The 64,252-nt window shown below is 38.2% G+C and overlaps 4 protein-coding genes across 5 annotated transcripts in view; 1 reads left to right on the top strand and 3 right to left on the bottom strand.

Annotated features, from left to right (window-relative positions):
* Positions 1 to 3,727: 3,727 nt before the first annotated feature.
* abhd10a (abhydrolase domain containing 10, depalmitoylase a) lies at positions 3,728 to 14,573 on the bottom strand. 2 transcript variants are annotated; one of them, XM_084413193.1, is made up of 5 exons: positions 14,428 to 14,573; positions 13,810 to 13,993; positions 8,135 to 8,246; positions 6,868 to 7,005; positions 3,728 to 5,733 (listed from the first exon to the last, which is right to left on the bottom strand). In XM_084413193.1, exons 1-5 carry the CDS (start codon positions 14,510 to 14,512, stop codon positions 5,392 to 5,394), a joined length of 861 nt encoding a protein of 286 aa, XP_084269319.1. In that variant the 5' UTR covers positions 14,513 to 14,573; the 3' UTR covers positions 3,728 to 5,391. The 2 variants fall into 2 exon arrangements, with proteins under 2 accessions (XP_084269319.1, XP_084269318.1); XM_084413192.1 differs by lacking the exon at positions 14,428 to 14,573 and adding an exon at positions 14,146 to 14,343.
* Positions 14,574 to 20,667: 6,094 nt separating this feature from the next.
* On the bottom strand, positions 20,668 to 22,144 carry gsx1 (GS homeobox 1). The gene is made up of 2 exons (XM_084414608.1): positions 21,651 to 22,144; positions 20,668 to 21,538 (listed from the first exon to the last, which is right to left on the bottom strand). Exons 1-2 carry the CDS (start codon positions 22,024 to 22,026, stop codon positions 21,186 to 21,188), a joined length of 729 nt encoding a protein of 242 aa, XP_084270734.1. The 5' UTR covers positions 22,027 to 22,144; the 3' UTR covers positions 20,668 to 21,185.
* Positions 22,145 to 58,830: 36,686 nt separating this feature from the next.
* On the top strand, positions 58,831 to 62,510 carry mtif3 (mitochondrial translational initiation factor 3). Its single transcript, XM_084415188.1, has 4 exons — positions 58,831 to 59,034; positions 59,818 to 60,293; positions 60,428 to 60,576; positions 62,074 to 62,510. The coding sequence occupies exons 2-4, from the start codon at positions 59,819 to 59,821 to the stop codon at positions 62,308 to 62,310; spliced, it is 861 nt and encodes a 286-aa protein (XP_084271314.1). The 5' UTR covers positions 58,831 to 59,034; position 59,818; the 3' UTR covers positions 62,311 to 62,510.
* Positions 62,056 to 64,252, bottom strand: part of gtf3aa (general transcription factor IIIAa) — a 7,395-nt gene continuing 5,198 nt past the window's right edge. Inside the window, exons 8-9 of the mRNA XM_084415187.1 lie at positions 62,902 to 62,949; positions 62,056 to 62,774 (exon numbers count right to left, since the gene is read on the bottom strand). Coding sequence (XP_084271313.1) covers positions 62,427 to 62,774; positions 62,902 to 62,949 — 396 coding nt within the window. The 3' untranslated portion in view covers positions 62,056 to 62,426. The remainder of the gene's footprint in view (positions 62,775 to 62,901; positions 62,950 to 64,252) is intronic.

Raw genomic sequence — 64,252 nt, 5'->3', positions numbered from 1 at the left:
GTGTCAGGACCTACTCATTGTCATAATCATACTTTAGATCTAATATTGTCACATGGAATCAATGTTAATACCGTTGAAATTCTGCAGCAGAGCTATGTAGTCCGTGTTACAAATATGTTAGAACTATCACTTCTGCCACTAAAGATTGCTTTATTAATAGTCCTGATCAGTTTCATCTCCTCAGCATACCAGATAGCTTAGAAGAACTCGATATTGCGACAGAAACTTTTGACTCTCTCTTTTACAGCACTTTAGACACAGTTGTTCCTTTGCGCTTAAAGAAGATTAAAGAAAATCGTCTAACACCGTGGTACAATGAGCACACTCAGGCCCTTAAGAGAGCAGCCAGAAAAATGGAGCGCAACTGGAAGAAAACTAGATGTTTTTCAAATTTCGTGGAGAGAGAGCAAGATTGCGTACAGAAAAGCCTTAAAAACTGCTAGATCTAATTATTTTTCGACTAAAAAAACAAACACAACCCTAGGTATTTATTTGACACAGTGGCTAAATTAACAAGAAATAAAGCTTCTACTTCTGAAGTTTTCAAAGAGCATAACAGTAATGACTTTATGAACTTCTTTACTTACCAGATTGATAATATTAGAGCAACCATCTACTACAGCATTGCATCAGGCAGTGCATTGTAGTCTCCCTGAGGAAAAATTCCATTCATTCGTTGCAATAGGAGAGGAAGAATTGTCTAAACTAGTTAAATCATCTAAATCAAAAACATGTTAGACCCTATAACGACTAAGCTACTGAAAGAAATGCTTCCAGAGGTAATAGATCCTCTTCTTAACCGAAAACTTTTAAGCTGGCTATTATTAAATCTCTTATTAAAAAACGCAACTTGATCCTAGAGAATTAGTCAATTACAGGCCTATCTCAAATCTACCCTTTTTGTCAAAGATACTAGAAAAAGCAGTATCCTCACAACTATGTTCCTTCTTAGAAAGAAATGGTATCTGCTTGGATTTCCAGTCAGGATTTAGACCGTGCCATAGCACTAAGACTGCTGTCATAAGAGTTACAAATTATGCTCTTATCATCCGATCGTGGTTGTATTTCTCTATTAGTGGTACTTGAGCTTAGTGCTCCATTTGACATTATCGACCACAACATTCTTTTAAATAGACTCAAATTATGTTGGCATTAGTGGAATTGCATTAGCATGGTTTATATCATACTTATCTGACCGTTATCAGTTTGTAGCAGTAAATGAAGAAATGTCTTATCGATCACATGTTCAGTATGGAGTACCACAAGGCTCAGTACTAGGACCGTTGCTGTTCACTCTGTATGCTACCCTTGGGAGATATCATTAGGAACCATGGGATTAGTTTTCACTGTTATGCTGATGATACTCAACTCTATATTTCTTCACGCCCGGACGAAACTTGCCAATTCAAGAAATTAACGGAATGCATAGCTGATTTTGGATGACTAGTAATTTCCTATTACTTAATTCTGAAAAAACAGAGTTTCTAATGATTGGACCAAAAACCTGCGCACGTACTAACCTAGAATACTGTCTAACAATTGATGGCTGCTCTGTCAAGTCTTCGTCGTCGGTTAGGAACCTGGGTGTGCTCTTTGATACCAATCTTTCATTTGAAAGCCACGTTTCTAGCATCTGTAAAACTGCATTCTTCCATCGTAAAAATATATCTAAATTACGGCATGTGCTTTCAATTAAAAATGCGGAACAGTTAGTTCATGCATTCATGACCTCAAGGCTAGATTATTGTAATGCTCTACTGGGTGGTTGCCCTGCACGCTTAATAAACAAACTACAGCTGGTCCAAAACGCAGCAGCTAGAGTTCTTACTAGAACCAGGAAGTATGACCATATTAGCCTGGTTCTGTCAACAATGCATTGGCTCCCTATTAAACATTATATAAATTTTTAAATATTGTTGATTACTTATAAAGTACTACATGGTTTAGCTCCCCAGTACTTGAGCGATCTCTTAAAGCATTATAGTCCTTCACGTCTATTGCGATCTCAAAACTCTGGCCAGTTGATAATACCTAGAATATCAAAATAGACTGCTGGTGGTAGATCCTTTTCCTATTTAGCACCTAAACTAAAATTAGTCTTCCTAACATTGTCTGGAATCTAGACTAAAAACATCTCTTTAACCTGGCATACGCATAGAAAATTATACATTCCTATTATTCAAATCAGTTAAATGATTATTAGGCTGCACAAATTAGGTCAGCCGGGAACCGGGAATACTTCCTATAGGCCTAACACCCAATGTACTCATTACATCATAAGAAGAATGGCATCTACGCTAATGTTAGTCTTTCTGCTTATTCTGAGGTTTACTGTAATCAGCTGGATCCAGGCCGTATCCAGATCAGATGGAGGACCTGCGCCTAGACACGACCACAACGCATGATGTAGTCAGCCGGATCCGGGCCGTATCCAGACCAGATGGAGGACCTGCGCCTAGACACGACCACAACGCATGATGTAGTCAGCCGGATCTGGGCCGTATCCAGATCAGATGGAGGACCTGCGCCTAGACACGACCACAACGCATGATGTAGTCAGCCGGATCCGGGCCGGATCCAGACCAGATGGAGGACCTGCGCCTAGACACGACCACAACGCATGATGTAGTCAGCCGGATCCGGGCCGTATCCAGATCAGATGGTGAACCTGCGCCTAGACACGACCACAACGCATGATGTAGTCAGCCGGATCCGGGCCGGATCCAGACCAGATGGAGGACCTGCGCCTAGACACGACCACAACGCATGATGTAGTCAGCCGGATCCGGGCCGTATCCAGACCAGATGGAGGACCTGTGCCTAGACACGACCACAACACACCCCTGAAGTGTCAGCAGAGATTGTGTCAATTAGACTCCCCTGTGAAGGCCTCATCGACACGACAGCCATCGGCACTGATCCTCAACAAACCATCTCCATACCGGCGTGACTCTGATCTTCAACCAGATGGTAGCAAATTAGCTCTAGATAAATATTAATAATCAATCATAACTTGTTGTAATTGATTATGAATATTTGGATCACTTAATAGAATTAACTTAATTACAATCAATTAACCTGTTTGTGCCGTGAACACTCAGTGTACGTTTCCCAGGCAAAATGTGTTTCTTACTGTACAGTACTATTCAGAGCCTGTAGTCAAAATCTTTGATTAGGGACTCCAGTATGAGCTTGAGACACGGACAACTTTACGTGCGACATGAACAAGATTTTATTAACTAGACTAAACATTTAAACTACTCTAACATACACATACAGTTTACCAAGGGAAAGAGAGCTGAAGCAGAATACAGGAAAGCAAGAAGTTATAGCACTGTTTGAAATTCAGCAGATCAACAGCCTTGAGCAAACCATCAGTTTAGTTCTAACACGCCTTTCTTTAAAAGGGGTAAGGATACTTAATGTATCAAATAATGAGACTAAGTTCGATACTTGCATGTCTCGCCCATTTGAATTAAACTGTCCTGATGCAATTTGTTAAGGCTCCAGTTGATCTTTGCTGATGTTGTCTTGATGAGCGAGAACCAGTGGGAATCAGAGGATCTTTGGTGAATGGAAAGACAAGGCCGCAGCCTGGCACAAGCTTGGGGGTCCTTCGGAAACTTCGTTCAGCATCATCTTCACATCAGGATTTCAGAAAGGGACTAAGAGAGTAAGATCTTGTGAACTTTCAGCAAACAGACAAACAAATGACACAGAAAACCTGCAGTTTCTCACTATCCAGTTTAATAATGAAAACACCTATTTTTATACATGGCATAGATTTATACATATTTGAAAACATGACATACATGTTGCATTTTAAATTTTAATGTTAAATATGAGTTAACAGAAATCTACATGTATATAATAAATGAGATAAATAATAAAACAAGCATAAAGCTGACAAACAGAAGAGAAGGGTGACAATACTTGTGGTAATCAACCTGTGGCGATATTAGTGGAAAAAATGTAAAGGAAAAAGGAAGACAAAACTTTTGTCACTAGAAGAATCACCATCACACTATCAATGGATACTCTAACAAACACATATAATACCACAGTTGGCGGTAATAAAAAAAAAAACTCAAAGAGATAAAAATATATAGTATTTTTGAGTATATATAATAAACAAGAGTACTATTTGAAGAGAAACGAGGCTCTTGAAAGATGATATTGTTCTGTGGCTGCATCACTGCACTAGTGCATGAAGAAAAAACAGGTGGTGAAACAGACAAAGAAGTCAAAATCAGCAAAACCCTCCTAGCGTTTACACGCCTCTTCCAAATAAATGGCTTTATACAGTGTTGTTCACCAATCTAGTCTGATCGTGTAGTCTCTGTAGCACAACAGTGTGTTTTACAATGTTCTTCAGAAGTGTGTCCTACTGGAAGTGATAAAAAAAGACATGCACTCTTAATATGCAAGGCACAGACACTGTGAGCAACTGTCCAACCGAACCCTCACCAAATGAAGTGAAAGACGATGTTATGCTACTTGCAATACTTTGAAAACAAAATAACAGTTGAACAATAGTTTATACCATTACAAAAATTATCACATTAAAATGAGAAACAATACTAGAAATCAAGGCAAGACAAATGTGGAGTTCTTTTTACTTTGTCTACAAAGGTTTGGCATTTGCATGTTGTGATGAAACTGAAGTAATGGTAACACTTTACAATAAGGTTTCATTAGTTAACAACACAATCTAACAATGAACAATACTTCTACAGCATATATTGTTTTATTAATATACTTTTATAAGAAAAGTGCATTTACTAATGTAATAGATCAAAAGTTGTATCGGTTTACATTAGTTAATGCACTGTGAACAAACATGTTTATAAATGCTGTAAAAAATATATTGCTCCTTGTTAGTTTAATGTTAGTTAATGCATTAACTAATGCTAACAACTGAGACCTTATTTTAAGTGTTACAGAAGTGTTAAATCACTGAAATTCTTGCCCCGTCAAAGCTCTGAAATCTCATTAGTGCTTGTGCATATTCAAACTTGGAACGTTACATTTGGTTATAAGGTTTTATCAAATTTGCTTCTTGTGAGCTATAGGAACAGACAAGATTTTCATTGAATAATGATTTAAATGTTGGCCTATACTTTACACAAAGCTATCGTATGGCTTCAGGAGACTTGATGGAATAGAGCGCACGAGTATGGCAGCAGCTGGTCGCTGTATGCTGTTCCATGATGGAACAAATAAAGTCCTATTGCTCCGGAAAGAAATGAGAATTTTCACTTTTGGTTGACATCCCTTTCAATTACTTTGTTTTCCGTCACTATATCTACCTCGATTTTCCAGAAACCTGACACCTGTGTACACGGCTTTTCCCATCCCAACTGGTCCGTCCTTCACGCTGTCACCCATTCTTCACCCTAAAGTGGTTAATTTGTCGATAAGGTCATCAATAGTGTACACCATGAGCTTAATATCATCTTTCTCTGACATGCGATGAAGCCCATGCTTGCGAAAAATGACATCCACGTCATTGCTGAGCACCCGCTCTGCGACCTGCATGGAGACGTGCCAGGGTACGTCCGAGTCCTTGAGGCCGTGAATCAGTCGGACGGGACAGGACACAGGGATGGGGCTCTGGAGTATGCAGTGGTTCTCGGCCTCCTTCAGAAAGTCCGTGCTTAGAGTGTAGAAACCCTCTTCATTGTGCTTGGTAGGGAATTTCCAAAAGCCCTGTTCCTCTATCTCCTTCTTTGTCTATTGAAAAAGGGGAAGATATGGATCAGGAGGCAAAGGAGGTGCAGTGCCAGCTCAAAAGATCATCAAAGAAAAAAAAATCTTATTTTTAAATTGGTCATTTTCTAGTTTCTTATTTTATTTAAAATTGAAAAACAAACCATGTATAAAGATGAAAATAAACAATATTTACACTAAAAAAATTGAATATTTAAACCTCTGATACAAATAATGTCTGTTGTGTTACATCCTTAATAGTATAAAAGGAGATATTAACAGAAAGAGCAATAGAGTGGCGCAGGGATGACGTATTTTTGTAGGCCAAAACGAGTTAGCATTTTAGCACTTACATTTCCACCGTCCTGAAATCAATGGGTTTTTTGTTAAAAGTCCAAAATAAGGTCTGTAGTGAGCAGAATATTCACTACATTATTCTACAACATAAAATACACCAACTTTGTCGGTAATTTATCAACTTTTCACACTCCTTTAGAGACTTTTCTTCTAAATACTAGCGAATATCAAAAAATCTAGTGAATTTTTGGTCTGCTGGTTAACATGTAGTCAGTCACTATGTTCACTACTTGTTCAGTTGTCTGGCAGAATATATCTAAATGAGAACAACTTTATTGGACATTCGGCTATACGTTACATTAAAATACAGTATGTGAGCACGGTTTACGAGAAAAAAAAAAGGTGTAAAGTAAGGGAAAATGTTTTTCAATAAAGACTGAAAGAGTTGACTAAAGCTTAAATGGTGACGGTTAATTGATATCATGTGACCAATGTGTAGTTCGTTTATAGCCTACATTTAGCTTTTTACTTCTACCAATTTAGGCTTCAAAATTCATAACAGTTGTTCATTTGTGAAAATTATCATGGTGCACAAAGAATATGTGTAAGAAGCATATACTTTTGTATGTGAAACAGCTTATTTTCTGCAATAATCCAAAAGCCAATGGAACATCATACTGGTTTTTGGTCAAGGGAACCAGGGTGATGCTAACTTCCCGGTTGGTCTACAAAAAAACATCATCACTGCAGTGCTCTATAGTAATAGTGATGCTATTACATAATTTGTGAAACTTGTACCAAATTACTTGTATTATTATCATTTATCAATATTTTCTGAAGTTTCAAAGAAGTCTTTCGTACCTCTATTGGTAGGGCGTTGAAGGCCATGACAAAATGATCTGCAGCGGCTGAGATGCCCACTAAAGCAGCCGTCTTCTCTGGCCGTGCAAGAGCGGCTAACAACATCAGCCATCCACCCATGCTGGAGCCAACCAGGATCTTGAGCCAGTGACACCACAGAGAAATTGACCATTTGTGTGAGCGTTTGAGTAAAAGGGGAGAAAAAGAAGAAAAAATACATCAAGTTCAAACAATTGTCAGCAGTGTTGGGGAATAGCTAACTGCAGGCTAACAACGACGCTACTAACTTAACTGCATTTAAGTAGCTCAGTTGCTTTTACAACAGTGCAGCTTTTCCAGTAGCGAACTCCTTTTTCCAGCAAGTAGAAGTGTAGCGCGACCAAAAGCGTTTTTTGACGAGCCTGCAATGCATTGATTGAAGCGTCGTCGTCTTATCAGATCACAAAAATTGTGCGTTGCCGCTTTCTATTGTTTTATCGAGCATCTTGCGGCTTTACAGTTCACTGAGAAGAGATATTCTCATGATTATGTAAAGGACGTACAGTGGAGCTTTCACATGAATCGACGAATAAAAGGTTACACTTTTGTATGCAATTTATGCAAGCCAAAGATTAAAATGCAGTCTGTGTCGAAGACTTCAAGCTCATACAGGTGAATAATAGCCTTTTCAAAATGTATTAACTGTCCTGCTTTATTGCACTATATATCAAATGTCTATTTCTGATTTTATGATGACCCATCATAGTTTACTCTGCCACAGTTTTGTAAAGAACCTAAAAGATCACTAACGATGTGGTTATGTGGAACGTAATGGTTTTGCACCATTGCTTTGGCAAAGCATCTGTCAATCGAAAACAATTATTCAATTATTTGTAATATACGTCTTTGTAAATAAATAAATAAATAAAATAATTCAAAGTAGTTTCAATGTAGCTAGCTAGTTTTTGATGGTAACCTGTAGTTTTTCTGAAGGGTAGCTTGACTGTAGTTTAACTACTTTAACTTATGCGTAAGCTTGTCAAACTACAGTTTCAGACTAGCTTCCCCAACACTGCTTGTCAGAACCTTTTAATAAGGAAAAAACAATGTGAACATGCGATACTGATGACAGAAAAAGTTTGTAATAGGGCTGATTTCACTTTGGTTATGTGCATAATTTGATTCATTCGTATTCAAGTAACTGAAGGCATATTTGTCAATAAATGATTCCTGGTCAAATTCAATTAATCAAGACTCTCCAGTGTGGTAATGCTGTTAATCCACTCACCTGTGGCCCTTCTACTAATTCATCCAGTACATAGAGTACGTCCTTCTTCCAGGCACCCATGTTGAAGTTACCCATTTCGCCTTCAGATGACCCGCAGCCAGAATAGTCAAACCTAAAGGAAGAAAATATATCACAATAGCATTAGAGTTAAAATGTAAAGATGGATAGAGAAAACACTGTATCATCACAGATAATAGTGACACTCAGGGCTTGACATTAACTGTTTTGCTCACCGGCCACTGTGGCTAGCAGTTTTCCAATGTTACTAACCACTCAGCATTTTCTCTGGCCACCATTTTGACATCGATACCATGGGGAAAAACTGCCATATAGATATTTTTTATACTATATCATAATTTGGCAGTAGGTATATTAGGCTGCTGTCACTTTAAGACCAGACGCAAAGATCCATTATACATGCGTTTTCTTTCTCAACTGTTTACGTTCACTTAAAACAAAACTAACTGTGTTTACGTGAATACTCGTCAAGACAGACATTGTACCGGCATTTGACTGTTTAAAGGGATATTTCACTGCTGGAAAGATGAATGTGTATTTAAATTGGGTCATTTATGAAGTAGAAATGTGAAATTATTTTCACATCAGAAGTTGGTGCCTTCTAGACTGAGAAAAGCCATAAAAATTTTTTTTGGCTCATGTGGATGAAAGACAACAACTCCCAGAATGCACTTGCTTCGCTGCCCTACGAGGCCACTCCCAAGCCACGCCTACCGGTTACAGAGGGCAGTATCGGGAGAAATGATACAGCTAGGCTACTAGTCGACTCGAAACTGAAAAGACGGCGTTTTATCGTGAGATCCCCCTATGGGCGGGCTGAACACATGCGGGACGAGCTCCTCCTACTGGCTGGAGTCTCTCGCCTCAGGACTAAAAAGCCTCTGATGACACTAAATGACGACGTGTTTTTTCAGACACACACACAATACAGAAATCTCTCGTCTCAGGGGGACATGAGGGAGGGAAGCACGGTCACTCGAAAATACTACCGGGTTTCTACTGATACAAAGCTTAATGCTAATCGGTGAAGTATCCCTTTAAAGGGTTACTTCAGGATTTAGCATTAAGCTTTGTATTAGTAGAAAACCTGTAGTATTTTCGAATTACCATGCTTTCCACCCTCATATCCCCCTGAGACAAGAGATTTATGTATTTTTTGTCTGGAAAAAATCCTCCGATGACGCAAAAATCGTCATTTTGCATCATCGGAGGATTTTCTGGACAGAGGCTAAAGACTACAGCCAGTAGATGGCGTTGTTCCGCATGTTTTTAGCCCGCCCATAGAGGGTGGGATCTCACTCAGTCAGAATGTACACAGTGTCAGCCGTCTTTCTTTGGAAGCTAAGCTAGCAGGCTCTTTTTCTGTGGAGAAAGCTGAATAGTAGGAGAAAGCTGAGTAAGTAACCATCCTCCTTTTTCCGGACTTGTCCGGCCGTCGAGATCGTTCAAAATGTCCGGGATTCAGCTTTTGCTTTCTGCGGTCGCCATTCATTGTTTACATGCACACCTTTCAATCTAACTGAATTCATTCTGATTGGTGAATTTGAATGTAGTGTTTACATGAACGCTAAACAAGTGATCGGTTGATGTGCGTTTTACCATTGCTAAGAAAATTCCCGCTCCTCCGTGAGAGATGGGAGACCCGGCGCGTCTCAGTAATGACGCCACCGGCCTCGCGCTGTTCTCCCGCGGCCGTCAGCCTCGTCCTGCTCGCCACAGTAAACATGATGAATGGCGACTGTAGAACGCAAAAGCCGAATCCCGGACATTTTGGACGATCTTTAAATCCCTCGCAAACTCATCACGTAGGCTAGCTTTGTTGTTTTCATCTGCGCACTCTTACCGGTAGGCGTGGCCTCCTAAGACAGCGAAGCAAGTGCATTCTGGGAGTTGTTGTCTTTCATCCACATAAGCCAAAAATACTTTTTCTGGCTTTTCTCAGTCTAGAAAGCTCCAAATTCAAAAATTTCTTCACATTTCTTCTACTTAAATGACCTATTTTAAATACACATTCATCTTCCCAGAGGTGAAGTATCCCTTTAAGCACAATAAACAGCGAAAAATAACTCAATTTAATACTCAGAGGCGGCTTTATGTGCGTGCACTTTGGGTGTGAGCACAAAATCTGCGAGATTGAGTAAAATTATGTGAAATATGCACAATCCCATGATGAATTTCAAGCCCTGTAACACCAACAATATTCATCCGGAGCAAATGAAACGAGTGAGTGAGGGGACATGGGTTTGTGTGTCACTCGCTGTCGGAGAGATGAGAGAGAAAGAAAGAGCATGTATCTATTCTGAGGAAAATGAGTATTGACATGCTGCAATAGTTGCTGTTAGGAAAACCCGCAGAGAAAAGACAGCGTGTGATAGAAGCGAGAGAATTTTCTCCACTCGTGTACATTAGTTTGGAATGCCAGAGGAAAATCAGCCTGATCTCATGAAAATGCGTCTCTATAGCACGCATTGTATTTATCGTGCAATTTATACGCAAAAATGAGTTTTTACGTGCATATGATACGCAGTTTTCGCGTGCATTTGATACGCACTTTATTGCGTGTAATACACACGTACCCCACACCACTACTAAACCTACCCATGCGTATCATATGCACTTAAAAACTAATTTTCGCGTATAAATTGCACGATAAACACAATGCGTGCTATAGAGACGCATTTAGTGTGACCGGGTTGGGAAAGTGTTAACCGAACATATTGTTGGGCAAGTCACGTTAGTTTTAATTTGCTGCGCCCGTGCTGTTATAGTAGATTACCCACACCTGATTATCATTGGCTCTGCTTGTTTGTGACCCTATACGCAAATTTGCGCAGCTCCTGGTAGATTGTGTTCGTCATAATAGAAATGAGCTGCAGCGTCTGTGTTTTTTAATGTCAGTAAATCAGCCGCAGAACTTCAGTTCTCATGCTAATTTGCCTTGTTTAATAAATCTGTCCCATAGTCAACAAGTTAATCGTTTAAAATGTATTTAAGTTAGTTAATTCAGTTTAAACAATTTATTTTTGTATTTTTATTGTTCATTTAATATAAATTACTCTTGTTAATATCAATTACATTGTCTTGTCTAAATTTCTACATTAAAATTTCAATCAAACAGAAAAGTTCAGACACAAAGATCCAATCGCAAAAAACAGTAATGCTATCTATCCATCATGATGTACTAGTACCAACGCTATACTTAGGTATACTTACTAAGGTAAGGGTTTAAGTTAGGGTTAGAGGTTAGTATTGACACGACCAATGAATTCTTTAGAATCACCTACGGCGCGGGGTTTGCGCACCTGCATTAAGAAAATGATCATGCTTTTTAAGAGTTTACACCGTTTACACCTGTATTTCAACCAAAACGCATCTTAATACCAGGTGTGAACTGGGCCAAAAGACTGAAAAATGTTTATGGGTTTTGGCCATTTATTTATACTAGGGCTGTCAACGAATATTCTAAATTCGAATATATATTCGAATAGTTTTAAAAAACAGAATTTCGAAGGTGAAAATTAATATTCAAATGTGGAAATTGATTATTTACTGTTTCATGTCAAGGAAAAGTTCCATGTTTACCACAGCACAGCTCACTCGGGAGCGTTCAATGTCGGTTCTATATACTGTAAAACTTCAATTAATGTTAATAATATTTGTTTCAATCACTGAATGAAGCCTGCTATATCTGGGACAAGAGTCGCAACCTTAAATTGCTTGCACAAAACTCTTGATCAGCACTCAACATTTGTTTATTGTTGTTGTTCATTTAAACCGTTATGCGCAGAGAGCGTGAGGGCGAGAAAGAGTGCCTGCGAGTGCGAGTGAGCGAGAGTGAGGTCTGCGATCTTGGCCATTAGTTGATTTACTTATTTTTGTGTAGGTAATACGTTGTCAAATATGTTTAGACTTAAATAAACTACCTATACAAGTAGTTATGTCTCTTTGTATTAATTTGTCCTGTTATTGACGTAATGCGCGTCATTGACAAAATGTGCAACCAGATGTTCGAATTGTTCGAATATATGTGGGTTTTTTAGAGGGAATATTCAAACGTCATTTTTGAGCAATTTTGACACCCCTAATTTATACAACAACTGCATTTTGGGGGCCTGAAAATGCACATTTTTGAAAACGGGTTTCAAAGTGCAAGTTTTTGAAAACGATACAGTTATCGTCTCCGTGTAAACTACAAAAACACAAATTTGTAAAAATGGTGACGTCATGCGGATGTGTTCAGTCTATAGATGCGTATAGTGTTTCTTTGCAAATAGTCCAGGCGTTTTAAGCCAAAATGGGGGTCAACCGTGAACAAATTGCAACAGAATCAAACTCAACTGATTTTGTATCCTCAATATGTCCTGAGTAAGGAAAAAAAAGCCCCGAAGAATCCCATTAGGGGAAAGTTCCGAAAAAGACCCAAATATATCCTATTCATACGCCTATTCATTATTTTTCTCACATGAATAGGGTAAAAAAATTAACCTTTAGATATCACCATGAAAATTACTGAGTTGATTACTTATATCAAGACAAACAAAAAATGTATTACAAGTTTTTTTTAATTGTTTGTTAACATGGACAAACGGTGCATAATCTAATTACAGATGTGCTAATTTGCATAAATACCACAACAGATCTAAACATTGGGTATAGCCAGGTGAAAATGTCTTGTTGAATCTTGTTGACAAATAACAGTAAAATACTTAATGTTAAGGTCTGAATGGAACCCATTTAGGCTACCCATGAACATTAATACATAGAGGCAGGAAGAAGTACTTTAGAAACCAGCCTTTATTAATTATTATTGCAGAGATTGGGTTTGGGTCTGGGTCTGTGGGACTGTTTCTGGGGATTTACTTTTTATTTTACTTACCTTTTGTCTTCTGCATTCTCCTTACCATTGTCTCCTGTTCTTGCCTCAGATTCGTCCCCCAGAAACAGTCCCACGGACCCATCCCCAAACCCAATCTCTGCAATAATAATTAATAAAGGCTGGTTTCTAAAGTACTTCTTCCTGGCTCTATGTATTAATGCTCATGGGTAGTCTAAATGGGTTCCATTCAGACCTTAACATTAAGTATTTTACTGTTATTTGTCAACAAGATTCAACAAGACATTTTCACCTGGCTATACCCAATGTTTAGACCTGTTGTGATATTTATGCAAATTAGCACATCTGTAATTAGATTATGCACCGTTTGTCCATGTTAACAAACAATTTAAAAAAAATTGTAATACATTTTTTGTTTGTCTTGATATAAGTAATCAACTCAGTAATTTTCATGGTGATATCTAAAGGTTAATTTTTTTACCCTATTCATGTGAGAAAAATAATGAATAGGCGTATGAATAGGATATATTTGGGTCTTTTTCGGAACTTTCCCCTAATGGGATTCTTCGGGGCTTTTTTTTCCTTACTCAGGACATATTGAGGATACAAAATCAGTTGAGTTTGATTCTGTTGCAATTTGTTCACCCTTTTTTCCTAAAACGCCTGGACTAAAAGTGACATCGCCAACTACTGGCCTGGCAGCAGAATACACTGTGTTTAGTAGTTTTCGTGGATCCATGTAATTTTTTCACAAAGATTTTTTTAAAAACGTGTCTTTTTTTTATTACTTGATTACAAATAGTTATACTAAATAGTGAGGCACCTGAGGTATGAGTGACCCAAAGACTTGCAGAACTCCTCTAATGCTTCTGCTTTCTGTCCACCCATGTGTGAGGCAAAACCAGGCAAGAAAACCACTCCAGGACTCTTCCCCTTCAGTTTCCTGTAGGCCAGCTTTGGCAGATCAGGTCGTGTGGCATACTGGATTGTGCTCTTGTGTCGAACACCTAAAACAAAGCAAAAATGCTATTTTATTTTTAATGCAATTTAAAGCCTGAGAGCTAAGCATACCTAAAATAAGATATTACAAAACACAATTCAATTTCTTCCTTGCAAGCTTTCTCTCTTTATTACAACAGCAACAACAAAACGATTTAACTTGATAACTGTAGTTGGTGGCGCTTAGATAGGAGACCAAACACGAATGACTTCTCCTCCGGTGTGTCAGCTGCCATCTCAAACGCAGGTTTGCATGTTTTCTCCATTTTAGCAGAGTTCAAACTTAAATTACGAAATCGAAAACGGTGAGTTACATCAAGACATCACACCGTTCTCGCCTGTGCATTACTGAACATGCTGGCCACACCTCCAACATGTACGCCCCCTGGCCGCAACACATCGAAGCTCTTGCATAATTACGTTTCGTAAGGACTCTGCTTACCCGTAGAAACGTGCGGGAGAATGGTGAATTTCCGGACGTTTATTTTAAGAACATTTGAGCAATTTCTGAGCACAGTTGACGCCATACTGCCCCGCTCTCTGCGGAGACACAGGAATCCAGCCTGAATAGTGTCCTGAAGGAGACTGAGACCCGACCGCACATCACTGCCCCCTGCTGCCGTGGAGCGCCAGTGACACGCGCGCGCGCGCGCACACACACACACACACCACCATACTATCCATCCTAAACAGTAAATAATGTCCCAAAGCCTGTCTACTCTTCTGCTACCCACTCAAAAGTATGCACTTTTTCGTCACAAAAAGAGTACTTTTAGGGCGTAGTAAGTAGCCTAGGCGAATTGAGACGCAGCAACAGTTAGCTATTACAAAAAAACTATAATGTTACAAAAAGCTATGTTAAGATAGTTCACCCAAAATGAAAATTCTGCCGTAATTTATTCACCATGAAGTTGTTCCAAACTTGTAAGAATTTCTTTGTTCTGCTGAACACAAAAATACATATTTTGAAGAATGTCAGTAACCAAATATTTGATGGGCCCCATTGACTTCCATAGTATTTTTTTTTTCTCCATACTATGAAAGCCAATGAGGCCCATCATCTTTTTGGTGACCCATATTCTTCATAATATCTTCTTTTGTGTCAGAAATTCATACAGGTTTAGAACAACTTGAGGGTGAGTAAATGATGACAGAATTTTCATTTTTTGGTGAAACTATCCCTTTAAGACAGTGTCTATGATTTACCAGTCAGGGGCAGTCAGGCTTACTTTTTGGTATCAAATTAGACCAATCTATGTAGCCTTTTTTATGTAACTGACTGATGACTAACTATAGTTAGATAGACAGACAGACCAATAGATAGATAGATAGATAGATAGATAGATAGATAGATAGATAGATAGATAGATAGATAGATAGATAGATAGATAGATAGATAGATAGATAGATAGATAGATAGATAGATAGATAGATAGATAGATAGATACATAGATACATAGATACATAGATAAAGAGACCGATAGATAGATAGATAGATAGATAGATAGATAGATAGATAGATAGATAGATAGATAGATAGATAGATAGATAGATAGATAGATAGATAGATGTGTCTGCTTAACTAAATGAAACAACTGGGTCTTGTGCAGTTTGCCCATAGAATGTAGTTTATGTATTGTCCATCAGGTGTCGCTGTAACTCCACTGTAGAGCAAACGCTCATCTCAGTCTGAGAGACTGGCCACTGGAGAGAGAGAATGACAGCAGACGATTAACGAACTAAGTTGAGATAATGAATTCACCTTATTTTCCTATTAGAAATAAAGTGTTTGGCAGATACAGGCTATATTTTTTATTAGGCTATAAATGTAAATATAAATATAAATGGGGCTCAAAACCTGCTTTACCTTCCACCATTGATGTTAGAAGTTAGTCATTATCTCTAATTATGAAGTAACTTTAAATTTATGTCTATATAGAAACACTTAATTTACATTTCTGCATGCAAGTGAAGTTGGTTTAAAATTGTTTAGAACCCTGTGGTTTTATGAATGGACAGCAGGAGAGAAAGACAGACTTTTTTTTTTTTTTTTTTGTCACGGTAGGCTAATCATATTTTCCGCCAAGGTTACTTGCTACAGTTATTCGAAAGTAGTACAATAACACTGTGGAAACTTCCTGTCGTAAAAAAAATAGCCCAGATAAGATAAAATGACGTAGGTTACAAGGGGTTAGTCTGAAGAATAGCCTATATGCCATATTAATGTATGTTTAAAAAAAAAAAAAAAAACTTTCTAGGGAGGGAGTCGTAATCGAGAGAGAGAATCTTCTGAAGTGGCTAACCGTGGCGCTCTGCAACTCTAAATATACATTTTGTCATTAAAAATGTGGTTGCTAGGATTTAGTGGATGATACCTAACTATAGGTCGGCTATCAAAAGCTCTTGAAAGTGACACGAGCAACATTAATTGTGTTTCCATGCCTCACTAATACACTGTGCCCACCCTCAGAAGTGTTTGTGAGATGATTTGTTTAACTAAATGACAGAATCCGCTTCAAACTGAAATGATGCAGCTTAAATTTTTTACAAAAATAAATAAATAATAATAATAATGCAGCTTCAACCCCCTCCTCCTCTTCGCTTTTGCGCGTGCACGCCCCCTCATTTCCAGAACGATTCCTTGTTATGACATCCCGGTAAAAGACAGCCACAGAGGTCTCTCACCTCGACGCTAAATTCAATCTAATGAATGCAGACCCCAGCGCTCTCGTCGCTGAAAAGAGGCCAACAATTTAGCAATTTCTGCTGCTTGTGACAGGGCTCATGACTAATTCCCATATTTAAATGTGAACAGGCAAAGCTGGCCCATTTGACGGCAGCCAAGCGCATTTTATCAGGTCAGAAAGACATCAATGGCACCGGGGGTAGGAGGTGGCTGGAACTGTTTAACTGTGCAAAATTCAATCAAAAAGAGAATTTAGAAGGCTGTGAAAGTTTGGAAGGCGCCGCTGAAAACATACAGGCGGATACGCGAGTGTTTTTCCCTTAGCATTATTGTGTGTCTTGTCTCTTTATATCAGTTTACAAGAGTTAACACTTGAAAGCGCAGTTCTAAGTCAGCCCTGTTCATTATTTCTCGACCTCTTGACATCGCAGGTGCAGATTCTCTCTCTCCCTCGCATCGGAGTGATTCAGTTCTGCATGAACAACATCAAACTGCGTGATACTGAGTAAAACGCTCACTGAAAAACACTGAATTAATTGCAAGTTTAAAATGCTCAGCTCTGTCTGCGAGACCATGGCATATTGTGTTGGGAATGTGTTATTAGATGTTTAGTTTCTGCATGCGCAAACTTGGATAAAAGAATGATAAACAAAGATGCTTTTACAAAGTCAGATTTAACATGTGTCCTAATACATTTTATAATAAAAATTATGATCAAGATAGCACTCTCTGGCTGCATAATTTATGCCCATTTGTTCTCAATCGCTTATTTCAGAGAGATATCATAGTGCAAAAGTAAAACACCACTGCGAGTTTCCACGGAGAAGAAAAAAAAAGAAAGCTGTTCATTGCTGAAAATGGACTATTATGGATAAAACCCCCTCGAAATGTTTCTAACTGTTTATCTGCACACAAAACGCATCCAGAAACCGTAAAAATGTCCAGGTATTAACATTTTTAAGCATTTCACACCTAAATAACTGATGTTAAATTCTAATTAAGAGTTCTGTTTAAATTCTACACTTCATAGGATTTCGAGTCTCGTACAAAAACAAAAAAAATTCTAGGCTGTATATATTTTTTCTACGAAGATAAAGGAAGTTGCAACAGCCACTTGAGGATTACTCGTTAAATTAGCATTTATTAACGTTAACATAGTATATCTATTTTTTATTATTATTATTGTCGTACTATATTTAACTTCACCTAGCTATGCTGTGCTTTAAGAATCTGAGAAAATATCCAGTTTAAACCTCGTTTAAAGTTTGTAGACGCGCTGCGAGCCACGCGATTCCCAAGAAGCTCTCATTGAGAGGCCACGTGTCCGTTTCCAAAGCCTCTCCAACTTAACCACCTCCATTGTACGTCTAACCCAGATCGGCAGCGTCCCTCCACATAAAGGGATTTGCAATTTCAAGATATTCCAGCTTAAATGTTTTTGACAGTTCCCTCGCTTTTGCCTCAGCCTGCTTATTTTAACTGTGCCAAATGGGTCACCTTGGGTAGCTGTCTGCGCGCAAAGGGCTTTTGCGCGCATTCAGTCCGAATTTTTTCCAACTTTCCTTGACAGGGAAACCAGCTGCTGGTCGTGAAAAGACGGCTTATTAATTGTCCTTTGTCATGCAGAATTGCTTGATTTCTAAAGAAACATACAAAGGCTCTTTTTCAGGATTCAAGTATTTTGTTTCGTGCGCATTTTCAACTCATCGAATCAGCTGCAGCGCCTCACCGTCTACCAGACTCAGGTACTGACGGCCTGCCTCTTTTGTCCGCTTTTAATGCTCTTGTAAATCGGGCAGACTGATTTGTTACAAGCTGCTCTTTTAATCTGATAGATAAGAGACAAGTCTAAGAAAAGCCGTAAATGAAAAATTAGTTGGAAGAAAGACAAGGGCGAGTCTGCTAGATGGGGGTCTGTTGACTCAAGCGGCCCTCGAGCGTCAGGCAAGCCCTCTCAGCAGCCCCTGTCAGGGTCACGTCAACAATTCGCCTTTCTTCCCCTAAAAAGACACTGTAGCCCTTTTTTGCTTCAATGAATTGATCGGCGCAAAATTAAGAATAAATAAATTGAGAATTTTGAGCAGCATGCAGGCTTTAAACTCCCCCAGGGCGCACGTAGCCCCGGGCTATTGAACGGATAAAGGGCGCTTTGCAGAGGACGCACGGTGCAAAATGAGACTGTATGGTGTAATTAACAAAATGGCCTAATCCTATATCTTCACAAATGCAAATATTAGAGTTTTGTTAAAAATGTTTAAGTGAACAATTAAAGGAGAGTTTCCACGAGCAATCCGGGATCCCGAAGACACAATGACTGGAATAATTTAGTAAATGTGCCCGATCTTACCAGACCCTTTGTTGACACCGATAGCTGATGATAAATTCCCAGCAAAGGAAATAACATTTAAAACCAATTCAATTATTTAAATGAAGATTTAAAGTGCCATGGTATAATGGAGCAGGGCGCATCGAGTCCAGCGTCCAAGAGTGCGGTATAGTGCTTTGCTAAAAATGTAATGTGAGCTCCAGTTCTGGTGCGCGTGAAGGAGATGAAAAATAGAAATGCATGGGAAATAGCCTTTTTACGTAGGCCTAAATAAAATAACTTTTTTTTTCACTGAACGCAAATTCTTTCTTAAATTATTAGGGATATTAGTTTCTGATGTCGACACGAATGATCTTTCATTTTTGAGACCTTGAGCAAAAAAAGTGAAAGCTACTTTTTTGAATAAATAACCAATTCATATTATAGTTAGGCTATATGAGTTTTGAAACGAAATGGTCGTTTTTATTCAACGCAACAAGCAAACACAATAATCACCCTTATCATCATCATCATCACCAAGTGTCCGCTTAGACCCCTTTAAATAAATTTAAATACAAACATCGATTAATCTGTCTCGTTGACTCGCATATTTTATTCATTTGCGCATTATTGTCTGTGTATTAATACACTACTTTGGGTTTTATTAACCCGCTCTCACGAGACTGTTAAGAACCGTGCGCTAAAGGGCTCAGTGTTTAACGGAGAGGCCCCGCGCCTGGGGGACACCAGGCGCTTTCAGCTGCGTCCCCAGGGAATGCCACAGGGAACCCGATGAATACGCGTCTCTTTGGACTTCTTGACGGAGATCGATCCCGATGCACTTGAGTTGTAAATAGAGGAGCGCGGTGATCCAGTGATTTAGATAAGCGCGCAGACTCTCCGCGCACCCAAACTCTCACAACGATAGTGTTTTAAAAGGTCTAAATCTTTTATCAGTTGTTATCTTTACTTAAACACGGGCATCTATTACAGACACTCATATTTCTTCCCTTTAAAGACATTATAAATGTTTTTTGTTTTATTTGTTGGATTGCGCTCAACACGCGCGCTTTGTCACCTTAGTGAGTATTAAATTACGCCTTGAGGTTTACTTCCCTTGGCGAAGACTAAATATACATATAAAATACATTAATTTAAAATTGCAGAACATTACGACCCTTTATTGCGCACGCTTTATGGATACTTTCCCCTGAATAATCACCATAGTCCCAGCGCATTTATAAAGTGTCATGATTAAGCATATGTTTTTGCGTATACGTGTTTTATTTGCTAGTTTTTTGGGGGGAAGCAAAACTGATTATATTTAATATTGCACGAAGATGCGCAGTACTTCCAGTGTTTTCATCCGCTATTTCGGATTTACACTTTTCCAAGTCACACGCGTAAGAGAAAGTTTTCTGTCTGACGCTGAATTATTAAAATGAGGGATTTTACGCATGAATATTACTAAAAGCTGTTACGATTCATAAGAAAATTCAAGCCTTATAAATTATAACCCTAGAAGGATCGGTCTTATTAGGAAGAAGAAAAAAAGAGAAAATCATGTGTGGCTTTTGTTGCTTTCAATAGGACAGGTTCACCCAGCTTGTGAGTTGTATTGGATAATACGCTTGTAAAACCAACTGATACGAGACAAATTGTGTCACTAAGAAATATTCTTTATTTTCAGCATTAAGGTTTTTTAAATAAATAAATATTCTCATTACAATAAAAGTACAACAAATTCCGTCACTGAAGTGACGTATACATCAGATACATACATCCCATATTTCCATTCTGTCCCCAAAAAATGTGCTTAAAGCTACCCTGTACTCACCATCCATACAAACAAAGCAACAGTTCTGAATATCTTCTAAAAAATAATACAAATACAAATTAAAAAGTCAGTCGAATCAGCTTTGTTCGTGTTGGACTGATTTTAAAATCTTTTGGTGACAGGAAATGTATTTGGATGCGGAACTACGGTCTTAAGTTGTTTTCAGAAAAAAACTACAAACATAGAACATGTATACAAATATACAACATTAAAGGGATACACAGACCCCGAACATATATAAAGTTTTTCTTCTCTCTCGCTATTTACAGGTGACGGCGCGCGCGTCGCTTTTTGGCTGCATTCGGGATTCCACTGGAGTCAGTGGCGCACAGAGTCTTTTGAGGTGGTGGTTACGAGCAATGCGCAAAGAGTTCACGGGCTAACGGACAGATCTGCGTCCTCTTTTTCTGATGTCGGGGGTGACATGGGAAGGTCATCCTCTTCCTCAGAGCACCGGGCGGAGGACAGGGACGACGAGCACTTGCAGTTGTGCGCGCCAGTCCTGTGGGAGCCGCTTTTGCCTTCTTTTTTGTGCTTGACGCGGCGGTTCTGGAACCAAATCTTGACTTGCTTCTCGGACAGATTGAGGTAAGTTGCGATCTCTATGCGCCGAAGTCTCGAAAGGTACATGTTGGAGGTGAACTCCCTTTCCAACTCCAGGAGTTGCGTGCTGGTGAACGCAGTGCGCATGCGCTTGCTGCTCTGAAGTTGACTGCTGTTATTCTCTGTTGGAAAGACAAAAAGAGTTAAATTGCAGTTGATGATGTGGGTGACATTAAAACAGAAAAGAAGTTGCAAAAAGTTGACTTTTTATGATGACTGGCACAGCCGACTTACCTATGGATATGCAGTGGAACTGTCGTGGATCTGGAACCGGATAAGTGGCTTGGTATAACCCCGAGCCGCTGAGGTTTACGCCGCTGGATGTGGAATGCTGTCTGGAGAGCGCGGTGTGACAGTATTGGGAGCTGAAGGCAGGAAAGGAAGCCTTGATGAGCGGTAGCGCTGGAGGAGACGAGTGGAGCTGAGATGTGACGCACAGCGGGCAAAAGCACAGCAAACCCGCTTTTCGAGAGTGGCAGGAGCCGGCGGAGAGACCATGGAGTGGATGAGACGGATGCATCGCGTAAGGAAACAACGGCGGGCTGTTCTCGGTTCCTTTTTCGCTGTTCTCCCTCAAAATCAAGGAATCCACAAGAAAAGATCTAGGCATCTTGGCAGCCCTGTGTCTCTTCACCTAATATCTGAGAGTTTGTAAAAGTTTCTCTTTGTCAGTCTCGTACCTAAGGCTGGATGGCTGAATGGTGCTGAAGAGAAAGTGTTCCTGCTTAAATAGTTGGAGAGCCAGTGCGCCCATGTGACGGTTACGCTGAGAGCTCTCAATAGGGTTTTGTGCCTTTTCTCTCGGCATTCACTCTGCACGCTTCCCTATTATTTCACTTGTTAACTAAATGAACTGCATAATGTAGTCTATTCTTGTCAGCCCCACCCACACTGCAAGAGGCGGTACTGCCCCTTCTCCCTTTTAAAAAATACCCACGTTTTATACTATTACTCTTTAGTGTCGTTTTAAACTTTATTTTCTTTCTCACGCGATCACATGGACACTATTGCTCTTTTAATTAATTTCATTCAAAGAGGCTCGTCATTTGTTCAGCGTGAACTCATTAGACATTCTGTGCAAATGACGTGCGTCACGAGGCGCATCGGCCCGGATCCACCTGCAACTCAGCCCATCATTAAGTATTAGAACTACAATTATAGGACTGTCTCTGAGAGAGTGTTTCAGGGGTATTCTAAAAATTAGATTGCATTATTTGTTGTCTATTATATTGAAATCATATTTTCATAGTTGTGGATAGAACACAGCTGTCAAAATCTGATAAAAGTTTTGTTTTTGAAACGGGACTTTTCCTTCACGAACCAAACATTATAATTCAGACATCGATCGTTTGCTACATTCATTTAGGATGTTATTTTTCACTTAGTTTTTTCCCCCCTTGAACTCTATGCGCGTTTTTATTATTTTACCTTTACAGGTAGCCTATACTTTTATTTAACGAAGATACTAAATTGATACATGTAAATTGATACTGTTTTAGTGAAACGTTCTATTTGGATTATATTCGATACATCCTCTGTTTTGGATGCACACAAACGAACAGAACAATTTCGAGTATTTCTAAAAAACATACTTTAACCATATTTTACAACAAGAACTATTAAAATATTGGGTTCTAAGGCAAATGTAGGCTATCAATTCCAGTCTCTCTAGGGAGAGAGAGAGAGAGAGAGAGAGAGAGAGAGAGAGACGCGTCGCGTCACAACCTCAAAGCGATGAGGTTAAAAAACAGTGATTAATTCCTGCGCGCGGGCCCCCGCAGAGTCCGGGAAGGAATATATAAAAATAACCAGGTTTTCACTCTCCCAGCCCTTATTGAATGTCATTGTGGAGAGTTTTCAATGCGAGAGAGAAAGGCTCGAATTAAAGTGTGTGACAGCGGCGGACAAAGTGGCACAAAGCCGACTCTGTCAGTGAGGGCCCGAATGCACGGCGAGTGAAAGCCCCTGCCCGCCGCGCCCTGATTGAATTAAGTAATAGGAAAACAGTTTCTTTCACTTTAGGTTTGCTAAACAAGATGTTCAAAGGAAAAGGGGATTCTAATGTGTGAGTAAACATCGAAACGTGGATTCGACGTTCTAATTGGAATATATTTTAAAGTTCGAAATCATTACTAAATGCATGGAGAGCCAAAGACAACACATTATGTAGGTATAGACTCTGAATAACATAACATAGAGATAAAAAAAGAAAGAGATACATCACTAGACTAGCTCAATTTAATTTCAGTGAGACGACATTTTCAAGGCAGCAGAGATGTTATGTTTACCTCATGTTTCATTTTTAGTCACTTTAATTCTTTCAGGGAGAGTTAGGGCCCATTGAAGTGGCTTGGAAAGAGCTGCATTTTTCAAGGTGTTGTTGACATCATTTCCACAAAAACAGGAAGACAGGGCAGTGTCGAACAGCTCCTCCCCCAATTAAAAAAATAGCCATTTAGTGTTTCGTTCATATCACAGATCGGCCATAGCCGTTGAGCTCTGTAAAGCCGCAGTTTCCTCCTAATAGTTTGCACTCCTAATCTCCTCCATATTGCTTTAAAATATAGCATTCTGTGGCGGTTCCAGTGACACTAACGATAGTGTGTGAACAAGTGACCGATTTTAGCCAGCTTCATCATCTATTTATAGTGTAGGTGCAGGATGCTTCAGATTCTAGAGAGCATTTGATTGGACAGAAAATCTGATGAGAAGCTGAAGTGATGTCTTCAAAATCATTGATCCATATTGGCGGAAGTGAGAGACTGTAAGTTTTGAATGCTTAAATCTTCTAAATGCAAATTTTGTTATTGCTTTGGAGCACACTTTACTAACATATTCATACTAAAAGCCAAAAAACTTCAATTTTGATTTCATGGGGACTTTAACTAACATCCTTTATGCTACCACATATACGGTTTACTTTTTCAACTCTAAAATACTTTAAAAAAAAGTCTGATCGGCAGGTTTGCAAACCAGGCTTGCAGTGAAAGCTTCGATCATCTCTAAATGCACACTACGGATGATGATGGAGGCAACAAAACAGCATACCGTGCCGTTTACTGGACCGTATCAGACGTATATGACCCAAACATACGTCGCTAATCCGGGTACCACTGATGGTTCTCGACAAATGCAACAATTATTCTTTCCCTCTTACTGTATCCTATATCCCCGGAACCGAGCCGGCTCGCCTAATAGAAAGCTCTTGTGTTCAGAACCGCCCGGAGCCTGATGGTAATGGACTGTATAGGCCCAGCCATTTGTTTTATTTTCTGGAAAATGACGAGGGACCCTCGTCTATCGCTCCCTCCCACCAATCCTCACTCCACTGGAATCACCACTCGACTCACATAAGGGGTATAATTTGGTTGCAACTTTGCAGCACCATAATAGTAGGTCTTTGCCGGATAAATTAGGAGCAATTAAACCCTTAAACAAGCAGCAGGTACAGAGTCACACGGACAAGAGCCTGTTATCCGATAGGGAGTGAAAGAGGGATGGTGAGATGGGGGATTGAGCCTTTCATTTTCCTCGACACCGCATGCCAGGCGCGCACCATTAACTAATTGGAGAGTGAGCTTCTATACCCGTGCCCCACCAGACCTTGTTTTATTCCAAGTCAATAATTACCAAAATGGCTTGATGATGTTATTATAATGTAAAGCGGACTTAATATCAAGACATTTTGCTTTATTTTGATAACATCGATTACTGCCATTAGAGTCTCCTTGGGGATTAGTTAGTTCGACTACGTAACCAAGTTTCAATTAGGGTAGCCTACAACAGGACTAAAGGGACACCGGGGTAAAAGGCGCCTTTGGTTTTTATTTTCCTCCTAACCACTAGATGGCACAAAACTTGCAGCACTTTCCCAAACATCAAGATTTGGCTGATCCTTGACACTGTGCTAACTTGATCTATAATATTTGATGTTTTTTCAAATTCTGTAGATTTAAGTAGAAAATGAGAATCGCTAAAATTATTGAATATATTTTAAGACAAAGGTCTTGTTAATGATTTTCAGTTTTGCTCAAGGTCATTAAAGCAAAAGTTTTTCAATAACGGAAGAACATGTAAAAGTATTGGTGTAAAAAGCGCCCCAAAGGTACAATAATTACCGTAAACAGCTGGCTGACTTTTCCATTTGTTGACATGCATTGTTAGATTCAGATGATACATATCATATATTATGTTGGGTGTCCACTTTAGAGATAATCACCATATTTAGAATGAAACCATCATCTTTAAAAATGTGATATTAATCATATCATATAATAAAATATAATTGTTGAAATATACATTACAAAATATATATTATTACTACTGTAAAGGTATTATACCTTTATTATTAGGTAACCTATACCTTTAATAGGTAAATATTAAATTATTATGGGATCTCCTTCAATGCTTTCAGAATCTTTACTTAAATAAGTTTGTTTCTGTTTAGTTTTTTTTATGAACATTTTATTGACAGTATAGTAACTGAACAAAAATGAATTCTTTTATTTATCAAAATAAACAGAAAATAGTACAAACTTTGCTAAAGTGGTTGATTTGACCAAGCATTAACTTATATTATTTTAGCTAAAGTATTAGTGTCAATAATTTGTGTCTGTGGGGTAAAAGGCGCACCTCTTACATTTATACGATTTTTAAACGAAATAAACGATTATTCAAAACAAATATATATATATATTTCTGCAATCATACAAGTAGTGAAAAGGTGTGCCTTTAGGTTAGCCCCGTTGTAATCTACTCTATAAATCTAAAATAGTTGCTCTTGTTTGATTTTGAGTCATTGTAGTTTCCATGGAGAAGCACCTGCGATCTCTTTATCAGCGAGTGAGTGCTTCTGCTCAGGGAAGCTCATCCTCATTTGTACTCTCGACTGGAGACCGACAAATAAGTTTGACCTCCGCGGAGGAGACGCACACTGCCCTCCAGAGGAGCTCTCCTAAAGCGCAGGACAACCGCGGAGCGGGACGCGCGACTCAAGGGCGGCGTTTGAAATATAGAAATATATAATCATATCAATCCTGGATAGTGTGAAATAATCTCAACAATATTCCTGATGATAGGCGTGGTTATTAAATAGCCTGGATTATTGGATTATTTGGCCATATTTATAATCATCTGCATAGAGCCACAAAAAATGACCAACGCATTAATTCAGTTTGTTATATGGTACGCCAACAAAGTAATCTTTGAGCGCTTAGTTTTTACATTTCTAAAAATAGTTTTTAGAAAGCTTCATTAACTGTGTCCAGAATCACTGAATCAAGAAGAGAATAAATTGGTAACACTTTATTGGTAAGTAAGGTTTCATTGTTAACAACAAGAATGACTTCTACAGCATTTAATGTGATTTAATATTAATTTCAACATTTACTATTAAAATCAAATGTAGTTGTTAACATTAGTTAATGCACTGTGAAGTGACAAACAATGAACAATTGGATTCTTATTAACTACCATTAACAAAGATTAATAAATACTGTAACAAATGTATTGCTCATATTGTTAGTTAATGCATGAACTAAATAAAGCAAGAGGAGTTATAGCTGTAATATTAAATTGTTCAAATAGTAGGCTAATCAACAAATAAATGTATCATTGATAATCTCTACCCTCATGAATTCATACCTCATCCTTGACAAAAGTTGAAAATATCAATAATAAAACCCCATTTAGCTACTCAAGTCATGCCTGGGGCTCTTCTGGGATGTTGTTTTGTTCTGCAGGCCTGCAGCTGCCAGATTCACCAGGCTCCTTTCTCACACCATTTGTTTTCTCCCCTCTCAATTGTGAGTAATAAAATAAAATTAAGTGAGCATTAAGTTCATTGGGTTTGGGGGTCAATGGCTTCCGTATGGTGTGAATTATTCATGGTTGGAGACTGTATTGGTTAGAGACAGGTTGAAGTGCATGCTGGTCCTGTTGCCCCCACTTGTCTGTGTGGAGGGATCTGTCGTGAGCTAACAGTGAAACAGGATTTAGAGTCCCACTGGGATTTGGCGTAGCTGGACGGGGCGCTGTGATGTCTGTGGTCCCCCTCCTAGATCCAGCCCTGGGGCGATGACACAGACTGCAGGTTTATACGGGATGGCTGCTGAAAAGGTCTGAAAAGTATCTTTCATTTGCTGCTCAGCCACCAGCCCTTGTTGCAGTTCATTATACCTAACCGAGAGACCGGTGTTATATTGTCACATCGAACTATAATACGTCCACGACCAAACACCAGATGGTACGAAAGCACGTGTTAACATAATAATAATCTTGTCTTTGTGCATCCATGACATTATTGTGTTTCAAAAACATTTCTCATGGTTGCATTTCTCATTGCAAGTATATCAAAATGGCCCAATGATGATTATTTTTAATTCATTGGTGATAAAAGCTTTAATTTTAAGCAAATTAAATGTAATTATGTTAATTTATATAATATCAAATTGCAAGGTAATGCAGTGCAAAATGCAACATTTATCATTCAACCAGCGTCATTTAGAGATTGATCAGCTTTATCTACCTCATATGAATATTATACTTTTTTGACACAAAAATGCATCCATGTCAGTAAATAATATAAACCAAGGGACGTTTGTTTATAAGAGGGATCTGCACTTAAATTGCTTAAACTTAAAATGAGGCATTTTTGACCTTCGCGAGGACAGATTATTTTAATCTTATTAAGTGTCATTAAGTAATCATCTTTTAGGCTAATATCTTAAATTTAAACAATACATTCAATTAGAATAATAAGACACTATAGGGCTGTTACCAAATGAATGAAATCAGTACCAACAAAATCCATTATTGACCTGCAGAGGCTGCATCTGAAGTGATATTGAGTATTTACATAAGCTGTTTAATGCAGCTCACATTTACACAGCAAAAATATTACATTTTGAATATAGACATATGAAATGATGGATAAAATGAATTGTTTTTAAATATGAAACTAAAACCGCCAGTAGGTGGCAGAAATGAGTAAGTCATTGAATAATTCATTCATATGATTCATTCAAAACAACCGATTCATTCAGGAACGAATCCTAAATCTCTTTCTCTTTGTGTAGTAGTTACTTGTTTCGAATAAGGATTTACTTCGTGGCTGTTTCAAAAATTAAGTTCTATATATAGTATGAATGTGTGTACTGTGAATGTAATACAGGCGTGCTGCATTCATCATGTCATGTGCCCTAGTCAGTTGTGTTGCTTCACTGCCATTCATAAATCCTCTCCTGTGCCCTCATAGGATAGTAAAGTGTCCATCATATGCAATCATCCGGGTACTTTTTGCCTACTGTTTTATGAATATTATGAATTTGGACTGCTCTGTTCAGATTCTGTTTTTGCCTAAAAAAATAGTTCCAAACAGCAGAACCGATGTGTCTCCGTGCAACATATAGTGGTGTTTCGTTACTGAATGAAAATACGCTTTGAATGAATTGGTTGAGTGAATGATTCAATGACCCATTCATAAAGTCAACGGCTGCATCTAAATATGCACACTTCACTACTATATACTAAAAAACATCACATTTGCAATCATGTTGATATTCAGGAAAAACAGCACTCTTGCTAACGTGACAGCTTAGCTATATACAATTTTGTTTTAATTTTTTTTTTATAAAATAATAATAAAAAAATGTGCCTGTTAATTTCCAACCATGACTCAAACACTTTTCTGGCATGAAAATATATTTACACTGTCAAAATGAAGACAAAAAGTATTTGTAAAAATGGTTGTCAAATGGAAATGTCCACAGTCCATACTCAGCTGGACACCTGTGTGAACTTGAGAACTGACTTCATACATCCACTGACAATCACATTAAAACCATGCAAAAATCAAACAGAAACCTAAAGCTAGCCCTGAAAAAGTATTTAATATTGACATTTTGACGTGTGTTTTAAGTGTCCAAATATCTTTTAGGGCCAGTGTATTTAAAATGGCTTATTTGCACATTTATTACAAAGAAAAGTATTTATTTTAATGGGCTTTCCCACAATTCATAAAAATACTGATCAAACAATTATATTTTTTAAACACAGAACATGGATATCGATGCATTTTGAGTCTCTACAAAGTCAAATTTAGAAGAACAAGCCCTAACATACTGTTGTGTGTAAATATTATTCTTTAATTTGTTGTCTCACAGTGTAAGTTGCATGATTTAGCTAAATAAAATATTTTTGTTAAACTTTATTTCGATAGTTTACTTCTACGAACTATAAATAACTTTGCAATATGTCACCAAACTCATTAATTTACAACTTCATGTCAACTAACTTTTACTAGAGTATTAGTAGACTGTTAAGGTTAAGGTTAGTAAACTAAGTTGACACGTACTTTCAAAGTTACTTATAAAATGTCTAAAGTAGACTATAGAAATAAAGTGTTACCATATATTTAGTAATTTTTTAACTATTTGTTAATAGTGCCAAAGTTTACAATTTCCTGATATCCTGGCTAGAATACAACTAATATCAAATTAACTAGGGAGCCAACATTACTTTTTAAACCACCATTGTATTAACAGATCATGTCAAAGATTTTAATATCTCATTGTGAATTTGAATTGCCATTTGATGTGAATCCATTTGTTATGGTACAGCAAGGATTGAGAAGTCATCTTTTCCCCCCCATTCTGTGTTAAAAGCTCTGACACATGCTTCAAAAGGGGTTTGTCTTTATCCATGGAAGTTAGTTTCCAATTCAGTGGACATTTGGTCTTTAAAAAAATGGTGGGTCAAACCAATGAATTTAATGAACTCTCCAACACAAAGAAAGTGTTTTGCCATTTGAACCCTCATAAAGGCGGATAGGCAGGTCAGCAAAGTTCTTTCAAGAGGTTTGTACACATATGTGACAATGTTGAGAATGCAGACCTCTTCAGTGTCCCCATTGACAAGATTGTTCAAAGTGTTGAGGACGGCAGTGATGGTCCTGTCATCCGAGGTTTCGCTATTGTTCTCCCAATTTGAGCCAGTTCCTTTTTCACTGCCCAAAACACTCCCGCACAACAAAAGTCAAGGAATGCAAACCACATTTTCCACCTCTCAAGAGTGACTGGCCAAGCAAAACCAGTCTGAGAAGCTCTTCGGATGGTTGTAGCATACAGAAAACTGTTTGACTTTTCTCATCATTTCCCTTTTTTAATTCCCCCTCCTCTGTTTTTCCCCCTTAAATCTTCCTTTAATGGCCTGTCCTGCAGCATCTTCCTTCCCTTATTCTTTCCCTCTTTTGGGAAGAGATGGTGGGAGGAGTAGAGAGAGGGATCAAAAGGGAGGTACAGGATAGGAATAAAGGATGACGGATGGGAGGGAGTTTGATTCGAATCACCTGCTATCTGACGTCCGTGTTTAAAACAATAGTTTTTACTGTTTTTAACATGTGCTGTTGTTACTTAAAGAGCTGTTTCTGCTATTTCTAATAAATATATTGTTCATGTAATGTATCAAGTTGATTTAATCACATTTTTCTTATTATGACTAGGAAAAAAAACTGTTAATTTTGATGCTACCACATTTGTAGGTTACTCGATAAAACTAATTTAGTTTCTGTTGACACGTGTTCAGTGTTGGGTAAAGTTACTTTTAAAAGTAATGCATTACAATATTAAAGGTGGGGTAAGCAATATTTTTTTTTAAAATGAACGTACAGTACACAATAGTAATTAAAAAGAGTTGGTTGTTAGTTGCCAACAGCACAGCAGCTCCAGACACACAATGACACTCAAACCCAGTGTTGCTCAGTGTTACCCAGTGTTACTCAGTTACCCAGTGTTACTCAGTTACCCAGTGTTACTCAGTGTTATTCGGTGTTACCGAGTGTTACTTAGCGTTACTCAGTGTTACTCAGCGTTACTCAGTGTTACCCAGTGTTACTCAGTGTTACCCAGTTACCCAGTGTTACTCAGCGTTACCCAGTGTTACTCAGTGTTACCCAGTTACCCAGTGTTACTCAGCGTTACCCAGTGTTACTCAGTGTTACTCAGTTACCCAGTGTTACTCATCGTTACTCAGTGTTACTCAGTGTTACCCAGTGTTACTCAGTTACCCAGTGTTACTCAGCGTTACCCAGTGTTACTCAGCGTTACTCAGTGTTACCCAGTGTTACTCAGTTACCCAGTGTTACTTACGTGTTACCCAGTGTTACCCACGTGTTGCTCAGTGTTACCCACGTGTTACTCAGTGTTACCCACGTGTTACTCTGTGTTGCTCAATGTTACCCAGTGTTACTCAGCATTTCTCAGTGTTACCCACGTGTTACCAGCGTTTCTCAGTGTTACCCACGTGTTACTCAGTGTTTCTCAGTGTTACCCACGTGTTACTCAGTGTTATTCTGTGTTACCGAGTGTTACTTAGCGTTACTCAGTGTTACCCAGTGTTACTCAGCGTTACTCAGTGTTACTCAGTTACCCAGTGTTACTCAGCATTACCCAATTGTTACTCAATGTTACCCAGTGTTACTCATGTATTACACAGCGTTACCCAGTGTTACTCAGTGTTACCCAGTGTTACTCAGTTACCCAGTGTTACTCAGTGTTACTCACGTGTTACCCACATGTTACTCAGTGTTACACCCAGTGTTACTCTGTGTTACCCAGTGTTGCCCAGTGTTTCTCAGTGTTTCTCAGTGTTACCCAGTGTTACTCGGTGTTACCCAGTGTTACTCAGTGTTGCCCAGTGTTACTCAGCGTTTCTCAGTGTTACTCACGCGTACTCAGTGTTACTCACGTGTTACCCCGTGTTACTCATGTGTTACTCTGTTACGTGTTACCCAGTGTTACTCAGTGTTGCCCAGTGTTACTTAGCGTTTCTCAGTGTTACTCACGCGTACTCAGTGTTACTCACGTGTTACTCACGTGTTACCCAGTGTTACTCATGTGTTACTCATGTGTTACTCACGTGTTACTCTGTTACGTGTTACTCTGTTACTCACGTGTGGAGTGAATCAAAGCAACATCCGGGTCTGTTTTCAGGCCTTCAGCGCTCTCTCTCCTTCAGCGCTCTCTCCAGCGCTGGAAAGCTTTTCTAATATTAATGCGCATCCCAAAGCTCTTGTCCATTCATAACCCTTCATTTTCCAGTGATATCTTCTGAGCTTTTATCTTTTGTATTGTGCATCATCTCTATTTCTGCAGTCTTTCTTCAGATCTCCCTCTTGCTCGTTCTCTCTTCTCCACCGTCGTACGCCCCCTAATGCTGATTGGCTACACACATTTGTTGTTGTTTGTTTGTGTGTAGGTCCGACTAACTTCCAAACAATGTTTTTCAAATATCGCCTACCCCACCTTTAAGTTACTCCCTAAAAAAGTAACTAATTGCATTACTTTTTATGGAATTCAATGTGTCAGTCAATTAAAAAATTAAAAAGTAAATCAGATATTTTGTAAATTTAAAAGTAATGTTACTTGAAAAAAAGTAATCTGATTACGTGACTCATGTTACTTGTAATGCATTACGCCCAACACTGTTGTGAATGAATAAAAGGAGCCTGATTTAATTCCAAAATTAATGTTAAACTTGTATGATATCAGTGGCCGATGCCAGTTCTGATACCATTAGTAGGGTGCATATAATTCGGATTTACTGAGTATAACATACATATGTGATATTACAAAATTTATTTATATCAAATTAGACATGCTTAAAATAATTTTGCACTATTCAAAATTCACTAGGCGTAATAATGGAACAAAAGTTTTAAAAAGTGATTTTTCTCTATTATTTACAACATGGTCTGCATTTTCATGGGTTTAAATAAAAGATTGTTTTAAGAGACAATCCACTCCTTTCCAGGTAAAATAATTAATTTGATTTTCAAAAAGTAACGAATTTGACAACTGAACGTAACATTTTTGACAAGCCAACTTTTTTTTTTTTTTACAGCGTAAAAAGTAACTTTGTAACTATGTCATCTACTAACCCAAACCCATACCCTAACACCTAACCTAACAGTCTGCTAATACTCTAATGAGAGTTAGTTGACATGTAGTTGCCAAGTTACTTACAGTTCGTAGAATATATAAAATGGGCCATCGAAATAAAGTGCAACCCCGTTTTATAATTACCCCAAAAAATCAAATAGTTCACCCCTCACGTATGTTATCATGTCTGTCAAAAGTTGGAATATATAACTAAAAACCCTGACAAAATGCTTTCAACATGCTGTCTGTCAGAGATTGTTATCTCTGTTTTGTCAGGGTTTTTAGTTTTTGCATATTACATAACGCATGCGAATATAAATTTGTTGTTCTCTCGCTGAAATTGAATTGGAATAATCAGGGACGAAATACTTCACACTGCATTCTAAAGAGAATTAACACCAATCTAATTAAAAAACTTTGCCATGTTAGTGAACATTGTGTTATGTGTTGTTTTTGACAGACATTTTGCACGAACTACACATTCTGATTCTGACATTCCTGATTTGAATATTTTCAATAATTTTCTATTCTTGACCGATTGTTTTTATTTATTTATAATTTTGGCAATAGATAAAGTCATCCAATTTGACTCTCATATGCTGATGTAATATAGGCTATATTATAAACTTGACAGCTTTTTTAAAATGTAGTTTGATCACTATTTTCTCAGTTGTTTGAAAGGTTAAGGCAATTATCAAAGTTTTACATGGTTTGTTACAAGGGACAGTTCACCCAAAAATGAAAATTCAGTCATAATTTACTCAACATCATTTCCACAGGAAAAAAGAAAGTCATACAGGTTTAGAACGACATGAGGGCGAATAAATGATGACAATTTCATTTTTGAAATTTCCCTTTGAGTTTTCAAACCAAATATATTCTTCTCATAATTATCATTCAGCATATGTTTTGCACGCAAAGTTTTGAAAATTATTAGTTAAAAAATTAAGTTATTTACAGCGTCATTAAAATGAACAAAAACATGAATGGTTTTTCCATTGTATCGTGACCCGTGTTGTTGCTATTTGCTTGACTAAATGTGAAAAAGTCCTAAAAGAAAGACTAAATATAAAAAAATCATTAGGAAACACTAAATAAAAGCGATGTTGTGGTGCCGTCCATCACAGCGCAGTGCTATAGCTGGGTTGTGTGTATCAGAGTCTGGCTGTATGGACAGCGGGTTGAAAGCTTCTCTCTCAGGGTAATAAATGAGAAATCTAAAAAGCCCCATTTGCATGTGCAATAAAAGCCCCCTGATTCATTTTCATAACCCAATATCCCCTTTTCTTCCCAAATCTCCATGGAGTGTTTTGTGTTTTAGGGCTGCCTTTTGTTTAAGGTTTCCTTTGATTTTTTTTCTCCCTAGTTTCTTTCATTCCTGCATCTGACTTTTCCCCCTTTACTAATGACCAGGGCAACCTCTCTCTCTCTCTCTGTTTTTTGTGTGTGTATGCATGTGTGTGTGTGTGTGTGTGTGTGTGTGTTGAGTTATGACAACAGGCGGTGTTGCAGAGAAGGCCTGTGCTTGGGGTATAAAATTTGTTGGGTGTGTTTTTGTGTGGCTGCAGTGTGAACGGGTCAGTGGGCAAAAGCAGAGGCTCCCTGCCTTTCTGCAGATGCGCTCTATTGAGGGGTCGACACGCGGCGGGACGGCGGGCCGCTGACGACCCCCTCCTCCTCTCCATCACCCTGGAAACCAGCTTTCAGTGGACCAGAGCAGACCAGGGGTGCAATGACACAGACCCAGATCCAGATGAAACCCGAACGGACCTCTGTGTGCCAAATAATACCCCATTTGTACCCAGTTTGTCTGACATAACAAGAGCCGCCGGCATCGCCATGACAGCTCATCATGAGAACCTCAGACCTTATAAATGAGTATTGTATTGTGCGGCCACCGTTCTCATGCATAGACCACACCAGAGAAACAACACACAGAGAGCACTGTCCACTTTACAAACAAAACGTGCACTTGTGTGATGACTATGACCCTTTTAAAACCATTAGTAAAAAATGCAAGTTAAACAATCAAAGTTTTGGCAAAGCTTAACATCTGAATGGAAGCAATAAATATGTAATATGTGAGTGAATCATAATTCACTAGTAGGCTACTGCACACAACACACCCCAGCGCCCCCTAAAAAAGATTGTGTAATTACATTGGAAATACAATAACTTAAAGGATAATTCCGGTATTTAGCACTTTGAGTCTATTTTCTAGTTTGTTTTGGATGAACTAGAGTGGTGGACACAGAAATTTTGACGATGGGTCCTGTATCGACTTTTTGACTCGTTTAGAATCGCCTCTTCAGAGTGGCTGGCTACGGGCATGCACAAACATGTCCTTAAAGCAACCCTTAACGTTCGTTTTCAAAACTGTGCAACTCACCGAGTGGTTAGTGGGGTTCGTTGATGATTAAAACAAATATATCGGCGCAATGTATGATTTCAATCCGTGTGAAACTATTTTTTCAGATACCTCACAACCGCGTATAAACTTCCGCTCGATATTTGAGTCTGAAGCGCAGTGATATCAACGAGCAATGAGTCCTCCAACAGAAATCAATGGGATTTTACAAAATGCCAAATAAAACACGACAGAAACTGTATTTCGCTTCGCTACTTGTTTTGGAACATCAACGAACCCCACTAACCACTCGGTGAGTTGCACAGTTTTGAAAACGAACGTTAAGGGTTGTTTTAAGGACATGTTCATGCATGCCCGTAGGCAGCCACTCTGAAGCGGTCAAAGGCGATTCTAAACGAGTCAAAAAGTCGAGACAGGACCCATCGTCAACATTTCTGTGTCCACCACTCTAGTTCATTCAAAACAAACCAGAAAATAGACTCAAAGTGCTAAATACCGGAATTATCCTTTAAGGTGGTTATTAGTGGAAAGTCTTCACACAGACTGTATCCATCCTAGCATCACATTAACTATAGAAATGTTCTACTGCATTTTGACAAGAAAGAGTCATTTGTCTTACTTGTGTGTAGAATGTCTATAGAGTGCTGTATTTTTGTAGGCCAAAAACCTGGAAACGATTTTAGCACACCATCCTGAAGTCAGTGGGTTTTTGGTTAAGAGCCTGAAGTAATAATTATTTTTTTTAAAGCATTTACTTGTCTTGAAAAAGGCGGTTGCTAACAAGTGTCTAAATGGGACTACTTTTGTCGGGGACATTAAGCATCTCACTGAACAGGTAAACTCATCCACTCACTAGTCTTTCACAGCCTGGTTGTGTTTATAATTATGCTCTCGCAAACTATTCTAACTCTAACGTTCAGAGAAACTGTTTTTAAATACAGACTGAAAGAGTTGACTGAAGCTTAATGGTGGTGATGTTGACGTCATGTGACAGTGGTTAAGTTCGCATATTGCCTACTTTAAAGTTCCCCTTGTGGTGAAAATCAAGCTTTTAATGTTGTTTATATGTCTATGTGGTGTTTTAAATATGAATTTGCACATGGTTTGTCTTAAAGCATAAGTCAGCACCATTGCTGAGTATTTTCTCCTTAAAACTGCGGTGAACCAAAGATCGCTGGTGTTTGTGACGTCACAAACTAGTAACTACCTTGTAACCAATCAGGGGTGTGTTTCCCGTGCAATTACGTAACTCGCTGCTTAACTACCATAGTAAGATGCATCGTTGAAGAAATCAACTTGCTAATCATATTGTCGCAAATTGGTCGGTCAACCACGTTGGTTGGTGTCATGCACCTGTTGGAGTAGGCTAATAACTTCTTTAAACGACTCTGTTGAGATCGAATTAATACTAGACGTTTTACAGACATGGCATCTAAGGACTATTTCTCATTTTTATCAGTTATTTTGCTTTATTTCCAGATTCAATCATAGGCTCGTTCTTACATACTAGCACGTTCGCACATGCTCACTCTTCAAAAATGACGCTTTAAATCTCTTGACAAACTAAAAGACGTAAATGACATTTGCATGTATCATAAAAGATATAGATTGTACTGAATGCCAGCTTGCTTATTATGCTCAAAATAAGGATTTATTGAGTCCACATGTCATGCAATCTAGAAACTCTGCTTCTAACCACAGGTCGAGATCTGCCGTTCCAAACACACAACTTTGCGCTGCTGTTTGCGATTGTTCGTTAGAACTATGTTTTCGGGAAACACCGACTCGTTGAACTATGCTGATGACGACGGAACTTGCGACCATAGTTGGCTAACGATGCTTTCGGGAAACGCACTGCAGGTCAATGTGTGATCGTCAACCTCTGAGCTGGTGTGAGTGAGTGGAGGCGGGGCTAATTTGCATATTCATAGAACTGCGTATACTAAATGAGGCAATGGTGTAGAGTTACATTCAAGATATTTTAAGGTATGAAGAAAATTTTTTTTCAAGGAAAACAAATTTTGAAATATGTAATTTTGGTGATCAAAGATGACTTTTAAGGGGTAAAATTATTGACTACTGGGGGACTTTAAGTTTTTACTTCAGCTGATTGTATTTAGGCTTCAAAATTCATTAAATCTGTGTTCAGTTGTGAAGATTATCATGATGGAAAAAAACATGTAAGAATCTTAAGGTTTTTTTGGTCACAGAAGTTATTTTCTGTGATAGTCCAAAAGCTACAAAAAAAAAAAAAAATCCTATCCCTATAAAATCCTATAAGTCATCACTGCAGCTCTCTATTGTTTTTATTATTATTTATTTAAACAACATTTAACAGTGTTTTACAATAAAATTACATGATGTTAAACCATTCCAGTTTTATATATGGTAAGGCAACTTACAATTAACAGGCGTTTACAGTGTTGGAACCATGAGAGAAAAAAACATGCTTAAAAAGTGGATACATTTTTTTTTTACTATATAGTTTAATTGTATGTTAATGCATTATTTTAATCTCACTTTTTTTAAAAAGTTGCTGCCTTAAATACTCGTACTCGTAAAGTACAATCAACTTGGATGTTTAAGTCATTTCAAATTAAATTATATTAAATTGACTTGAGTTAAAGCAATGTAAAAGCATATGTTGTCATAACTTATTGACCATATGATTTTTTAAGTTGCTACAGCGATTGGTTATTAATAAGCTAGTTTGGCTAATGAAATATATTACTGGGCAGAAGACTTTATTATTGCGATTTCTGTTATTTACACATGCAATTATTTTAAACATTGGTGTCTTTTGTCATATTACTGATGTCCCCTTTTTAAAAAGCAATGAGCCATGAGATGCTGTATGTTACAGTATTTTACCATGGATTTTAGGGAATGTTGTGCTTAAGATCTCTCACCTGGGTAAAATCACTGTAACGCAAGGCGTCGGTCAGTCTGATGATCACATGATCAGCGCTTCTGCGTGCATTACAGTTATGCAGGGCTGGTTACCATTAGCAAGGCTCTGAGGTCAGTTGGTCAGAGTTCAGCATTTCTCTCACCCTTCGCTTCAGACACACACACACACATACACACTCTCTCTCTCTCTCTTTGGGCAGGTGCAGCCCCTGAGAGAGAGGGATGGAGGCCCTTTGCCTCTCCCACCTCTTCACGCTGCTCAACCGCAAAATAAGAGGGGTGTGAAAGGGTGCACTCCAAAAAGCCATCACCTGCTCCCTACAATTTGACCAAACACTCGCTTGAATATGCACAGACATACATCCACCAATCCCTACTCACCAAGAGCTGAGCAATCACACTTCAGATTGGCTAAACATTAACACACACACACGGTCACGGACATGAGTTAAGGAGCGACAAACAAGAGGAATCTTGGTCCCACGGCAGTGCAGACGACTGACCTTGTCCAAGATCATTTTTACACAAGCAACTGTATAATAGCATGATATAACTTGGTAAAAGTTTTTTTTTTTTTTTTTACAGAAAATCATAAAACTAATAATTAAAGCAAAATTTAAACTAAAAAAACAAACAAATATCTCTATAAGTCTTTTAAGAGCCCCTCATTGGTATGCATTTCCATGACCACTATACTCACATGTTTGTATTGTTATATTGTGCTGTTTTCTGTCTCTTTAAAGAAAAACTTTTAATGTGACTCAACTCTGACAATTCTACCGGTATTATGATATGTAGTTTCATTAGAGCACTGGTAATCCAGATTAGGTCAATTGCAAAAGATTACCTGATCCTGTATAGCAAAACATGAGATTTACACTTTTTAAACAACTGGGCCAAGGAGTTACAAACGAGAGAAATCTTGATCACAAAGAAAACATATGTGACCCTTGATCACAAAACCAGTCACAAGTCACACTGGTATATTTGTGGCAATAGCCAACATGGGTCAAAATTATCACTTTTTCTTTTATGCCAAAAAATCATTAGGATATTAAGTAAAGATCATGTTCCATGAAGATATTGTGTAAATTTCCTATACCGTAAATATATAAAACATTTATTTTTGTGAGTGAATGAAGCACAATCGCCAACATAAATGAACAACTTTAAAGGACATTTTCTCAATGTTTCGATTTTTTTGCACTCTCAGATTCCAGATTTATATCTCAGCCAAATATTGTCCTATCCTAACAAACCATGCATCAATGGAAAGCTTATTTATTATTTATGTATAAATCTCAATAAAAAAAAATAAAAAAAAGACATTTGACTGGTTTTGTGGTCCTGGGACACATATAGAGATGGAATGACATTTTCCTGTGTTGGTTCTACACCATCATTTGCAAGACTCCTACAATGACTGTCACAGTTTCTCAACAGAACCTCACCTAAAAACCAATCAACACACCACAATACTCTTTAAAAAGCAGCAAAAAGTCAAATACCAAAGTCTTCAAAGAGGCCATTGCCGGCAAGCACGTCTGAATGTCCGAAATTGACTTCACTGTCATGTCTATAGACTTAACCGAATCGGCTCACTGAACGATGGGAGAGAGAAATCAGGACAAATAAGAAGAATCTTGGTCGCAAATGGGATGGCATTTTTCAATTCTCGATCTAGAAAACACGCAAACAGCTGCATAATACTGCGACAAACCTTTTTTAAAAACCCCAATACAATTGACCAGAATGCTCACTTAAATATCAAAGTCTTCAAAGAACTTGTCGCCAGTATGCACGCTTCGAGCATCCTAAATTTACATTGGTCATGGCCATAGAGTCGGCTGAATCGGCTTTCCAAACGATGGACGGGAGCTAAAGAGAGTGAGACGAGGAGAAACGAGGAATCTCGGTTGCAAATGCAACATTTGGAGAGATGGGAGGACATTTCGCTAAAGGTACTTCTAAAACACACACAAACAGCTGCACAATAAGCACCAAGCCAATCAACGCAACCGCGATCCCATTGACTGAAAGTCAGAATCTTCAGCAAAGACAGCCAAAAAGCCAAATATCAAAGTCTTCAAAGAGCCCATTGCTGGTATGCATGCTTTGAGCGTCTGAAATTTACATTGGTCATGGCCATAGAGTTAGCTGAATCGGCTGTGAGAAGAACAGAAAGCTAAAGAAGGAGGTGAGGGAGGTTGTGCTTTGACTCCTCGCTCCTCCCAGCTGCAGCCCAGCTGCCCCCCCTCCATTGTGGCAGTGAGTGAGTGTGTCCTCCCGTTTAACAGTGCTGGAATGTCGCTCCTCCACACCACTGATGGATGAGACCTTGTTTCACACTCCTCCGCCCCTCCCTCTGAATGCCTCTTTCTCTCTTTTGGACCCTCTCTCCTTTCATCAGACTCTTTTATTGCTGGACCAATAAAAGTCACCCATCCTTCACTTTTTTGCGTATTTGAGTGTGCGTGTTGTGTCTTGGAGATGAGGGCTGGACGGAGAGTGTGTCCTGTGCATACAAACACCTACACAAATTCATGAAATGAAAACTCAAGGATAGAAGCCCCGTTAGGCATTTGGAGCCCATTTGGACCCTCAAGATACCAAAAACGTGTGCAAACTGCTTTGATGCAAACTATTAAATGTGCATTCAGTGGCATTGTCAACGCTGTTTGTCGTGTACTTTAAGTAACGATTCCACAGTGGTGTTAGACGTACCATCTATCGACGTGGATCAGCGTGATTGTTGAGTTGTATGTACAGTAAATGACTTATTTTTTTACCGGTCCAACATAAAAAGTTGCAACTTGGGCATCACTGCACACGACTTTCTCCGTCATCAAATCTTTCTACGGTGTGATGTATGCTGTGTCGATGTTTACACTCGCATGTCTCACTGTAAAAAGAAAAAGGAATGGTTGAGAAACCTTAAAAATTCAATGCATTCTGATTTAAAATTGTCCTAAAGGCACTTCATATATAGAATCGGTTTTAGGGGTTTGCATCATGGGATCATTTTATAATTAATTGTTTTAGTCAATTTTGAAATCAAATGTAATTTTTTTTTTCATTGACCAGCTTGTTAACATGCAGTAGCACTTTATTTCGATTGTCCACTTTAGACATTCTACTAACTATAAGTAACTTTGCAACTACATGTCAACTTAATCTACTAACCTGAACCCTAACACCTAACCCTAACCTAACAGTCTACTAAAAGTCCACTACAGTCTATAATACACAAAAAATACAATAGATTTAAGATAACATTTTATTTCAATGGTCCACTTTAGACATTCCATATAAGTAACTTTATAACTACATGCCAACTTATTCTACTAACCTGAACCCTCACCTAACAGTCTACTAATACTCTAATACTAGTTAGTTGACAAGTTATAGTTATGTCTAAAGTGGACCATTGAAATAAAGTATAACCAAGCATACTTTATCACTGAGTGAATAACCCCATTAAACATGAAACTATTATGCAAACAATCCAGACATTTCTCCTTATCCTCCCATAGAAAAATAATAGTTTTGTAAAAAATAAATAAAAAAAAATCAGATTTTTTTTATTATTATTAATATATTATGATTCAGTTAATAAGAAAATGAAAACAAGACTATATAAATAAACAATGTTTTTTTCGTCAAATATATTTAGCCTATACCAGTTCATTTTTAGTTTTTTTATAACTTTTTTAAAAACAGATATGAGAATAATGTTGGATAAAGATGCTTAGAAAATGTTTATATTTTGCATTTTGTATGCGTTTAATAGGCGTTTAATGTAAATCAGGGTTTTCAGGACTTCGGCAGCTCCAGGAAACCTCCACCTGAATCAAACTTTACACAAAGATTTGTACAAAGATTCTCAACTATGGTATGAAATATATAGGCAATTATTTGATATACTATTTACTTCACACAATATGTGTTTAAACATGGCCAAAAAGGCATTTTCCCCATACAATGCATCTATTCATTGTCTCTAATTTACGGGCAACTTGTAATGAAAAAGAAGTAGCTATAAGAATGAGAGTAATGACATGGTAACATTGTCATAATATCCCATTATTTCATAGAAATATTGATATAATATTTCTTCCCTATACACTTATTATGTTAGTTCTGGTGTTTGAAACTGATGCATGTCTCATAACAGACATATTTTTGATTTGAAAATGAATATTTGAAACCCCACTATGCTGTCTTGAGTTAAACAATATGAAAATTAGTCAGATTTAAATAATTAACAAAATATTAAATTTAGTCATTCAGTCAATGTCAGTCATATTTAAAGACCAAGGAGAGGAATATGTCATGTTGAATCCTCCAAACATTTGGTATCTCTGAAAAGCCCTGAATGTGCTCTTTACAGGACTTTAAACTGGCTTATATGGTCATGTTCTTAAATATAATGTCCCCTACAGAGGAAAAAAGGAGTCTCAGGAACCTTTTTGGCATAAAGGGTTCTTTAAAACTGAGTCAAGAACGCTAGGGTTTTATATAAACCAACATTAAGCCTTTATTTTCCCCCTAAGATACTTTAATGTTTTGTCACCTGGAATTTGTTTGTTCACTAAGTGCAAAATGCCTCAACTATAGTTGTCAAATGGACATTAACTGATTCTCTAAAGCATGATAATACGTGTTCACTTGTCTATGTATTTCAGAAATGCATCATCCATCATTAAAACACTTACGAGTCTTCATCTCATGTGAGTGTACATCATGCAGATGACTTTTCACAAAACAATATATTTCTTAATCTGTAAAACTTTTAACAGCGGCCCAAACTACTGATCATACGGCCACGAACGACCAGTTTGAGATAATTTGGTTAATAGCAAAAAAGCCTAGGAAATGCTCTAGCATCATTTATTTGCAAATGCTACTTGGATTGACATTTTGTATCTAATGCAATGAAATTCATCCATTTTTAAGTGTGGCTTAAGTACTGTGTAGGGCCACTGAACACATCTATCTAAATATGAACCTTCTAATACCCTGACAAGATTAATTCAAATTGTTACGCACAATTAAAAACGAGGTCTTACCATTCAGTACAATCCACAAGAGTTTAAATCGTTTATGTAAAATCATCATAACATTCAAATCTAATGCTTTGGCCCAGTGGGCGACTAATATGCTGAATCCAGCTTTGCTGGGCTTTAATGTGGCACCGGTGTGACCCTCTGGATATAAAACGCTGTTTTATTGAGCAGCGGGTCGCTTCTGTTGGCTGACAGTTCCGCTGGGAAGTTTAAAGAGAGTTGTTTAAAAAGTATTATTAGAGAGCGGTTACACAACACACAGCTCACAAGAGCACAACATTCCCACCAGAGTCAAAGCACTCGTATCAGTGAGTCACACTGAACCAACAGCCTCAGAGTGCATCGATACACACACACACACACATACACATAATGCTACATGACCACATAAATGATGCCATATAGAAACATTTACTGGACAAATGTGTATGCTGAATGTCATATTTTACATATGCATGTTATTATAACAAAAATGCCACTTTAATTATTTATGAATGAGTAATAACAGGCACTTTGGCAGAATGTCTTCTGTTAGCAAACCTATCATGCACAGCATGTATGCCCAATGATTTTGAAAAACTGGCTTTGCAAAAGAAGAGCTTTATTTAGAAAGAATATGGGGGATTGTAATGAGAAATCGTAAAATAAAAATGCATATGATTGATTTGGGAGAAGTTTAAGTCAGCAGTGAATCAGTGCAGGTTATTCCAAAATAAAAGTTTGTCTTTGTAATCAAAAATAATATCAGTTTCAATTATCTTTCAAAATAAATCAATTTGCTTTGCCTCTAAAATAAAAGAGTAAAATGTACAATGTAAGAGTGAAATGTCATGATTAAAATAAAAAAGCATCACAGAATTCCCACAATGCACTGCTACTTAATGTTTCTTGGATCTTTCTCACGTCTTTTTCTTTTATTTAAAGGAATATAATAAAAGACTAACAAGGTGGAACATGTTAAGGACAAAAACATTATTGAACAACTATACTCTATTATTATTATTAGTAGTAGTATTTACTTTACTCAAGTACTATTGATATTGAATACTAAAAGATATTGTATGTTATATAAATATATACTCAATAACATTTACAAGAGAAAATACCATTATTTTAGTCGTAGCAATTTCATTAAGACATTAAAAGTACAAAATGCATATTTGGTATAAGACTGCTAAAGTCCAAGAGGTAAATACAAATAAAGCTCTTTCAATAGAATATGTGGGCTGATTATCATAAAGTATGCACCAGTTTGTTAAAGAACAGTGCACTTTCATTAATCTTTGAGTTTATTTTCAGCAGATTTTTTAGGTGCATGCTGGACGTATTATAGTTCTGTGGGTGGAGTTCAGTCCAAGTCAAACATGCTTGAATAAGTTTGTATCTCTACGTCCCACCTTTCAATGCCTCTTCATTGTATCTCGATGGAGAAATAAAGCAAAACAGATTTCTTTTTGATAGCTGCAGTCTGGACGCTTTCACATATTTTCCATCTTCTTTAGAATAGAATAGTTAGTGTGTAAAATCAATGCATTACTTTTTAAAACCGTTTAAAAACAGACAAATGTGAGGTCAGAGTTGGTTTTAAATGTATGAGGTTTAATGCAATATGTGTAAAAATTAAAGTAAGAGAGTAATTTGGATATTATGATTTATTATTTTTTTTCTATTTTATTCAATATATAAAGACAAACGGAGACATGTAAAAATGCACAGCATTAACTCACTTATACTCACTATATTTGCAAAGTAAACAATTTTCCATACGATTCATAATGCATTTAAGATAACAATGACAAGCTTTCATAGTCTTTACCACAGCATTCAAAACACAGACGTGCCAAATGTTTCTTGCGTGGTTAGGGTGAGCAATCTTGAGAAAATTATCATTAAAAAAAATAGAGAATTAAGTAGAGAATGAAGTAGATAATTTGAGAAATTAAGATAATTAGAACTATTACAACCCACTTTAAAATGTTGTGGGTTAATAATTAGACTAAGCACTTTTTCATTTTACATTTTGTGTTGCATTTAAATGAAATACAGAGAAAGGTGGGTGATTAGTAATTAGACAGGTGGGTAATTTGAATAATGCTTATTTTCAGTGTAGATGAACGTGCTAAAATCATCCTTGCCAATAATGACAAACCCCATTCATTATCAAAACTATTTCATGCACAGATAAGCTTTAATGATAACATTTGCAACTTATATTATAAAAAAAAATATTATTTTTTTCTGTTACTGACACTCCTGTCATCTAACCAATTCATATAGCCCACTATATAGACAACATGTAAAACCTTAAAAAGACGCATCAATGTAAACTCCTATAAATTAAATAAATCCTTTGTGAAGATCTGAATGCACGGAAACATTTTACAATGTGATCGTGTTTCTTTAATAATGTCTTCAGCTTTTATAAAAGTTAAACAAATGTGTGTGTTGTTTGATGTCGGCAAACTGAATGTAACTACGTCGCCCCCTGTTGATAAACCAAAGCAACAGCAACAGCAACAGCAGGTCCCGGATCGTGGGACTCTGTTGAAGCTAATGCTTGCAGTCATCTCCGCAGGACTGATTCACCATTAGGTCTACTTTGCTGTAATGTCATTTTAAATTATTGGGGGAAAGGTTCCAGCATCCCCGAAACAGCTGCATTAGTGCGCTAACAGCACTGAAATACACACTTGACAGTTCTCATCCACATCAGCAGCAGCAGCAGCACCAAAGTAATCTGACAACATCTGCTACTATGAATATCGTAGTTTTGCCAGTAGCCTATAGTGTTTATGTGTCAGTATGCATATCTCTTTGTGAGTGTGTGAGTGAGGGAGTGCGTGCGTGCGTGAGCGCATAACTGCACAAGAAGACATGTGCGCGCGCGTGTGTGTGTTTGTCTGTCAGTCAGTGCGATCCTTATAAAACCACTTGAAGCAGAGAGAAATGTGATTGGGCATTAGAAACATAAAGGGGAAACAAGGGCAGTAATGAATTTAGGGAAAATGAACCCTAATGGCACTGGCATTACTCGTGTTCCATATAACAAATTATTGGAAATTTGACAAGCACACCAATTTAACTCCTCGTGTCTGCCGGGAGCTCGACGGAGTCCTCTTCGCCTCGCCACAGCAAGACAATTTCGGCTCATTTTCCTATTTATAACAATAGAACCAGCCATTAAGACAAATTAATGTCATTATCAAGTCCCTATGAAAATGACAACTACCGGCGTTTCGAGCAGCTTTAGTGGCTATTCACGATAATGAAATCCGCTGTACAGCTACTGAAAAGAAACACTCCAAGTAATTATTTTCTAGTAGCTTGTTTGTCTGCCGGCCGTTCGTTTGCTTTCAGCTCAATTATCGGTGCGAGCGGTGGCGTGGAGGCGCGGAGAGAGCGGTACGGGCCGCCGAGAGAGAGGCCTAATTGGGCAATTACCGTCCCGTTCCAGGGCTTTTAGCTCGAGCTGAGTGGGGAGAGCGAGCGCGCGGCCCGCAGTACTCCACGGAGCCACACACACACACACACACACACAGAGCGCGCGCGCACTCAGATACTCACACAGACAGACGCCAACAGAGAGTGAGACACCCGAACGCCACCATCATCATCATCATCACACCCACATAAAAGTCTGCATAGGACGCTGATAATAGAGACACCTTATGAGAACCCGTGTCAGGCGAAGTAAACTTGCGTTTCACTTTCAAAATAGCAATAGGCCTAGTACTGTTTTGTAACAATAATGTAAGATGCTGAAGGAACTGTAGCTATTATTACCTGACCTTCACTGTAAAAAAGTGAAACTGCAGTTAACTTAAACGGTTAGTTAATCCCAAATTATTCCATAATCAGGCATCCTGTATATGATTTTCTTCTTTCAGCCAAACACAATCAGAGTTAGGCTATATTAAAAAAATATCTTGTCTCTTCCAAGCTTTATAATGGGAGTGAGTGGTACCTTAGATTAGCCCAACTTCAACGTTGGCCTATGCCAGACTTCTACAATCATTTTGTCATCATAAACATTCTTAAAATCAGATCTGCCTCCAGTCAATAAACAACTGATGGATCAAACCCAGATAGACTGCATCACTTATTTTCTTTTTCAATAATCTGTTTCTCTCGCATGTACTTCACATTACGAAAGAAAAGATATGAAGTTACCTACATCAGAGGTCAACTCTGCTCCTGGAGACTCACTCACACTGCGCCCAAAATGTCGTAGCAGGGTTTGAAACTTACTCCACGACCGTTAAAAAGCTCTATATAATATGATTGTTGTCCATCATGCGACCTACGGGTTCAGTTGCATTGCTTCACCGCATTCACAAATCCTCTCCAATGGCCTCCTGGGATAGTAAATGTTGGCGTACTGTTTTCCGCATTGTAAAGGGAAGTATTCGATTTCGGAGGCAGCGTCACCGTCCTGCAAAGTTTCTTTCTAACCTGCTTCAGCACACCTGTGATTTTCAAGCATTGCTGAAGAGCTAGATTAGCTGGTTCAGGTGTGTTTGATAAGGGTTGGAGCTGAACTCTTCAGGACAGTGGGATCTGAAAACTTAAGCCCTATTCGGACAGGATTAGTTTTACAAGGGTAGATGGAGTAATGTAATTTTACCACAGGATATCTATAACAATAATGGCCAATTTGCACAGGATAAGAAAACTCAGTAAAACTAGCAGAAGTGGGAGGGATAACTCGATTTACACATTGCCGTCACTTCTGATATCTTGTGCTCAAACACATATAACCTATATTAATATATCAAACAGTAAGGTTCGGTCGAACGATGTATTAATTCAATTCAGATTGGATTATGTCGGTAATAGGCAAGTTTCGACCTTCTTTTTGATCTGAATGGTGTGTGGAAAACACTTGAGTTTCAAGCGCCTCCATAGTTGAAAAAACGTGGAAAACTACTTTTAAACTTGGAATATTTACGTACATATTTACAGCGGGTCTATTCGCACGGGATTAGTATTACCTGAGGTAATTTTTCTGGACTTTTTTCCAGAAGATAAAAGTCGCCGTAATCTTTACTGACATTGTCCGTGATGATTACTGAGATGGCACATTCGGACGGGACTAAAATCACTGCGAAACCCTGGTAATAATTACTTTACCCCACCTTTCCATGTTAAACTAATCCCGTCCGAATAGGGCTTTAAGCGATGACCTTGAAGGTAGTGTTTGCGCAAGAAGGCACCTCACGGTTTGATGATCTACAGCAAAATAGACGGAGCTTTGGTGTTGTCAATGATGGCCTAACTAAACTACTCTCTCTATCCAAAACTAAAAGTACAAGGGGTGGCACTCGCCCCTAAACTGATGTACTAATACAGTGTATAGCTAATCTTACCTGTCCGCTTCTAGTAACACACAGTGTAAAGAAAAAAAAACACCAACAAAAGGGATTACAAAATGACGGGGGAAACAATAGGGAGCATTAAACATATACATATACGGCAAACAAGCAACACAACAAAAGCTGGTCTCCTAAATTCATCGTGTCCTGTCATCTCCCTCTCGACATCTCTTTATTGTCCCTTTCTTTCATTCATTGCCTTTCTATCTGCTCCTGTTTTGATTTTTTATTCTTTCTTTGTATTTACTCGTTTTACATTTTCCCTCATCCTCTCGCTCTCCCTCTTTCTCTCTCTGGATCAGAGAGCATGTGTTAATTAAACACTCTTTCAGATCATTCTCTGTCTAAAGTGGCTCCAGAGGCAGAAGCCATTAAGTAGAAAGCCCTGCTATCTGCATCTCCCACATTTATTAAAGTGAAATTCATCCTGTAATTACCCGCCTCTGCGTTGCCCCACGTTTGCCACTCACCTCCACCATCAACACCTGCTCGACGCGCCACCTTGTGCTATTTCCCATCATGCCACAGGGCCAATTAGACCTTGCGGACCCCACAAGCCGCTGAGAGCTGGCTAATTATGTTAATACAAAAAAAAAAGGATCATTATGTAAAAATAACAGCTAATGAAACATTACCTTTGATTTTATTTGGATTAAAACAGTTAGAGGCACAATGGTGTAATGATAGTGATTGGCAAGGAAGAATTTCTTTCCCATTTCTTTAGAATTTCAGCAGGGGATTCATTCTTTTTCACATGTTACGTATAAGACTTTTGGTTGATGAGAGAGAATGAGGAGCAGCAACAATGTGCTTTCCATTTACATTGCATCACGGGTCAGAGGTCACTCTTCCACTGGAACTAGACTCGCGTATGGCCGTTACTGAAAGCCAGGGATTATAAAGTTGTAAATATGGATATTTTTCTTATATAAATATGCATCGTTCTGCTTCAGAAGGCCTTTATTAAACTCCTGGAGCCGTATGGATTACTTTTATGATGGATGCCCTTTTTTTGGCATCAAAATCTTATGTCCTATTCACTCCCATTATAAAGCTTGAAAGGATATTTTTTAATATAACTCTGTTTGTGTTTGGTTGAAAGAAGAAAGTCATATACGCTAGGATGGCTTGAGGGTGAGAAATAAATTATAAATCAATATTCCTATGAAATATTAATATTACTATTATGAAAATGTTGCCAATTATTACTCCCATTATTACACTTCTTTTTTCATTCAATCAAAAAACAGTGTAAATTGTGTCCTGTGTATTTCTGGTTTAAATTTGTTATCAGTTTTCACACTGAAATGGTTTGGTGAAAGTTTGTTATTGTCAATACCGGTAACTACATAGAGCTAAAACATAATAATTCTGAACAGTGTGAAGTGTAATTCATTACTAAGTAATTGATTAATTACTGTAATTTAAAATGTGAAGTAAAAAGTAAAGTAAGGGATTACTCTTAATTTTTCTGTTAGCCTATTTAATTACAGTTTATAGTCTATAAACTGTATCTATAGAACAATTCTATATAAAACGATAGTGGATTTAACACATCTAATGTTGTCAAAAAAAAAAAAAAAAGCTGAGAATTGCTTAAAGAGGTCCTATTATGCTTTTTCACTTTTTCAACTTTAGTTAAGCCCCTTTCACAACGCCTTCTGTGTGAATGCAAACACGACCCGGGATTGATGGCGGCATCGATGCCGGGTTGGGGACCTACTAACATTGCCGTGTTCAGTCCCGGAACGCGCGCTGTGTGAACAAAAGCCGTAATAATGCCGTGTCGTAGTGATGACGCTGAAGCCGGGATCGTTCGCCAGCTGTGAAACGGGACGTAATGCGCAAGTTTATGATCGAATCAGAGAAAAAAATGCACAAGCATGGTTTCTCGAGAGAGAAATCGCAGCTCAAAAGCAAACTTCAGATCCTGCTGAGACATTACAAGTCAAATCGATGTCACGTGTCTTTACGGGATTTTTATGGCTTGTGTGTGAACGCACTCTCTGATTCCGGAAAATCACTGGCAGTGTGAATGAACCAAAATCAAACGAACCCGGGTCAAATCCCGGGTCACTTTATCCGTGTTTTTTTCCGGAATCTCTGTGTGAAAGGGGCTTTAGTGTGTATTGTTGCTGTTTGAGCATGAAAAAAGATCTGCAAAGTCACAAAGCTCAAAGTCCACTCCAAAAGGAGATATTTTATTTAACAGCATCCACTTTTCAAGAACTACAACTAACGACTCATTTGGACTACAACATGTTTTTTCCAGATCTTTGTGAAGTCACAATGTTACTAATTTAAATAGTCCCGCCCACAGAATACACACAAAAAGAGAGACTTCAGCCCGCTTCCAAAACTCATTTGTTTGACCTTCCTAAGACTGACGAACTTGTCAGCAAAAATGTATTTTAAACACTGTTCCTGAACATTATAACCTCAACGTTTATTAGTGCACTGAACATTTTATGGAGAACAGCTTCCAGAAAAGAGTAGGAGACCGGGGGCAATTGTGACAAATTTTGGTCATGTTGTCATTACTCAAAAACCTTGAAATATTTGGATACATTTTTTATGTTGGTAACTTGCATCTGTGTTCTACTTGTTAACAGTCACCAAATGTTTTTACAAGCAATGTTAGAGTCACAATATTGATTGAAACATTAGAAGTCAAATGTTACATCAGTCCTCACATGCGGGGGCAATTGTAACAACACATATAATACCTTCAGATAAATACCAAGGACCACAATAAACTCCAAAGAATATAGATATAGGCTAGTTAAAACTATTTAATATCCATTAAGCTACATCCATATTATCCAGAACAATTAATTCCAGTTTAATTACAACAGTAAGATAATTATACAAATATAAAAACTATTTAAAATGAATAAGCAACAGAGGCCGCATCACACAAAAAAGGGTTTCCCCCTCATCAACATTAAAAAGTCAGTGTAGCTGACAACAAAAGTGAGTCACAAACCATTTGACTAAAAACATCTCAACTCGATAATCCATAGAATTGTCAATGCTCCCACCCTGCTCAATTTATCTCTACAAAAGAATGCATACAAAAACTATAACCAATTATAAAAAATGAAAGGAACTAAAAACAATGGGAACACAATCACACAGAGTTAAAACAAATGGAGGAAATCTTATTCTCCTATCTTATTGGCTTTCACAGTCGCTTTCACAGTTGTGGCACAAATAGTATTAGCTCCCATCTGTGCATTCTTCATGGGCCCAGGCGTTGCATGATACACAGGAAATCCAAACCTCCTTTGGTATACATAAATATTTAAACTGAACACAAAACACTTTTCTTAAATTATTGGGGAAAAAAAATCTATTTTGATGTCCTACCTAAGCTGGACAGTATTTTGATGGTGTCGGGGGCACGACTGTACCACCCCATGACAAGCTACCCTGCTAGCTAGAAACAACTAAACTAATGTTTGACTAAGATATCAAATGTTAGACATCAGAATGGTCAGCAAAACAAGACAGATTTAAATTCATAGACATTAATGGTTAAGACAGCATGAGGAAAATACTGTAGAAAAATTACTTTCATACCTCAAAAATGAGTCTTTGCAGAAAAACTTCACAAATTATGACTCAGTGCTTGTCCTTCAGCCGGTCAGAGAGGGATCTCCACAGAGCAAGTGCAAAATGAGTTTCAAGGTTATGTCTCCTTTCTGATTGGTGTACATTGGTGTGCAGGCTACGCACAAAATCGTCTCCTGAAATGGAGCAGTTCCCACTTTGTCGGGACAATCTGGTGTTTGTGGATCACAACTTATAAGTAGGCCTATGTCTTATTATTTCCAGTTGCGTTTTCTGTTAACAGCCTACTCTCTACTCTCTCGCCTACTAGCCAACATTAGTGTTGATGTAGTGTTTTCTGAAGCGTTTGTAAGCTCTCGCTTTTGTAAGGCTGTTCACCTCCCCGTGGGAAAATTAACCATGGTTTTGTAATCTAATCTATTACTTCGTATCCAAAATGTATAATAAAACAACAACAACATACCACTCTGAAACGTCACGTGAAATCCGTGCTTGCAAAGTCGGTGCATGAAAGCCGTTCTGGACGATCCTCGTGTTTTGTTTGTTTACATTCTTAAGTCTGAATCAGGCTTGCATTGGTTTGAAATTGGCGCCATCCGACTGGCATAAAGTTGGTTTGACGTTGGACGTTCGATATCCGTAAAGTTACACTCGACATTGGTAGACACGTTTCTAACTTCAATATCATTTTAAGAGAATGACCTACAGTCATAAAAACAACTGTAAAGTGTTCATCTAGGTGTCAGGAATGCACACTTTTAGATTTTTTTATGTTTATTCAAATAAAATGTCAAATCATATGTAAACATTGCTATGTATTTCATGACTGTATGGGATCATATTCACAAAAACATATGCCATTATTTACCATAATTATGCATAATGCATGAATTTTGTGGAAGAACATTGTTTTGGTTGTGCTTCGGTTCTGCGTGACTGCAGATGAATATAGTTATCCTGCTGCTCATAGAACATTCACTATAGGCTTAAGAGATTTAACCAGTTTAGATGGAAAGGATTTCAAGCTGACTCGCTGAAGACCTTACGTAGCTTTACCCATTAATAGACACACTATACTTCCTTGAGAATAAATTCCAGCACATCGTTACAATACAACCATAATGAAATAATCCTTCACAATTGATGATGCTTTACAATCAATTCTGTTAGAGAGATACATATGGCAATAGCCTGACGTCGTCATACTCAGATTCTAGTCAGAATGTGAGTCTGATACTGCCCCATTGGGCTGTGATTAAGGGGCGTGTTTCAACCGAACCAGGAAAGAAAATGCCTCTGCACTCAATTGGATAGACCTACAACCAATCAGAGCAGCGGAGTAAGTGACTTACAGTATGTTCTCCAGCGGCAGTCATCTTTGTTGTAAACTAATTCAACCCAAGCGCTCTTTGGTGACGTGGATGATTATGTTACTGTTGATCATCTGTCCATCATCGTATAAAGCCCGCCCTGACAATTTGATTGGTCCGAACAGCTTTTGTTCAGGCATAATAGCTCCTCAACGGATCAAGTCCAGACCGAACTTCACGACCTAAAAATGTTGTGGGCGGGGCTAAGTTCGGCTGGCATCCAGGCTAATATGGCAATTTATATGTTAAATAAAAAACCTTACTCACCTGTTGAGTAGGCCTAATACAAACGCAATCTCTGCATCGCTTTTACAGCATTTCAAATCCCTCAGTTCTCGTCATTTATGTTGATTCTTGTTTTTATTACGAGCTCTGTCGCGTTCTCTTTTTGCCAGCAGACTCTCCTCTGTTCGGTGTTAATAGGCTTGTTTGAGATGAGCAAAATCTGCGCAGAACCGATCACCGGTGGCGATATTTTTTTCCCCAGGATGGTAGGGGAAGACTCATGAATATTCATTAGGGAAGTCATCCCTGATTGGTCTTAACCCCAGTGACGGCTGACGGGTAGGTTTAGGGGCGGGGTTAGGGGTAGGTCATCAGACCCCCAGTGACGGTTAGGTTTAGGGGTGGGGTTAGGTCATCAGACCAATCAGGGATGATTTCCCTAATGAATATTCATGAGTCTTCACCTACCATCCTGCGGAAAAAAATATCGCTCACCGGTGATCAGCGCGAGATGCATGCCGGTTAGAAGATCGTTAATATAGTCCAAGTGACTACAGTGGCTCAATCTTAAGTTTATCAAGCGACGAGAATACTTTTTGTGCGCAAAAAACCCCCAAAATAATGACTTTATTCCACTATTCATTTCCTTCTCTCTGGGCCTCGAGTGAGTTCACGTAGTGTTTTAGCGCAGCGCGTCTGTGTTGCACGTCACCACGTAGGCTCACTATTGGCCGACGCTGGTCATGTGTGTGATGCGTGTGATGTACAACACAGACGCGCTGCGCTAAAACACTACGTAAACTAACTCGAGGCCCAGAGTGAAGGAAATGAATAGTGGAATAAAGTCGTTATTTTTGTTTGTTTTTGCGCACAAAAAGTATTCTCGTCGCTTTATAAACTTAAGATTGAGCCACTGGAGTCACTTGGACTATATTAACGATCTCTTTAATAACTTTTTTGCGCCAGCAAGTTTCATTCCCTTAGAAGCCTATGGAGGAGTGATCCAGCTCTCAGATTTCATCAAAAATATCTTAATCTGTGTTCCGAAGATGAACGAAGGTCTTACGGGGTTGGAACAACATGAGGGTGAGTAATTACTGACAGAATTTTCATTTTTGGGTGAACTAACCCTTTAAATTACATCCAGTTTATTAGCAACACTGTGCATGAGCGTGAATCCCGCGATATCAGTCCATGATCTCGCAGGTGTCAGATCCACTGCGAGAAGAGAGAACTGTCCGGATTGCCTGCATTTTTTTCACTCCTCCCCTGCAGCCGCCTACTCTCACATACATTTCAGGCGAGGCGCATCTCAAACAAGCCTATTTTGTAACACGTGATTCTCCGGAGGTTGGAGATTTAGTGACTCCATGTCTCCTTTCTCGCTCGTTGTGAAACTAACCTCTGCCACTCTCACACCAGACACGCGTCAAAGTAGCCGGAGCATCTTTCCTCTATTTACGGATACAACGAGACACACGGGCGAGTGACGCATGTGCGCAAATTCCCATGAAAACCATCCCGACGGGCCTAAAACATAAACACTTACCATAGGCTTAGTGAACCAAGACAAAAACAGAATTGTTACAGAAGAATTGATTATGGATTGATTTATTTTAAAAATTTTTTTTCATTTTGAACAAATATGTTAAGTTGCTCATGCTAAATTGCCTAAAATTACTTTTTTAGTTAATGTCAACCTTTTGTGCATTTGATAGTTCAATCAACTTTTAAAAATACAATGTATAATTTGTTCAAATTCCTAGGCATCCAGAGAAATATCTTAGCCTCTTTAGCTTTAGACATGTCACTCAAAGTACTGTTAATAGTCAAACAAAGACGTGCTCCATGAGTGACAAACAAAGACTCCCTCACAGACACATATAGCCCAAAAATAGCGAGATGCTAAAAAAGCAGGCACTGTTTAGGGTAGTCAGATTCCCCTCCGAGAAGATACTGTGTAACTTCTGTATGGTAACATGCTTTTTGTTTGAAAGGTGTGCCACTATGCAGGGTGCCTGATAGAAGAAGTGGTATCCTTGTGCTAATTAGTAAACTAGGAAGCTCCCAAGTCTTGTTCATGAATGCTCTTTCTGCAAGCGCATCTTTCTCCAGGCGCAGTCAAGCGTGTACAATTATCCACCTGCTGCTCGCAGACGCCACTTTTTTTTTTGTCAGCAATCTCCTTTGCAACAAAGTTCTTTCTCCAAACATTTGTGGTTCATGCCCTTGCGGCTTCCTTAATCTAGGGTCTCGTTCGCTGAATAGACTGGAGCTTCATCATTATGCACTTTAGCTCTGTAATAAAGAGCGGCATTGTTCATTTCTGTGTCAATCTAACTTTTAAAAGTAGCCTTAAAGAAGAGCATTACATCATATGTACTATCAAACGCAAACATTAGCAAATAAATCAAACAATGCAATTATAAAATGCTTTTTTCGCGGGGAGCCATACACAGTTTCCCAACCCCCACAAAATGAGAAAAGGAATAGTCCCGTTCTACTGTTCCCTTCTAAATGAATTCAAACTCTTTCTTCGCCTTTCTCTCTAGTCCTGCCTGCTCTTTGAAACCCAAACCTTGTTGATGGCAACATAACAACCGCCTCCGCGATGACCTCTGACCTCAGGCTCTGTGCACTTCCTGTGCCCACTCTCTGATGGGAGGGATCTGTCGCTGCACCTGCGCTTGGGCAGGTGACAGAGGAATTCTGGGAGAAATGCAGTCTTAGAAACACAGCAGCTTCTCTCTGACACGAGGGTTAAAGCCATTGAGAGCAGCAAAGATTAGAGGCTCTTTGTACCCATCAGCGTTAAACAAATTAATCTATTGCTGCTCAGCTGACTGTAAAATCTCTAGATTTACTGTTTCAAGGCCTAAGCCACAGGGTCAACCCATGCTGCCTTTCCCACAATGTCTAAAACACATATTAGAAAGCCTTTACAAAGTTTTTGTCTGCTTTTTAGGAGTTAGTATATAAAAAGAGCTTATGTGTGTGGGTATTAAAAAAGGATTCATCTTCCCCCCCATATTTAAAAAAAAAAAGGGTATACAATCAATCAATCAATAACATATAGATCTACAAAACAGTACTGTCCCATTTGGCGTACTATATTAAAAGCTGCAGTGCTGTTTTACCAGCTATAGGATAGAATAAAAATGTAGAACAAAAGTCGTTACTTTTATATAGTTGATTATGCAGTAGTAGTTGATTCAGCGAATGGAGGTTTGTAAAAGTAGCAAATGTAAAGAGAAGCAGTGAGCGTTATGGTCCGGGTCAAATCGTGTCAACTCGAGTTAAGCACAGACGAGCGCACAGAAACTGACCCACGTGTCCTCTGAGCTCAGTCTTTTATTCAAAACTCTTTAAGAAGTCTTTATTAGTCTGTTTTTTTTATAATTATGCTATTATTATTATTTACATTTGATACATTTGATACATTTGGCGTGTCTAACATTGCGAATTACTCTACAGTGCTGTCTTACATTGCATTAGATCACATTACAAGGAACTCAAACTTTTAATTAACCTATATTTTATATTAAAAATGTCATCCATAATGCCATATTGAAAACGCCTGCCTGTGAAATGCACCGCACAACACATGTACAATAATGCAACAAAGCATTTTTTTTTAAATAGAATAAAAAAGTGAAAAATAATGCGGCATCTCATTTTATAAACCAATGTATTATTTGTTATATTCATCTATATTTTAAGGGTCATTCCTGGGACTCGGTGCCTTTTGTCTCCCCAGTAAAGATCATGATCTCACTGCCTTAAAATGTTGAACAATATCAATTTTAAACCTGTATTAGTCATAAATAACACCATTTGAACTCTAAACATATTGAAGTTGATTAAAAAATAATACTTTGAAATATTTGACAGCATTTTGAAACACCTCATGAAAATGTACTAGTACTAGTATTAATAATGTAGTACTTTAAAAAGTAAGCAAAAAGGACTTTTAGGCATTTGTATCTGTCCCTAACAGGGTGGACATTTTTGATCTTCCTTTGCATTTATTTTGTTTAATAAATGGTTACATTTATTTACCCAAGCTTGACCAGAATGTTTTAATTTACATCATCCTATCATGACTACACAGAAAGATTTTCTACATTTGATGATGGCCAAAACGCACCGAATACCAGGAATGACCCTTAAAACAAATTAAACAACTTTTCTTTCTTAATCGGGAAATGTAGTGGAGTTTCATCTTTATTCGTGCCATATTTTATATCTTCAAAAGGAACTGAGAAAGCACATTTTTCTATTAAGTAATGCTGGACTCTTTCCCCTCAGAAGACCCGTAAAGCACTTTACACAACAGCACCGGCACACCTCCTGATTTCCTGATTTCTATGTCATTTATTTATATTTATTTGTATTAATTTACTAAATGTTTAATTTCTGTTGCTTTAGATGTTTTGTGAATTGCTTTTTAGAAGACTATCTCTGTTTACTGTATCTGGCTTGAAAATGTAATTTATTGCCTCTAACGTAAGTTTCTATTGCTGTTTTCTTAAGTGCTTTTTTGTGGGGGATACGCACTTTTTGCTTAAGTGCGTATCCCCTGTGATTTTTGTTCAATAATAAAAAATAAAAAAACAGCGGCGCCTTTGCGTGACGTCACATGTGTGCGCCAAGATTCATTTCTCAGTTAGGAAAGTCAGTCACCTGGCTTTCTAGTTGTATTTATTTTGTGTTTATGACACAGATGTCTGTCTTGAAATCTTTACCTGACTGATACTGATCCACTTTGTACTCGACGTCGGTTCCGTGTCACTCTAGTGTAAGTAACGTTAGCTTCGGTCAGTTTGGTGTTTGTCGAAGTTCGGAAGAAATCTGTCAAAAACCTTAAAAACGGAGGAACAACCTCTGCTTCTTTTTTGTCCGTTTTGAGTCAATGTTGTATGTTTTATATATCGTGTATATTGAATAAGTGTTTGTTTCGTTTCACCAATTTTGTTCACATCTCATTTGCTGTTATTAAATGGCATATATTGACATTATTGCTAAATTGTATGTACTGTAGGTGTGCATGTGTGTGTTCTTGTTTAACCTACACTGAGAGGTCCAAATGTCCTCTCAAAAATAGTAAAATGTGTACATTTTGACATTGTGGGGCCATTTGGTCAGGCCCCATGAGGAAAACAGCTTATAAATTATTTTAAGTGATGTTTTTTAAAAATGTAAAAAAAAAGCAGAATGTTTTCTGTAATGATTGGGTTAGCGTAGGGGGATAGAATTTGTACAATATAAAAACCATTACGTCTATCGAGAGTCCACGTAAAGATATAAAAACAAGTTTGTGTGTGTCTGTCCCAAGCCATGTAATGGGGAGGGTTTGGGAAAGACATGGAGAAAACTCCGGAAAAATCATCGCCAAAAAATTCACAGACAGTCTCTCGTCCATAGAATCACCAAGAGTCGGATATGAATGAAATGGTTAATGAATGAATGATTAACATTATAATCATGGGTATGCAAAGTATTGTTATGTTAGTTGTACGTCTAAACATCATCATTACAGACTCAGACACGTCTGTGTAACATCCATGACCTTGTCTTCTAGGATGTCTCTGGGTTTCCTGAGGTTTGTTTTGAGTCAGGCCCTGAGCCGCAGTCCTCGTCGACCCATCAGCCTGGTCAACTTACCACTGGCAACCAAACCATCAACCCTCAGGCCGGCATGGTGTTGCCATATTGTCCCAGCCTGGCTAAGCATGTCCTTCTCCACAGACACAGAGAGTGGGGGCAAAGACATGACAGATATCCAGAAGGAGACTAAAAAGCTGGACCCGAAAGCACGAGTCACTTTTGGCAGCGTGGGTAGGAAGATTGGCCTGCGCCATATACAGTTACTGGGTGAGGATGGTGAGGAATTGGGTACAATGCACCGTGCCGAAGTGATACGACTGATGGACCAAACAGGGCTGAAGCTTGTTGCCATAAATGACAATTGTGATCCTCCATTATACAGACTGATGAAAGGGAAACAGATCCACGAAGAGCAGATGAAACTTAGAGACGCACAGAAAGCCAAGAAAGGTGCGTTTCATTCAGGAAATGCACATATTAAAGCTGCTTTATTGTAATCGTACTTCTGTGAGATCCAGAGTCATCTGCATAGTGTTTGCATTTCGTGTTAAACCTAACCGTACACTGTTTTGGTTTACATGCAGGGCCCGTCCAATCAAAGGAGCTCAGTTTCTCCTCAGATATTTCCCTTCATGATTTAGACACTAAACTGCGGCAGGTTGTCAGCTGGCTGGAAAAGAAGAACCACGTCAGACTCACTATCAAAGCAAGAGCTGACAGTGGCTCACCACTGGTATGTAAACAAAATAACTTGTTTGATTAGTAATTCAGTGCGTTGTTTGAATGCACATTTCATTTCTGTGCCTGTGTTGTTTAAAGTGAATAATGTTCACAGTTTTGAGTTAAAGAAATGTTCCAGGTTCAGAACAAGCTTTATGATTAGTATTTTACCTGAGCTTGTAAATATAGTAATAACAGTAATATGCTTATGATGGATGTCTATGGGATTAAGTTTACCGGACTGGTTATTATATTTACATTTAGCAGATGCTTTTATCCAAACTGACTAACAAATAAGGACCAGTGTGAGCAATTTATAAGAGCCAGCAACTATATACTAGGTTTTGGCATCTTGTTCCACTACAGAATAACAGAAAGGCTGAAGGTCCTGGAAAGTTATATTGAATCTTATATACAAAAATGTGAGTTATTTGAGCTGTGAGGCTACCATTCTGAACACTAGTTACTTATAGTTAATTATTTAGTTATACTAGCATGCTGTAGGGCTGGGCGTTACTACTTTCTACTTTTATTTTTTTCCCTATTTGGTTAAAGAAACAATTCAGTATTTAATTTTTTTTTATTTCAGATCTTTCCCTTCCGGTTTTAGTACATCGTTGTTGTGTAAACGTACCCTAAAATTTAAGTTAAGCAGAAGTAAAAATTAGAAATGAAAATAAATTAAAATGAAAATAAATTAAAACAAAAAGCAGACTAAATGTTACCTGGTAAGAACATTCACTCACCTGAGCTTAAGAATGAAAGGCTATTAGCCTACATTCGATTACCCCAATACAATAGTTACTTTATATATACTGTTTTTATACACTTACTTGTAGGTTTTAAATTCTATATATGGCACGTTTCATGTCCAACAATAAATATTTTAGTCAGATTTATGGTGCTCCTATTCTATTGCACTGTCATTAAACACACAAGTATCTGTCAGAGCATCTGACAGGGCAAACCGTGCTAAACTATACATGTTAACTATATCTTATGAGTTAATTTTAAGCCTTTTAATATAAAGCATGTCACGTTTAGGGCAAATTGCATTATGCACTTTCCGCTATTTTTCAGATGCGCTCGTATCAAAATACTGTATATCGATGTAAGTGGTATTGCATAAATTTGAGTTATAGTTAGAAATGTGTTTTTGTATGTAGTTTGTTCCACTACATTGTCTTGCTCCATATAATTCCATTGTAATTGCATGATTTTTGCTTGCTTCACACATCACAGATGTTGTCAATAGAGCTTGTATTGACCCTGGAACATTCCTTGCCACAGCCAGAGCTTAAATACTGGAAATATTGGGATTTGAAACGGTGATCCAAGTTTACACGATTAGTTTATTTATACATAAATGCATTGTATACATTTAAATGAACAAGCAACAAAACAAGTTACATTTGCTTTTACTAAAATGCTTTGAAAATGAAGACGGGTACAATTCACTGGTACCTAGATTTCAGGATTTTCCTCAGTTGTATTTTCTTTTTCTAAACAGGATAAAGTCTTAACTCAGATGGTGGAGAGGATATCAGTGCCCATTGGCTTTGTATCAAAACCCTCCGTGGTTCGTGGGGGTCGTGCTGCCATGTGTGTCCTTCGGCTTGCTTCTGCTAAAGAATTGCAGAAAAAGGAAGCAGAGACTTTGAACAAGAATTTAAAACCTGACTTTGAGACCCCAACATCTCCTGGTACCTCCTCTACAGAGGAGCCAAAAGACTTGAAGCAACAGTAAAAATCCATGCAACTTTCAATGCAAAAGTATATTTACTTTGGAGCAAGCCTCCAATTAAAAAAAAATTGCTTTAGAAATTGTGCTGTGGGGTGAAATTGACTTCTGACCATTGGACTCTACAGTAAGAGGGGTTCTAAAAGGTGGACCACCGGATTTGCAGTGTTGTTGAACTCAGAATAAATGGATTTTGATTGGCTGACAACACTCTCAGATTTAATGGTCTCTAAATCAGAACTTTTTAAACTCTGAGAGCAGGTTTCTGGGATGTCTGCTTTTAGGATTGTAAAACTTTGAGAGCTGAATGATTGCAGCTGATCTCTTAATTGAGGATTTGTAGTTGACTCGGACTGGCTAATGTGTGGCACTGAAGATTCATCTGAGTTTGAAGTTTTTGCTTGACGTTTCTTTTTGGGTTTGTGACCACTCAAACGGGATGCCAGGGAACGTTTTGGACGAGGCTTCAGCTGAAAGAGACAAAGAGGGCAGTTATCATCAACACATTTTGCTTCCCTAAATATCAACCACTCAGTTACAACCTAAAGACCAAGTCATAACAAAAATGTCAGTTTCATGAGATCAATAAGTAGTTACCTGTTTCTTTTCAGGATCATGAACCACACCGTGGCGCTGTAAACTTTGCTGTGGCAAAAATAAATAAATTAGCCATATTTTAAGAACGTTCTTACGGTACACTGATTTAATCACAAATCCTGAATATTTTACATCCCAGATGTCCACAAATAAGACAACTGAAATTGCCCATCTTACTAATTTAATATGATTAAATTAGGAAGTATTAAGAAATATGAGAAGACAAAATTAGCAACAGTCTTTAATGCACTTCATAACATGCAGTGAAGCCAGACACGTCTTGACATGGCTGAGAAAGGCTGCCCTGAAATGACTCGCCTCATTCAACTGTAATATCACTGTCGTGCGAATGGACTTTTGGTACATTTTTGGTACACACTTTATGTCTATCTGTGGGTTTTGCAAATATTTAACCAATAAAAATGCATTAAAAAGAGCTAGTGACTAAACCTTGTAACTCCATCGGATCCTCAAACTGCTGGTCAAACCTCATAACTCCACCCGCCTCTATCGTGAATGAAGTGCCGCACACACACACATTTTGGATCGTCATCTCTGCTTGATTGCAATGCAAGGACAAAAAAAATGGTTGTTTGAATGAGTACTCAAGAAACACTGCCTCCTGGTAGGTTTAGTTTAAGCCTAAATTTGGTTCTTGAGTAGCTCTAGTCTTCCTCCAGGAAATCATCTTATTAGACTCTGGACTATTAGTCTGTCTTTTCACCAGACCAAGCTCAATCTTTTAAGATTGAACATTAGTCTGGGGAGTCTGCTCTGTATTTTCTACTGCACAAGAGACGTGATCAACGGGCATAGTTCGAATGACTCTGTACGCAATTGGATAGTCCTTCAACCAATCAGACCAACGATCTGCAGCGAAAACTCCAGCCAGGAAACTTGTCAACAAATGTTTGGAGCATTGATCAGCGGTTTTGCAGAAGCAGCGATGGCATCCAGCGATTTTTGCAGGTTGTGCAAAATAAAACATGAAAGTGAGTGGTATTTACACCCACTCGAGCGATTTGTTTGCTAAACTAAAGAAGCCATTGAGCATCGTCGAGAGGATAAAAGGAATTGGATTGGATTAAACCCGCCAATAGCGCGCCAGGTGGATAAGCCAGTTTGTGATTGGTCCCCGCAAATTTGTAACGGAAGCAGGATAGAAAAAATGTACAGGTTTCCAGCCTGAGCTGCAGGGCGAAATCAAATCGCCAGCAGATCTGCCTGGGTTTACCCAGTCTACTGGACTATACCAAGTCTATGACTATTTAAAACCATGACAGAGAAAGAAAATTTCTGTTCGGTTTAAAAGGCCATTTTAATATAGGACAAGGCTTAAACTCCATCCGGG

Source organism: Rutilus rutilus, assembly GCF_951802725.1.
Source record: "Rutilus rutilus genome assembly, chromosome: 7".
Lineage (NCBI taxonomy): Eukaryota > Metazoa > Chordata > Actinopteri > Cypriniformes > Leuciscidae > Rutilus > Rutilus rutilus.
Note: the sequence above shows the minus strand (reverse complement) of the source record. Positions and strands in the feature narration are given on the sequence as shown.

Excerpts from the sequence above, each read along its gene's own strand:
- gsx1 (XM_084414608.1), bottom strand. The coding sequence starts at position 22,026 with ATGCCTAGATCTTTTCTTGTGGATTCCTTGATTTTGAGGGAGAACAGC. Across the intron at positions 21,539-21,650 it reads GTTCCACTGCATATCCATAG|AGAATAACAGCAGTCAACTT; the intron begins GTAAGTCGGCTG and ends TCTTTCCAACAG.
- abhd10a (XM_084413192.1), bottom strand. The coding sequence starts at position 14,251 with ATGGAGAAAACATGCAAACCTGCGTTTGAGATGGCAGCTGACACACCG. Across the intron at positions 13,994-14,145 it reads CCACCAACTACAGTTATCAA|GTGTTCGACACAAGAGCACA; the intron begins GTTAAATCGTTT and ends GCTTTGTTTTAG. Across the intron at positions 7,006-8,134 it reads AATTAGTAGAAGGGCCACAG|ATCCTGGTTGGCTCCAGCAT; the intron begins GTGAGTGGATTA and ends CACTGGCTCAAG.
- mtif3 (XM_084415188.1), top strand. The coding sequence starts at position 59,819 with ATGTCTCTGGGTTTCCTGAGGTTTGTTTTGAGTCAGGCCCTGAGCCGC. Across the intron at positions 60,294-60,427 it reads CGCACAGAAAGCCAAGAAAG|GGCCCGTCCAATCAAAGGAG; the intron begins GTGCGTTTCATT and ends GTTTACATGCAG. Across the intron at positions 60,577-62,073 it reads CTGACAGTGGCTCACCACTG|GATAAAGTCTTAACTCAGAT; the intron begins GTATGTAAACAA and ends TTTTCTAAACAG.